The sequence below is a fragment of the Condylostylus longicornis genome, unplaced genomic scaffold, assembly GCF_029603195.1.
Source record: "Condylostylus longicornis isolate FDR11 unplaced genomic scaffold, ASM2960319v2 ptg000030l, whole genome shotgun sequence".
In the NCBI taxonomy this organism is placed as follows: domain Eukaryota; kingdom Metazoa; phylum Arthropoda; class Insecta; order Diptera; family Dolichopodidae; genus Condylostylus; species Condylostylus longicornis.
Genome location: NW_026577999.1, coordinates 8175682 through 8237852, shown reverse-complemented (window position 1 = coordinate 8237852; position 62171 = coordinate 8175682). Strand labels below are relative to the sequence as shown.

The 62171-nt window shown below is 24.4% G+C and overlaps 8 protein-coding genes across 11 annotated transcripts; 4 read left to right on the top strand and 4 right to left on the bottom strand.

Moving 5' to 3' along the window:
- Positions 1-3914: 3914 nt before the first annotated feature.
- On the bottom strand, positions 3915-18259 carry LOC129608183 (protein kinase C). 3 transcript variants are annotated; one of them, XM_055519539.1, is made up of 13 exons: positions 18210-18259; positions 17163-17388; positions 11775-11968; positions 11618-11672; positions 10819-10934; positions 10679-10752; positions 9985-10016; positions 6472-6542; positions 5744-6403; positions 5442-5669; positions 5120-5372; positions 4744-4883; positions 3915-4635 (listed from the first exon to the last, which is right to left on the bottom strand). In XM_055519539.1, exons 2-13 carry the CDS (start codon positions 17311-17313, stop codon positions 4474-4476), a joined length of 2136 nt encoding a protein of 711 aa, XP_055375514.1. In that variant the 5' UTR covers positions 17314-17388; positions 18210-18259; the 3' UTR covers positions 3915-4473. The 3 variants fall into 3 exon arrangements, with proteins under 3 accessions (XP_055375514.1, XP_055375515.1, XP_055375516.1); XM_055519540.1 differs by lacking the exon at positions 18210-18259 and adding an exon at positions 17533-17573; XM_055519541.1 differs by lacking the exons at positions 9985-10016; positions 17163-17388; positions 18210-18259 and having other exon boundaries at positions 11775-11850.
- Positions 18260-19855: 1596 nt separating this feature from the next.
- Positions 19856-20748, top strand: LOC129607950 (uncharacterized). Its single transcript, XM_055519222.1, has one exon. It carries the CDS (start codon positions 20009-20011, stop codon positions 20738-20740), a length of 732 nt encoding a protein of 243 aa, XP_055375197.1. The 5' UTR covers positions 19856-20008; the 3' UTR covers positions 20741-20748.
- Positions 20689-22256, bottom strand: LOC129607951 (programmed cell death protein 6). The gene is made up of 5 exons (XM_055519224.1): positions 22077-22256; positions 21518-21608; positions 21333-21414; positions 21073-21275; positions 20689-20995 (listed from the first exon to the last, which is right to left on the bottom strand). The coding sequence occupies exons 1-5, from the start codon at positions 22121-22123 to the stop codon at positions 20894-20896; spliced, it is 525 nt and encodes a 174-aa protein (XP_055375199.1). The 5' UTR covers positions 22124-22256; the 3' UTR covers positions 20689-20893.
- Positions 22257-23894: 1638 nt separating this feature from the next.
- On the top strand, positions 23895-45391 carry LOC129607844 (ataxin-2 homolog). Of its 2 annotated transcripts, none has more exons than XM_055519045.1 (7): positions 23895-24090; positions 41238-41412; positions 41510-42759; positions 42927-43083; positions 43591-44581; positions 44656-44804; positions 44867-45391. In XM_055519045.1, exons 1-7 carry the CDS (start codon positions 24053-24055, stop codon positions 45161-45163), a joined length of 3057 nt encoding a protein of 1018 aa, XP_055375020.1. In that variant the 5' UTR covers positions 23895-24052; the 3' UTR covers positions 45164-45391. The 2 variants fall into 2 exon arrangements, with proteins under 2 accessions (XP_055375020.1, XP_055375021.1); XM_055519046.1 differs by lacking the exon at positions 23895-24090 and adding an exon at positions 32539-33236.
- A 778-nt stretch (positions 45392-46169) lies between these two features.
- On the bottom strand, positions 46170-53390 carry LOC129607957 (proteasome activator complex subunit 4-like). The gene is made up of 14 exons (XM_055519232.1): positions 53087-53390; positions 52720-52860; positions 52541-52654; positions 52279-52323; positions 52012-52204; positions 51660-51831; positions 51007-51216; positions 50296-50945; positions 48046-50235; positions 47557-47983; positions 47310-47483; positions 46673-47222; positions 46448-46616; positions 46170-46389 (listed from the first exon to the last, which is right to left on the bottom strand). The coding sequence occupies exons 1-14, from the start codon at positions 53296-53298 to the stop codon at positions 46249-46251; spliced, it is 5388 nt and encodes a 1795-aa protein (XP_055375207.1). The 5' UTR covers positions 53299-53390; the 3' UTR covers positions 46170-46248.
- Positions 53391-54302: 912 nt separating this feature from the next.
- On the top strand, positions 54303-55479 carry LOC129607960 (programmed cell death protein 10). Its single transcript, XM_055519236.1, has 5 exons — positions 54303-54513; positions 54573-54774; positions 54841-54973; positions 55037-55201; positions 55270-55479. Exons 1-5 carry the CDS (start codon positions 54445-54447, stop codon positions 55352-55354), a joined length of 654 nt encoding a protein of 217 aa, XP_055375211.1. The 5' UTR covers positions 54303-54444; the 3' UTR covers positions 55355-55479.
- A 35-nt stretch (positions 55480-55514) lies between these two features.
- On the bottom strand, positions 55515-56843 carry LOC129607961 (COMM domain-containing protein 2). The gene is made up of 4 exons (XM_055519237.1): positions 56416-56843; positions 56270-56352; positions 56036-56209; positions 55515-55980 (listed from the first exon to the last, which is right to left on the bottom strand). The coding sequence occupies exons 1-4, from the start codon at positions 56555-56557 to the stop codon at positions 55756-55758; spliced, it is 624 nt and encodes a 207-aa protein (XP_055375212.1). The 5' UTR covers positions 56558-56843; the 3' UTR covers positions 55515-55755.
- Positions 56844-57323: 480 nt separating this feature from the next.
- Positions 57324-60796, top strand: LOC129607958 (cullin-5). The gene is made up of 8 exons (XM_055519233.1): positions 57324-57560; positions 58027-59169; positions 59220-59452; positions 59519-59639; positions 59695-60052; positions 60124-60299; positions 60360-60509; positions 60597-60796. Exons 1-8 carry the CDS (start codon positions 57552-57554, stop codon positions 60732-60734), a joined length of 2328 nt encoding a protein of 775 aa, XP_055375208.1. The 5' UTR covers positions 57324-57551; the 3' UTR covers positions 60735-60796.
- The last annotated feature ends 1375 nt before the right edge of the window (positions 60797-62171 follow it).

Here is a 62171-nt window from a genome sequence, read left to right as displayed (position 1 = left end):
ATTTGGTTCTTATAGTTTAGTGAAACATTTACAATTTCTCTACCAATAAGAATAAAGTTTGTTATTTAATTTTAATTTATATGGAAATGATTAACAGACTGATCGGAATTTATTACTGATTTATAAATACATATGTTAAGTGTAACTTTATATCATCGTTTACAATCGTTTCCCAGGGGTATTATTAAGAAATATGAACATACTTGCGTATAAATTCTCAATCCGAACTGAGTATCACAACACTTTGCATCCTACTAATATTAAAATAAGACAAAATTGTGATATTTTTCTTTATTTTTTTTTGTTTTTGTAATCATTTCTCGATATTTGGTCTGCACTTCTATACTACAAAATACATATGTATGTACTCATACAAAAATTTTTATTTACTTTGATATTCCAATCGTAATATTTTTCTTATTTTACAACTATGTGAGATTATAAATTATCAGAATTTTGTAAAACAATTGAAAAAAATATGACAATGAAACAGTAAAACTATATAAAAAAGGAATGTTGGACAAACATCGGCTAAAACTGAATAAAATAAAAAAGATATAAAAGGTCACAAAATTACATAAAAATATTAATTCATATTACGCAAAATGATGTTAATATAAATTGTTTTATTATCATATAATATGTATTTATGTACGATTAATCATATTATTTTATTTATTTATTCATTAAATTCCTTATTAGAGTTTTAGCTCGTATAGACTGAAAACATATTTATGTTAGCGATTATTAATCCAAAAGTACATTTTGTAAATTTTATGAAACAACTATTCTCTGAAATACACGTTACATTGTTGACATTTAAATTAGAAAAATAAAATTAAAGCAAGACTAGTTTATTATATGCATTGCATTTCAATGATTTTAACGAAAACATTATGGGAAGTCAAACATTTAGACCATTCATTCTTTATTAATCTAATGCGGAAGATACACATTTGAAAATATATTTCATTTAAAAAAGATTGCCAACTAAAATCATATCAATCAATATTAATTAAAAAATATTAACTTAAAAAAGAAGTTAATGAAAATTTTCCAAAAAAGAAAAAGAACCGATTATTTTCACTAACAATTTAAAAATTATTTTTAAGAATAGTTTAAGCGAACGTAAATATATTACTTTATTATTTAAATTGTTCAATAATATAAAAACATGATTTGAATTGAAATTTAAAATAAATAAAAAACAATATTTAATTAAGGAAACAATATATTTTGGAAAATGTTAGAATTTAATACATGTATTATTATATATTTATATAATTATATAAATACGTACACATATGTACATATATTTTTTATGAAATAATGAAACGTAAAATAATACACAAATTTAACAAAACAGAAAACAAAAAACGAATAATTTAAATAACATAATTTAAAATTAAAATAAATACATAACTACACAACGTTTAACTAGCAGAAAATTTAAAATTTCTTTTTAAATTTTTCAACAGAATTAACTCTTTGGCAAACTTATCTAAAATAAAATTAGAAATACTTAAAGTTTAATAAAAAAAAAAAAATTAAAATAAGTAATTTTTATATTGCGTTACCCTGCAAAAAAAAAAAAAAAACAATTGCTACAAACGTGCTGATAACAAACAATCACGTTGAGATTTTTTCCAAGAGGATTTGTAGATTTGATTTGCAAATTAAAATAAGCCGTTGTCGTTGATTGAATAACATAAAACGTTGGATTCTTAAAAAGATAAGATATAGTATTTCATGATATACTTTAGAAAACTTATATTTAAAACATTGAAACATAAAAGGTTTATAATCAAAACAAAAAAAAATTTTGATATTTTTCATAAATTATCTTATATAATGATTTTTTGAAAATATTTATAGTAGTAACATTCAACCGTTGAAAGCTTTACCACTTTTAAATTACCTTTAATAATCTGAAGACAATATTTAAAAAAAAAAAAAAAACTTTTATTATCTAAAACAACATTTTGTAATATTTGCATACTATGTAATTCCATTCAACTTTTGTATAAATATATATACATATTTTAGAAATGAATTATCACAATAATTAATATTTGTGCTAAAATTTTTTTTTATTGCAATTTGTATACATTTTTTGTTTTTTCAATTGTGTAAAACACATTTTATAATGTAATAATAAAATTATAATAATTTTAAATTAATATTAATTATATTATTATATCATAAAAAATTTGACATTTTTCAAAATTTATATTTCAGGGTACGCCCAAATTTTAATGTTAACTTAATAATAATTCATAAATTTATTGAATAAAATCAAAATATTGGTAGTTATTTTTTTTTTTAAATACATTATCTAAAAATATTTACACAAATTTCATTTATTATTTTTAATTTTTTTTTTGTTTTGTTTTAAATAATTTTTCTTTTTTATATTAAAATATCCTAATATTATTCTAATGCAATAATTTATATCTGAAGTATTTTTGTTTTAATTAAACAAAAAGTTCAATATTTAACTTTTTGTGAGACAGAACAAAAAAAAAAATAAGCAATATAATATGATATAGTACATGTACATATTAATTACATTCACAAAATGCTAGCAAAATTTAATTGCAATTTCCTATTCTAAAATAAACAAAAAGGAAGAATCATATTCTCCATAAATTGATTAAATTTTAAAATCGTTTAATTTTAATATTTTACTGTAAAATATGTGATGATGAGTAAAAGTTTGTTGTAGCAAAATAATAAAACTAAAAAAAATTTTATATACTTGTACATATTTTTCTAAAAATTTTTTTTAAATAATTTAATATGTTACAGTTAAAATTACTAAAATATCATAAACTTTATTAAAAAAAAATTGTAGCTTATCTAGACCCTAATTAAAACAATAAAAGCAAATCTTATTTTTAAATGATTTCAAATAATTTCTATTGTAGCATTTATTTTAACTAAGAGATTCAATTTGTTTTTTTTTTTTTTCAAAACTAAAATTTGTTTTTTATCAATACTGTTTTAGGTTTTTCTTTTTAAATTTCACTTAAAAAAAAAAAATATTTTATTTTAAATTTTAAATTATTTTTTTTTTTTTTAGTTTTTCATCGATTTTTATTTTTATAAAAAAGAGTTTTTCTACATTTTTTGTGCTTTTATTATTTTATTTTTTAATGATTAAGCAAGAAACATTTTTTTTTGTGATAGTATACTTTTTTAAAAATATTTTTTTTAATTAAATATTATTTAATACAGAAATTTATGTAGAATTGAAATTTGTTTAGACGCATGATAGCCAAGCTATCAAAATACAATTGACTAGAATGATATAAATAAAAATTAACTTTAAATTTATATATAACATAAAAATATAAAAAAAAAAAAATTTCAAATAGTTGTTCCAATTTTACAAATATGAACATTTTTATACTTTATTAGAAAAATACTTTAAAAATCTATCTTTAACAAAAATAAATATTAACATTGTAAAATAAAATGGAACATAATAAATAATTTTGGAAAATTATAACTAATATTTTGTGCATAAAATAAACTGCGTATTCAAAGAAATTATATTTTCTTGTCAGCCTTGTTAATTAAATTTTTACATTAAATTGTTTATTTTTTTTATTTTATTTTGCAAATATATTACAATTATATTTTTTATATTTTGCAAAAATAAATAAACAAAAACATGAAACTTAGCAGGAAAATAATTGATAGATACACTTGGATACAGTGTATGCAAATTTGTAAAATATGTTGGTATTATAATGATTTTACTAGCTAAATTCAAATTTTATTAAAATTTTCATGATTTCAAAAAAAAAAACCTACAAACTTCCATGAAAATTGAATTTATTTAAATTAGTTTTTTAATTCATATACAGATTAATAGAAAAAATAATTTATTCAAGTTATACTTCAATTCATAAATTTTTTTTTTCTTGATAATTATTGTATTTTATTCTGATTTACAAATTCAAACAACTAAAGAATTGTTAAAAAAAAAGCTGGTACCTTAAATACAATAAAATAAAAAAAAATCAGCTATATAATTATAATAAAATAATTATAAATAAAAATTTAACAATATAGCATTCTGCACTTTCAAACTTTTTGTCGCGCTTGGGTTTTTTATTTTAAATTTTTTTTTCATTATAAGTCATTGAAATCTTAAAACACTTGGTTTTTGTTTTTTTGTTGGATAATCATATTGTGACGATCATTTACAACATAACCTAATATAATAACATAAAAATTTTCATTTATTTTTTTTTTTCCTTTAACAAAATTTATTTACAAAGAGAAATTATTAAAAATAGTTTAAGTATTATTTGATAAAATAATACCCCGTTGATAAAACATAATACATGTTTCTATTTTTATACATATTTTATGTATTATTCTATTTTTGCTCTTATATATAATGGTAATAATGTTTTGGTTTTGTTTTTCTTTTTTGGTTTTATTGAAAATCAAAGTATATTCTTAATGAACTTTTCGCTCAGGACCAAAATCAACATTTATAAAAGAGAATCCGGCAAATTCTTCTTGATTAATACAACGTATGACATCATTCGGAACAGGGGTTAAAACCGGTTCCTCCTTTGTAAATTCTGTATCAAAATTAGATGCATCCCTCGCATTTTTCTGCAAAAAGATTGTTAAAAGTTTAAAAAATTTAATATACTTAAATTAATTTTGAAATTTCATAACACATTTTCGAAAAAAAAAGAACAAAAATTATATATATTTTACCATTTTAGGCCGAAAAGGAGGCTTCACATTGCGATTTTCAAGTTCTGCCCAATCTAATTTTGCAAAGAACGGATGCTTTCGAATTTCATTCTCATTGCCTGTACAACCTAGTCTTTGGGTAGGATTTTTCGTCAAAAATCCTAAATGAATTCAAAATAAATAAATTTTAAATAATTTATAATTCTCCTTTTCTGTTTAATAATTCCCAATTTTCCTTTATTGAAGAAAAAATCTCTCTTTATTCAATATAAAGCAGTAAATTTTTAATGTTATTTATAATTCGTTTAGTTTAAATAAAAACAATTAATTTTATTCAAAATTTTTCTTCAGCAAATAAAAATCAGGGTTTAATCAACAGACATCTATATATCATTACCCTTCAAAATTGATACAGCTTCTCTAGATAACCACACAGGATACAAAACGTCATCATGCAAAATTGAGTCAAATAACTCCTCTTCATCATTTGCCTCAAATGGAGGTTGGCCAGCCATCATTTCATACATTAATACACCTAAAGCCCACCAATCAACAGAGGCACCATATTCTTGCTCTCTTAAAATTTCTGGAGCAATATAATCGGGAGTGCCACAAAAAGTTGTTGTTAAAACATCTCCAGCAATTCCCTCCTAAAAATATCATATTATTTAGAACAACCGCTTTGTCAATTTCTTTTATCAGATTAAAGTTATTCATACCTTGCACATGCCAAAATCAGCTAACTTGCAATGTCCTTCTTGATCCAATAATATATTATCTAACTTTAAATCTCTGTAAATTACACCATGTGAATGAAGAAATTGTAATGCTAACGTAACTTCTGCAGCATAAAATGCAGCTCTAGCAGCTTCAAAACGCCTTGCCTTTTGAATTTGGAACATTAAATCACCGCCATTTACGTATTCCATTACAAAAAATAAACGATCCTATATAATTTCAAAAAGAAATTAAATATTTATTTTAATTTCTAAATATTTATTTTAATAAAACTGTTTCATACCGGCGTTTGAAAACAGGAATGTAAGGCTGTTAAAAATGGATGTTTTGCTGCTAAAGCAAGTATACGCTTTTCTGTCATAGTACAATCTACATCGTCATCTTGTATAATAGCATCCTTTTTTAAAACTTTTATGGCATAAATTTCATCAGTTCCCTTTTTTTCAGCTAACATTACTTTACCAAATGAACCCTTTCCTAATACCTTAATAAAAGTAAAATCTTGCAAGCCCAATTTTCCAGAACGACTTTCAACAATTTGCTCAAATTGAGACAATTTTGTTTGACCAGTTGACGATGACGGAGGTTCTCTACCACTATCATCTTTTTGTTGATCAGAACCAATTTGTTCTGGTTCTTGATTTAAATATTTAATTGGTGGTCGTCTCGGTGGTGCATTTTTATCCGGCGAAATACCAAGTTGATTCAATATTTCTGCTAAATGTTTTGTATTAATACCACATGTATTTGCTACGTTCTTTTGACATCGTTTATGTACATTCATATTACAAACTTCACATTGTAAACCTTGTTTTACAATTCCATATAATAAGGAACCACAATGATCACAAAATGTAAAACGCCTGTAGTTATGTACCACAAAGCGATGTGGAACATTAATTTGAAATCTTTGACCTACTGGACCGGTATCAGCTCGGGTTTGCTAAAATTATAATAATTATTATTCTATATGTATAATTAATTGAAAAATAAAATAAAATTATGAGAAACCTCTTCCCGCATCCCAGGACATTTGGTAACGACCGATCTATGGCATCTTTTATGAACAACGCAAGTGCATACTAAAAAAAAAGACACTTTGTACTATACGAGTAAATATTATATGTGTATTTGCATTTACATATATCATATTTATTATTTTTGAAAAGATTATTTTATTCATACATGCCAAAAACTAATACAAAATTAAATAAAAGTACCACCAACATAATGTTTAAAACAATATTTATATTAGAGAAAATATTTTGAACTTTTTTTTAAAAGCGAATATGATATTTTGATGTTTTTTTTTAAATTAATGTTTATAAGTTGTGTGTTATATAGTTTTTTTTTAAGTAAAAAAAATATTAAATATTTTTAAATACTTCGTTAACTTATTTTTTAATAATATTTTAAATATTCTTTTAATTTTAAAGAATCTCTCTTAAGTAGTACATGATATATATGTTTAACATTATTCGAAGCGGCGAAACAAATGGAAACATTTCGGTTTTCCTGCAATTTCCACTTTTCTCTCTTTGAGCTTATAGGAAAGCTGTTGTCACTTATAGTCTCTTTGAACTCACATGAATACACATGAAATCATATGTATACGTCGTTGTACTTTGTTTCACCCAGTGAGTAAAAAACCGAAAATTATAATGAGGTGAATAACTTAGATAAATTAAATTTGGTCTGGCATCTACTATATTTGAGAAGGCTCGCAAATTATTTAAATAATATCTAATATAAATATTTTATTAAATCATTAATATATTTGTATCAAATTATGACTGAAAAAACAAACATAATAGAGCAAAATTATCTGTTTGATTAGAGAAAAAACCCTTAAAAAATCAGTATGAACTTCGCTGTCGTACTGTATTGCATTTAAAATTTATAAAATCAATTATCCACAATGGTTTTTCAGAAAATTAACATTGTATCGCGTTAATTAATAAATTTCGTGTACTGATATTGGACTTATACGACACTTATTTACACGACAATTACGACCCCTAATCTATTTATAAAAAAAAAATGACTAACTTTGAAGCTTTAAAGACTACCGTTATAAAAAAAAATAGGTTTAATTTTAGAAAAAAATTTTAAATTTGGAAAAAAAAAAATTTCATCATCAAATTTCCGCATATTTTTTTATAAACACCAAAAAAAATTGTTAAAAAAAAATTAGCAAAACTATCTGAGCAAAATTTTAGGGGAAATTAAATTATTAGCGGATGGTTTATTTTGAAAATTTTAAAGCTTCTTTATTTCGAAAGCAATGTATATTGTCAATTTTAGTATTGTATTTAAATTTTTACAGTTGGATAGGGAAATAAATATACTACAAGTTAACCAAATTTTTGATTACTTTAAACCCAAACGAAGCAATATTTTATTTTTAATAGAAAGGGACTTGTGTAGATCATTTTCAAAATAAACTATCCAAGTAATAGATTTTCAAATAATAAATTGATAGCATTATTATTGTGTTGTACATAAAATTTAATAATTTATTTTCACATTTTGCAATTTGTAAACAATTCAGTTTTGTGTTACACGAGTCTTAAATTTTTAACACGTTAATAAATATTGAAAAATAACATTTAAATGAAAAAATTATTTGAAGGTTGAATTGTTTTTTTTTATCATGTATTGTGTTATTATGACAGAAACAAAAACAAATTCAAATTATTGTTAATATTCTTTTAATTAAAACACACACATATAATATGTACATTAAAATATTAATAATCTAATAAGGAATAAAATATTATTTAACAAATAAAACAACAAAAAAAATAGAAGAAAACTTAAAAACATATACATACATATATAATAAACATTCAATTATATAAAATCAGGATCACACTGTCATAGTGTCATCTCTTTAAAGCAAATCATAACATCAAAATTAAAAAAAAATTTAAATGGTATATTTTGAAAATAATTATTTAAAATTTCGAAATGGATATTTTTTTTTGCAAATTTTTTTTTTCTAATAGAATTAACGATAAATAATTGTCATGCACGTTTCCATATGGTTATAAAACCTTGGAATAGAATAAGGGTATGTATAGTCACATTTTTGAATTTACTAAAATATTTCAAAATTTGAACTACCTTAAAAAATTAAAGCAATAAAAAACTTTTTAAAATAGTGCATTATATTGAGTTTCTCATATACACATACATATGTATGTAATTTAAATAACTCTAGCTCTCAGAATTTTCGGAGGGGGATGTTTTTTTTTCTGAAATCAATGAAACTGAAGTTTTATCTCATTTTCCATCAATAATTTTATGTATTCAGTTGAATGTATATATTAAGTACATACATACATACATGCAATTTATTTTTTTATTATTTTTCACTTAATAATCATTATTTATAATTCATGTCTTGATTATGATTTTAGAAATTTTATTCTGTACATCACGTAGAAAATTTATTCTGTACTTCATCTAAAGATTAAATTAATTACACATATACTTTTACATTGCAATAACTCTGGAGCAATATGAGTACAAAATATAATTTTCGATTTTTGATTTCTTATGTACATTGTGTAATTATTTTACTACAATAAAATTGCAATTGAGAAAATTTAATACAAGCAAGTGATAAATAAAATTTTAATTAATAAATTAAATAATAAATATTTTAAACGGAGATTATTCTTTACTGAAAAAGTCTATTCTTTACTGAAATATTAAATCACAATCAAAGCATGAATAGATGCTGTAATTGTCAGGAAATATTGAAAATATAGAAATTACTTTAAAAGAATATTTGTGTCATAAAGTCAAATGTCGGTCGACAATAATTGCACCTAGCATTTACCAACCGGCAATCAACAATTAATGCTAAATAAAACATTTGCATATCGTATACAACTTTTACATGCAACCGGTTGACAACTGCTTCAAGAAAATTATTTTTGATTTGAGTATTTCTTATCCTTTGCAAAATTTTCCATTTTGCCCAAAAATGCCAAAAAATTTTCAATATGTATACGACAAGCAATTAATATTATTAATTACGTGATATTTGTTTTTTGTATTATCGCTTAAGATACAAATGTTGAAATCTATTGACAGCATTAAAAGTTAAAATGCTCTTGTTAACTGCAATATTGATTAAGATGCAAAAGAATTCAAAGCAGATCTTGCATTATCGATTGCACTTTATTAAATGTCTTACTTCACATAAGAGAAATGAACTGATTCTAGTAAAAATCATTTTCTTTTTTGTGCTTAAATAAAAAAAAATTCTAAGTTGCTCATAAACAAATAAAATTATAAAATTATAAAGAACAACAACAACTATTTTTCCTCATAATTTTAATTATTAAATTTTTTTTTTTTTAACGAATCAAAAATTAAATTTTTATTTTATAATAAAATTAGTTGCAAAAGTAGTCAGAAAATTGGATTAATATAAAAGAAAAAAAAAAATAACAAATAACTTCATAGTTACAACATCAACTTTTTTTTTTAACATGTTGTCTCAACACATACCTTGACACTGATAGCCTTGTTTACCAATTCCCCTGTAAATGCAAAAAATGTGCATTCTATGATTTTTCAAAATTAAGTATTTTTTAATTTTTATAATTGCCCAAAGAAGAAATCAAAAGCAAATCAAAGTTATTATTTAATAAAAAGAAAAAAATTGTTATGTTCCCCCGAAAAAAAAAAATAAAATAATGTATATAAAATATAATAAATATGCATATGCATTTATTTATATATTTATTTATATATAGATTGGCACATATGCACATTTTCCATTATTTATAAATATATATATGTATATATATATATATATGAATATATACATACATTATGATTTAATTTTTATAGTGGAAGATAACAAAGTTATGTTAAAAAAAAGTGAAATTTTAAATAAAATTAGATTAAAAAAAATTAAGATTCCCCATGCATCAAAAAAATAGTGTTTTTCTTTCTTTTCCTTAAATTAACCCATTTATTTTTTAATTCAAAAGAGTGTCAGATGTTAAAATAATAATAATGTAAAAAGAATACAGGTGTACATATATAAAATTATATATTTATATATAAATCTTATCAAATAATGATTTGCTAGTCAAAAATTAAATATACCAATTTGATAGAAATTTAGAAACCATAATTTTATAATTTAAAGTGATCAAATTCTTGAAATTAAATTAAAATCAACATAAATTATTACCATATAAATTCACGACAATGCGAACAAAAAGTGGGTTGACGTAAAAATGTTGCCATGAACTTGTGACCATTAACCTTAAATAAAAAAAGTAAATATATTTATTATTAATATTAAAATAAAAACAATTCAAATTTAATTACTTGATGAACACGTCTTCGCATAGCACCTCGTCTTTTTTCGAAACCAGCTCTTTCTTTAAATTCTTTTTTCTTAGTTCCCACATTTGATGTAGCATCCATAACTGGAGTACTTGGCTCTAAAAATCAAAATACATTTAATTATATTTAAAGTAAAAATTTTATACAAAGCCTATATATTTTATTGATCAATTAAATCTATTTTGTTTTTTTTTTTTCATAAATAATAGATTCATGATGGGATACCCAGTGAATTACAATAAAAATTTAGTGAAAAAAATAGAGTACTGAGCTTAATTATGGAAGTCGAATCAGCGTCAACTTTCTCCGTTAAATTAATTTACGAGTATGTAAGTTAATAATGTTTTTATCACATTAAAATTGTCGTATTCTAAAAAATTCGTAAAAAATCCGTATTATAAGGTTTTAGAATTCAGAAACTCATTTTTTTTAAATAAAATTTATACGTTCCCTTCAATTAAGATTTTTAAATACAAGAAATGCATACACAACTGTGTTTAACAACATCAATAAATAAAATTATCAAATTAATTCAAATGTTACTGCAAATATACATGAACCATGCAAAATGCAGAAGTTAATGAAAAATTAAGAAGCTATTCTTAAAATAAAACCTTTAATTGTCCATCCGTTAGGGAAGATAGACAAATATCAGACACTCGTTTCAAATAACCCTAATTTATTTTAATTATTAAACGATTTAATTGATTGTTTCAAATATTGTACATGTAACAGAAGCATTAACAGATTGAAGATTAAACAATTTTCTTTAAAATTTTACCTTGATATTTGATTTCAATGTTAACATGAATTTTGCCTTGTGGTTCAAGATCAACCTAAAACGGTAAGAAAATCATATTTTTAATTAATAAAAGTAATTTTTTTAACTTTTAGATAGGATAATATTATTGTATGCACGAACTTATATTATAATTTACCCATAAATCTTGTGTTGAACATTCTCTATGTAAAAGATCTTCAAATGGAATAGTACAATTGGCAACAAATTCATCTGGTGGCAACGCGGCATCATGAAAAACCGTCAAATTAATATTTTTAGCATTGATAACATCATGAACAAATTGTTCATTCCATACGGGATCAAAAGTTTTCGCTTTTGTTGTTGTTTGATCTAAAAGTGAAATAAATATTTTATTTGTTATTATTTTTTTATATTCAAATTTTTAAAAAATGTTATGTAAATGTTTATTTCCGGCTTAAACTACCGTGACAATTTGCTACTAATTTCTGCAACAAACTGAACTATTTCGATTGACCCGATCAAACTTTTTTTAAATGAAATAATATCTGTTCCTTAATAGATTCAATTGAAATTGCAAAAATTATAACAACGTTTTAATGTTAAGCTTCAAACCAGGCTCCAACCAACGAGAATCTCTGACAATATTTTGGTAAACCATCATTGGTTTTTTAAAGCATCGGTGTGTATTTATTGTAATCAAAATTAAATTGTTATATTATGAACCTTATTCATAAAAATTGTCATATGTACGAGTAAATCAGTTTATTACGCTTAGAGAATTTTTATTTAACCAATTTTAACTTTAAGGTACTCTAGATTGATTACTTTGCCTAACCTTTAAAAAAAATTCTTCAAAATTATTGTATATGGTTGGTTCGAAATAAGTTTCAAAGGAGTAGCGACAAGTCAACTTTAATTACAAATGAATTAATTCAAACAATTTCCGTAGTACTAGTGTCTATAGGAATATTATTTTTATTATTTAATTTTTCTTGTTTTATTTTCGATAACAAACATTTTTTAACATGAATTCATTCAATGACAAATTCCAGACAAAATCTGCGAAAAAATAACTTAAAATCAGACCACATAAAATCGAAACGCCTTCAACATTTACATGACCTTATATATTTAAAAATGCAGACATTAAATTCATGGTTTGTAGAGCGCCCTTTAACAATTTAAATCTAAAACACCAATTATACTAATTTAATTAAGGCATAAAGCAATACTTTACGGTAAGAGAACGATCTCTGTTACATTTTTGATTTCATAGATAATCGATAGACCTAACATCGTCAAAGAAATAGGAAGGCAAAGTTTGGAAATTAATTCGTTTTAGCAGAATAAGTTATCGATATCTTAAAATAAACTGTCAAAATTCGACATTAATCCGAATTGCCCTGCAGTAATTCCTTGAAGCTATAAAAATACAAACTTTAAACTTCAACTATGAAAACGAATTCAAAATAATCCAAAATACTTAAAGAACGTTATAATAAGATGAATGTAAAAATTTAACCCCCTTTAGAAAATTAAAAATAAAAATCATCACTGATTCATCGTAGGTAAATACTTGAAATTGTACATTTGAAAATTAAATGTAAGTATTCAATTTGAGTTAACTAAAACAGTTTTTATTTTTGTATAAACAAAAACTTACTTAATTTTGCTGCATTGAATGTGAATTAATGTTAGCAAAACGACAATAAAAAAAAAATTTACATTAAAAAAATTGCTTTATTAGCTCATGATTTACATATGTATATTGTCTTTATTAGAAAATAACAGTCTCGCGTACATTTAAGCTTGAATATAAATTTATTAATTCAAAATTATGGTGACCATAACTCAGTTATCCATTAATGAGCATTGAGATTAAATTTATAATAAAGATAAACCTATTCGGCATTATGCGGATTTTAAAATAAATTAAATACAGTTAGGTGTTTTGGGTCGATTTCAATAATAAACTAAATTCTCCATTGTAAGACATATTTTCAAGGTCAGAAATTTTAAGGCGTGAGAGATGGAAAATAGTGTTAAAATTCTCTTACTCAGATATAATCAAAATCTATTACTTATTATTATTAAAAATTTTCATGTGAGAATCGTACAATTAAGACCCATTAATTAGTTTTGAGTAAAATACAAGAAATTTTTATATGTATGTAATTCAGCATTCATATTTCAAATTATATTATTTATTCTCGTTAAAAAGAATGAGATTAAGCCTTTTTGTAAACAAGTACTAAAGATAAACAAGACAGGAACAAAAACCGTAATTCAAAAATGGAAATGGGTTTTAATTTTACGATCATCGTATTATGTATATATACAAATGTATAATACAATACTGAAACGAATATAAGACATATTTACATATACATGTTTTTAGTAGGAAGTGATCTTAGTATTAATACAGGAAATACTTCAAATTTTCCAATACTAGATTTAAATATCTAAAAACGTGGTGTATAACATTTTCAAATCTACCAAATCATTGGTTCGAATCTAAGAAATCGCATTCTTAAGATCGTTCGATGTTATTTCTCTGAATATGAATTTTTTTTTTTATTAATTTATTCATATGCAGTAAATTTTATATGAATTTTAATAGGAAAATATTTATTTTATTAAATATTTACATATACATATAACATAAATATGTGATGAATAAAGATTGTATACATCTTTATACAGGCGGCTACCCTATCTATCACCTCATATACATATGTATACTGCATTTCCCGACTTCAACTTTTTTTTCGATTAAAGTTTAGTTTTATGAGACGTCTGTATGATGGGACTTTTGTTTTTTATGAGACGTCTTTTAAACACCTCGGTTACAACCGTGTGTTTCGTGTATCTCGCTTTTTCACGTTTTTTTATTCACTTTCAATCAGAATTCTCCATTTTTTCAATACATATTTTATTTTTAATATTATTCATTTATTCAATAAATGCATTATTAGTGTAATGTTATTAACACATTTTTTCAATTGGATTTTTGCATTTTTTTTTTCAAATTTTCGACTGAATGTCTCATCTTCAAAAACGAAGTGAATAAATTTGGTATAAATTTTAGAGAAAAAACGAGATATACGTAGCACGAAATAATTCTTCTCACTCAAAAATTACTTTATACATATACATATACATATGTTTATGAAAGTTACTCACTTTCTTCTCATTTGGCGAGTTAAATACCGAGATACACGATCAGACTGTTAAAGTAGAAAATTTTCGTTCTCCAAATATAATGTTATGTGAAGGGATTGCTGCCTACATTTTTATAAATTTTTTTCACATAACTCGGAACTTTAATATCTATGTATATAAAATCTTACATTAAAACCGGTCTATTTATAACAGTGACCCCATCTATAAATTATATATTATCATATATATGTGCATATGTATATATTTTATTCAAAATATTATAAAAATTAACCATTATAACTTTGAATAACTATATTTTAATCATCTTTTGTTAAAATAAAAAATATATGATCACATACTTACGTACATACATGTACAATATATTATTGTTTAATTTTTTATTTGATTTTTTCTTTAAATATAGAAAGTTACGAAATAAAATATATAAAATATTTTTGCGGTAGTAATTATAATTTCAATAAAAAAAAAAACCGAAAAACCTGTTTGAATCACGAGATATCAAACACGTGAAAAAAATATACAGGAACAAGTTAAATTAATGGTATTTTGTCCTCTCTGTTTATAGTTTCTTCAACATTTACTTTAACAAAACAAGTTGTCAAAAATAAAAACAAGATAATAAAGTATGACAAATGATTCACTTTGTTGTTTTTTGCTTTAACAAAAATAAGTACGAACGTGAAATAAAGAACGGATGATTTTTTTAATAAAGCGTAAGATAAGTACGAAATTTTTTGAAAATTGTAATTTTTTTTCCATTATTTTTTTCAATCCAAAGAAGCAATATTCAATTCTTAAGAGTAAGTCATTCCATTTTGTATACTTATAATATTGGGTTGAAATTTTACTTGCAGTCAGCCCAAACAAGTTTTGAAATCTGGTGTATGTGAATATTTTAAAGTTTCGTCACTAGTATTAGTAATGCAGTAATTAATTTTTCTTCCATATTTTATAAAATTAAATATAATGATCTTATCAAATGAAAAACTCTTCACCGGTAAAGATTTGAAATGCGCATTTGATATCATGTTTTAACAGCTTTAACGGATGATTACCATTTCAATTCCAAAAAAATGTAATCTTTACTTGAATTTATATAAAATGTTAAAATTTGAAAATGTCCAGGAAATCTTATAATTGAATAAATCCAAATCAAGATGTTTGCTCCAAAGATAAAATGAATAATATGAAAAAATGAAAATATACAAAGCAAAAAGTAAGTATTTTATCTCATGGTTTTTTAGAAATCAAATTTATTTAAGTATGTGTTGCATGCCGCAATAAGCAAACTTCATATTATAATAAGAACATAATACTGTTGATGCTAAAATAATTGTAATTATAATAATTTTTAGAAGGACCTTTTCAATAAATCATATTAAAGCGGGACAATGATTTTAGTTTAGTTAAAACATATTTGGAATACTTAACATAACTAAAATTAAACAAAATGAATTAATGATCCAAGTCCAAAGACATTAGAGGTATGTACCGATCTCAAAAAATAAACTGAAGTTTTGTATTCAGATAAAGATATACAACTTATTTACTTATTACCACAAGTTATGTATATAAAAATATTATGTGAACTAACATTGATGTTACTAATTCAAATGTCCAAGTTTTGTATAAATTAAAAGATTTTTTTTTAAAATTCGAATTGATATTTGATTTGTATTATTATAACTCTGGATCATATAACTTTAATATAAAAATGTATAGCAGATATGCAGGTACATGACGTAGTTATGGTTAATTATATAAATGAAGTTATTATAAAATTGACATACGATTACTGACAAGTAAGTTTGTAGTGCATACCTACTTACTAGACACTAGTTTCAAAAATACATAAAAAATTTTTATTTGAAAATCATTGTTAACAAATACTTTTTCATGCAAATATTACAAAATCTAATATGAAAACGGATATATTTCAATTTTATGCACATAAGTACTTAGATTGGTACCTATCATAAAAACCGGCAGATAAATATACTAAAATAGTAACTATATACATAAGCAAATGCACGCAAGTGTTTACCATACTGAAATTAGTAGGTAATTAATTACTTACTCAATTCTGATTTTTTTGGGAAGAACAATTAATCAGGAAATAATAAATAATATTAGACTAAGTACTAATAATTAATATTTTATGTAAATACTTTTAAAGACTTATTAACTTTTTAAACTTTTCAACATTGTGACATGTTAAAATAAAAGAGTAGGTGGGTGGGTAGCTTACCCATTTATATACATACATATGCGTAATAAGGGTTAGTAAATAAGTACCTAACCTACTTATATTTATATATATGAGCCACAATTCACAAAAAAAAAACTTGGAAATTATTATAAAAAAAAAACAAAAGTTTACCTAAATGTACTTCATCCACATCAATTGAAACATACGGATCCATTGGTTGATCATCAGGTTTTCCAAAAGCCATATTATGCCTCTTTTGAAAATCAGTGGGACGTAGCCCGCATGCTTCACAAATTTTTAATTGCAATTTGCCCGTGAACATTTTATTTATATATATATATATATTATTATTATTATTATTTAATGTATTATGTGTATGTTTAATTTTAAATTGCTCCTATTTCAAATATATATTATGTTGGTAAAATATGTATGTACTATATTCTAATAATTTTATTTGTAGATACATATATATATATACATATAAATATATTATATGTATCTATATATGTATATATATATATATATTTTAAGTATATACCTAAGGATGTTAATTTGTAAGTTATCAAATAAAATACTTTATTATGAATTTTACTAAATTCTAATTTTATGCTTAAAAATTTAAATTGTTATTATATATATATATATATTATTTGCAAGTATAATATTTTAGTAATTATTTTCATTTGAAATTTTATAAAAAAACACCTAATTTTTTGTCGACTTTTTCAACAAAAAAATTTTTTTTTAACTAAAATTTTTTTCCAAAAAAAAAACAGCACTTCTTTTTTACACTTATTTTTCCTTAACAATCTTAAGTTAAATAAATTGTTTCAGTAAAAACAAATTTTAAATAATATCTACATATATATTATAAAATATAAATTTTATCCAGGATTATATTTTCACGGTAAGTTACAGAAAAGAACCTAAAAACAACTTATATCATAAAGTAGACACCTATCAATATATACTTTATGAAGTAGTATATACATTTGCTTCTCATATACAATTGAAAATTTTTTTCTTCATAATACATAACACATTAAAATTCTATTTTTTCTACTTTTTCTTTTCCAATTTGCAAATTTTTTTAAATAAGCAAATTTTAGTTTCAAAATAATAACTTAAATTATAAAACTTTTTTATTAAAATTGTTTTTCTATTCTATTTTAAACACTAATTTTTTTAAAAATAAATTGCATATTATTTATATACTTTTTTTTTCTAAATTTTCTAATATTTTCAACAATTGCCTTCTTTTCTTGATTTTTCAGCTCTTACTTAATTTTCTCCTATTTGTTTCCTCTACTGGATTGCTTTTTAATGGAATCTACAAATTTAGTATTACCATAGTAATTTTTTTTTTACTAAAAATTTCTTTGGCCTTCAAAATTTCATTTATATTTTTAGGCACATATTTCTATTACATATATACATATATATATATATATATATATATATATATATTATTATATTAAAATGTATAACATAGTAAAGGAATAATATGTATTTCACTCATTTCAAATTATGTATATATTACTTTTTATTCCTAAAATTAATTTAGTTTCATACAATTTAACTTATAAAAGAAATTTAACCTGACAACACTTAAATATATAATATGATCCACTAGTCACTACACTACACTACTCAGATTTTGATTTTCTTTTAGTTTTTATTTAATGTATATTTCTTATACTCATATTAAACACATTTTTATTTATGTACATATGTGCAAATTTATATTGAAGATACCCAAGAAAATTCGCGCATGCTTATTTAGAATAAGTAGAATTTTAATTTTTTAACTGAATTTGTGCTGAATACCACTTTTACCGAGAAATATTATTGAATTTAAATAATATTGGAAGGCTTACACTTTTAAGTAAATGCCACATGGAATATCATAGCTATAAGCTGAATATTGAAATTGAAATAAAATAAAATAATTGCTTTGTACATACAAAAATTATTAAGTTTATTTTGACAGCTTTTTGTCAAAAAATTACGCGATTTCTTAAGGTTCATCAATATTTTTATTTAAAAAAATGTTTGGTTTACAATTTCTAAAAAAATTAATATTAAAGATTGTGGGTGAGTATGGAAAATTTGTGTGACATTATCTTACGATGGAAATAAAGAATCCATTATTTATGCACTAACTAAAAATCCTAACTGAAGCATGACAATCGACCACTTTTTACAGTTATTGTATGCAAAAGATCATGGGCATTCTTGTGGTTTTCTGTGTAACTACCTTCATTGCACTGTACTAAACGTATTTTACAAAATCAAAGTCATACCACTGTTTATATTTTAGACTTCTAAACTTTCACAAAAATTGATTTTTGAGCAGTTATCGGATGATTTTTTTTCGATTTTAATGATAATGAAAAAAAGTCGTTAAATTTCGACATCAATCAGCTTTATCAGATACCACTTTATGTCTAGAGCAAGTGCAACAAGTTATTTTGGAAAACATAATGTACTTAGACAGAATTTACTAATACGGCGCGGCGCCTGCATAAAACAAAAATTGAAAAATTACTCATTTAAATTTTAATAAGTGATAATTTATTAATCGAGGCTAGTTTTAAAAAATGTGGTTAAAAAATGGACATTTTTTGACAACGTCAAGATATATGTTAAAAATAACACAGTTTGTCAAAAAATTTAATAATTTTTGGAGAAAAAAACACATCAAATAAAACTAAAATAACTGAGTTAAAATTTAATACGGTCTCGTGAAAGTACTACACCTACATATTTATATAAAATTTGTAGTTAACTACTTTTCGTAGCATTTTATTCATTTATATGTAGTCTGAATAGGGTACAATAAATAATAATGTAGCTTGGTATGGTAGCATGTGCACATTTGGTTATGTCAAGATTTGAGTAAACTAAAACAAAATTCTATTTACATTTTTACAAATATTTTAAAATTTATAAAGAGAGATACGTCAAGAATTTAACGAACTTCCATAAAAACTTATTTTAATTCAATTTTTAGAATGCACTCTAACAAAACAGCTGTTTTTAAACCAGAATCTTCAGAACCGTATATAAATTATGTACGCGATAATAAAGTAAAAAGAGAAAATGGCAAAAAAAAAGATAAAGAAAATGTATATCTTAATGTTGGAATACTTTCCGAAGTAAAAGGATCTGCATATATGGAGTATGAGCAAACAAAAGTTTTGGCTGTAATATTTCCACCACAGGAGCCTACAAAATCTAAAAACCCAGTTAACTCGAACAATTCTGTGGTACATGTCGATGTTTCTATACCAATGTTCGCTACAAAAGATTATAAATTTAGAAATCAAAATCAAAGATCGCTTGCAATAATTTTAAAGAAGGCTATTGAGCCAATAATATGTAGACAAGAATTTTCAACTTTTAAAGTGTGTATTCATGTTTTTGTCTTAGAGCATACAGAACATATAGAAAGTACAGCGTTCAATTGCTGTGTGGCTGCTTTAGCTGAAGGCGGTATTCCAATTTATGATTTATATGCATCATCCCCTTCTAATGTGGAAAACTTATTAAGGCAGAATAACAAGTTAAGTGTTTATTCCAAGGATTTAGCCGTAAATCAAGTAACAAATTGTTTTCAGAAGGGTTATATGACATTAGAAGAATTTAAGAGAGCACTGAATGAGAACTTAGAACAAAATGAAAAAATGTTAAATTTGATAAGATCTGTTTTAATTAACAAAATAAAAAATAAAAATACAGTATAATATTTTAATACATGTGGTTTACTTAACATTAAACAGTTGACACAATTTAATATCCAGTTGAATAGTTTAAAAAAATTTACATTAAGGTACAAAGAGAAAAATTTAGCACGTTAGATGATTTGAGAATACATTATTTCATATTTACATTAAAAGTTAGACTTTCAAAGCAAAGACCATACTGAGGAACTGCTCATAATGAATAGTGATTACTCCGTCCATATCTGTATCATATTGTCTAAATGCTGAGGTAAGAGTCTAAAAAGTCCAATTGTTTTAAAGAAGCGTCATTTAATTATAATGTATGATTAAAAAATACATATGTAGGTACTTACATATAAAATAACACAACATTGGATAAAATCATCAAAAAGTATTGTTCCTCTTCCAAATCTATCAAACTTTCTAATTAATATGTCAACAATATTGTCTGAAAGTCTATATCCAAACGCAGTTAAGGCATTCTTTAATTCATTTCTATCAATATTTCCTGAGTTATCTGTATCAAATGATCGAAAGCAATTTTGCCAATCCGTAACTATAATTAAAAAATTGATAGATAATTTAATTTTTAATGTTAATATTATATTGGTACCATATTTCCAAAGAGCACCAAAATCTTGAAAGCTAACTGTTCCTCTATTTTGTTTGTCAAACATTCCAATCATAAGTCGAACCTAAAAAACATGAAATGGTGAATTTAGATGATTTTTCCTAAACTATGTACATAATACATGTTATATAATTAAGGATAAAATGACTGCCATTAATAATTCTTACTGTTTCTGGATTAAAAGGAGACCATGTTCCATTAGATAATGCCATTTGTAGTTCATCTGCTGAAATAAATCCGCTTCCATCTTTATCAACACTGAAAATAATTGTATATGTGACTTTACGGTACTATATGGATATTAAAAATAATTTGCACAATTTATTAAAATATTGCAATATTTAAAAGGTAAATGTGAAATTCAATTCCAAAACCGATCCAAATAGATTTCATTAGAGCTCTGACTCATTCTTTTTTTTTTAAGAAAACCATAGATACTAATTCCTTCGTATGTAACTTTTTTCTTTTATCATATTCTTGGTACCTACGTAATTATGCTTTGACTCATCCTAATGTAATTTAATAAAACCCTTATTGATTTTTTAAAAACATAAAATTCCTATACAAATTAAATAGTTTTCTTACGATTTTAGGTTAAATATAAAAAAAAATTAATGCCCACCAATTTGAAAGGATTCTTGCTTTGGATAAAAATTAAAAATGTCGAAAAATTTGTTGATTTACTATACATATTGCAAATTTTGTAATGTTTACTGATAAACTTACCGTCTAAATATGTCCCACAAAAACCTTTGATCAGGCATACCAGCCATGATTAAATTTTTTACTATAGTTATTTATGATATTCTAATATTTATTAAATTTGTTGAAAAAAATTATATGTTTATTAATAAAATATTTACTAGAAAAATAAATTCCTGCAACTTTAATTTCCTCACTGTCTTATGTATGTATGTATCAATGATGTGGTTTTCGTTTCGTCTGTATTATTTGTAGGGCAGTGCGCTACACTGCTACAATACAAGACATGTTGTATTGTAGTGCTTCATTATCAATATAGTGTCGGAGTCAAAATCGCATAAGTAGCACATAAAACATAAAGGAAGAGGAGATAAAAGAGCTTTTTTTTTTCCTATCTGGCAATATAAAGTGATGTTTTCTCAAAAATTCAACTCATTTATATAAAATATATAAAATAATAGCCTCGAGATTCAAATCTAGTTTTATAATAGCTTCATTAAAAAATGACAGAATTATTTTTTGACAACGTCAAAATACATATATTGTAAAATTAATATAACTTGCCAAACAATTTTTGAACAAAAAATGTTTTGTGAAAAAAACACGTCAGACTTGTTAATGCAGTTATAAAAATCATTTGGCACACAACTTTCGCATAAAACGATTGTTGTTCAAAACTTTCGCATAAAATTAATTATCGCATTTTATTTTTGAAAAATCTTACATAAAATCTAAAGAGAACAGAGTAATTTCTATTATGTATTTGAAATCAGACAAAGTCTTAAAACCAGGTTCACACATACGACTTTCATCAGACTCATATTAGATCGCAAATTTAGTCGTATATATAAACAGTAATTTAGATCAAATCTTAAATGTTTTCGTATATATATTATATTAACAGTACCTAGAACGTTAAAAAGAATAAAAATTACTTATTAGTTTAAAGACCGCACGTTTCAAATTTAATATTTAAAACTTTTGATTTGATCAATATATTTAAATCACAACTAAATTTTCAGATTACGCATTACAATACACAATTTTGACACTTCGAATTTTTAAAATTATAAGAGTCCATTGCGTTCCTTTTAAAAATGGTGATATCAGAGTACAAAATTTTTTTATTTTACGAGAGCGTGCTCTGACAACCTTTAAGCTATAAAATAAAAAGATATACAGTGTGCAAATATTCTGAACAATACTTTTAAATAGATTCTGCTATTGCGTTACAAAAAAGATTGCGTTGAATTGCGTAAGTCGTTGAATCTGGCACGTATTATTTGCTATTGCGTAGGGTATAACTGAGTTGAAAAGGAATGCCATTTTATGCATGCATATGGCATTTCATTTGTGAAAACATTTCGTTTATTGTTCTTTCTTTTAAAAAAAAAATTAAAAAAGAAGTAATATATTAAATTGTGAGAATTCGTGTTTTAGAAATTCAAGCAATAATTTAAAATTAAGAGGTCAATTTTGGACAATTTATAAATTGCAAGAAATAAAAAATTTTAAATTTACGTCTACGTATCAAATTTTGACAAATATTGCTTGTTTCTTATCAATCTGCTTTGTCGTAATTTGAAAAGAAATTTTTAGTTTTTTTTATAAAAAAAAATTGGTTTAAAAGTGTATAAGCAAAAGTAAGGAATTCACAATTATAACTAAAATCGTATTGGTAAATATAGAAATCATATCAAAGACGATTTTTAAATTTTTGTAAATTGTCAAAATTTGATGAAGTATATATATATAGTTCTATGATATTACTATTGTATATTTTATTTTCAAAATGGACAATTATTGATAGAGTTTAATTGTTTTGTAGAAAACAACTAGTTAATTTATCTTAAAGCGGTATAAATATACAAAATTGTTTACTAGATAAACTAAGAAATAAATTGTATTGAAAATAAAATAAAAATTTTGTTAGCTGTTAATTAAAGCTCTTTAGGTTGAACTTTAATTTAAAACAAAGTAATTGCACATTTAGAAAAAAAATGAATAATAAAAAGAAGAGCCGTCCAACAGCAACTAGGTAAGTAGATTTTTAAGAAAAATTTTAATGTTGATGTTTTTACATAACTATATCTTATTTTTAAGGTAACTTTGAGGAACTTCTAGTTCTATTAAGGAATTATTGAGCTAAATATATAATTAAATTAAAATATTAAAATAATATAAATTTTATACATATAAAACGACTAACTCGGAATCTGTTATTTTGCACCGCTATATAATTTAAGAATGATAACACTTGTATTTAATTGAAAGTCATGAAGGTAATACTTATGTATCTTATATTAAATAAAAACTTCATGGCTTTTTTAGAATGATAATATTTAGCTAATAAGTAGGTAATTGGGTATTCGATTTTCTTTAAGAAAGTTTTTCTTCAGATTGGTAAAAATTGCACAACGATTGTTGATTGCAAGTTCGCCTTAAATCCTTTGATACATATGTTGTTTTTTCTCAAAAGATTCAATTTGAGATTCGAAATTAGAAAATAAAAAAATTAACTCACGTTAATATTAGATAACAATTTTAAATTAAGTTTATTGATTTTTTAGATATGCTAACAGAAATTTTAAACTTATTTTTGTAAAAATATTTATTTGTATTTTAAAAAATAATGAAATTTACTTATTAGCAATTGCTAAACGGTATGTGACAACAATTTGTTTACTATTAGTAATCAAAATTAAGTTCATTTCATTTACACTTTTATACGATAGAACTGATTGTATACAAAATATAACATTCCTAGCCAGGTATAGATATATATCTATGGTACATTGAATTATCTTACAATGATAAGGAATACAAAGAAAAACGTAGAACTAATTTAACAACTAAATAGAACAATTATAACGAAAACATATAAACGTAGAAATAATTAGTTATTCATTTAAAGACTTTATTTAGGAAACAATTGTTTAAATCTACAGTACTTGTGCCTCAATTAAAGATAAATTTTTATTCGTAGGAGCAAAATTAGTAGAAATAAAATTAGTTAAATATAAAATGATTTAATAAAATTTAACGACAAATTCTTTTATAAAACATTATTAACAATTTTAGAATATTTCTTAACATTTTCAAATAAATTTTGTAAAAAATTTTGGAAGTATAAAAAAATCTATGTAGATATTTGAATGAATTCTGGAATTTAACAATACCAATTTTAATTATATATGTATGTTTAAATTTTTTATTGAAAGAATTGATGCCTTTGTCCTTTCATAAATGCATCGTTAATTTATCCTATTTATGCGTCAGTAATATTCACTTATATATTCAGTTACCTGGGTATCTAATAAGTTATTGAAGTAATTAATTTTTAATAATGTCTAAAGTTCTTTTATACTATTCAGATTTTTTTTTCTCAATGTTCATATGAATCTCGTTTAAAAGCAAAAGCATTGCAACAAGTAAAAACTTGTTGGCCAAACAAAAAATATAAAAATAAGTTCCTTCAATGTTTAAAATGATTCACTGGAACTGTCGTTTTAAGAATTAAAATCATGATCCATATTACAAGTGATAATTTTAAATTTTGTTTTTGTGTTAAAAAAAAATATGTTTTAAAAAAAGATTTGGAAAAAAGATTTATTTTTGAAATTGATATCAAAAACGAAGGTTTTAAGAAATTTTGATTTTGAAATTGTTTAGTGATAAAATTATTAAAAGATTTACATAAAATAACAGCACGATAAACAAGAATACATAGTGTCCTTAACCAGTTTTTCGTTCGAACTTAGTTTAGTCATTTTCGGTATGTTATTTAATTATACAATTCAATGTTAACAAACTAAAGTGCGTATATGGCATACAAAACATACAAAAACACTATTAAAATTTCTTTTTCCAATGGTAGAAAGTTTTCTTTATCAATAATCCTTTATTATTAGAAGTTAATATTAACCATTTCATAAATATAAATATGAATAACGAATAGAAATTTCCAAAAATTTTTGCAATAAGAGCATTTTGTTAGCACATATTAAATATAGTTATTAAATTTCAAATGTTATTGTTGTTAAATTTCAAATGTACGAACCTTATACTTACATTGACCCATACAATCTTCTTATTAAAATGATAAAAAAATGTGACAATTATGGTTAAATGTTTTTGATTAAAAGCCGAATTAGTCAGATGTTTTTATTTTCAATTAAAAATTTTTTTTTGTACATTATAATAAATGATGTAGGCACATAATAGTTTGTTATAAATGTACAATATACATAATTATATGCATGTATTACAATTTACAAATTAGAAAATTATAATGAAAAAGATAAAAGAAAGATAGTAGACAATAAAAAACCTAAAATTCAATGCATCTTCTTCTTCTATCTCTTGGTATTTTTAATAAAAAAGTAATAAAATGTACTCAAGAATGAATATAACTACAAAATATAATGAAAGAAATACAATGTAAAGTATTGTATGTACAATATAAAAACAACAAAAAAAAAAAAGATTTTGTTCTCAAAAACTTTTACATTTAAATTAAACGAGACTACGGAAAACCGATAGATGGTACAAAAACATAAATATTTTATGATATACATATGTATTCATATTTATATGTGTAATGTACGTAATATATACATATATATATGTATGTACATATATAATTTTGGGAACTATATATTAATAAAGTAAACGAATGAGAATTTTATATTAATTCAAGTACAAGCCGATTCTCGTTCTTTTGACTTCTATTAAAACTACACGTAAAATATTTCATTGTTCATTTTTTTTTTAAATAACATATTTAGGTATTTGTAATTGTATATATGTAGTTGTATAAATTGTAATTCATACTTACATATGTACATAATAAATGTAGAAGAAAGTAAGATATAAATTATTAAATTTTCTTCAGCATCGGCGCATTAAAACATAAAAATTTATAAAAGTTAGTAAAGTTATTTTCTATATGACATTTTAATGTTTGGTTAGTAAAACTTATTGCCAGCTGATATTGTTCTTTCTCTTCTTACTTACCAGTTGTGTTATGATTTAAATTGTCTGATATTTGGAGCATTTTAAATTTTTTTGTGAATTTTTTTATAATTATGTACCTAGTTCATTTTTGTATATCTTAAATGTATTCTAATAGATTAAAATTATTTTACTGTTTAATTCTTACTAAATATTTTTCTAGTTTAATTTTCTATTTGAAAAGTGTTGATCCATTCTGAAATCTTGGGGAATAGTGCTGACACATTTATTATAACAACCGGTTAATTAAATTTCTTAAAGAATGGAAACAAAATAAACACGTTCTGGAATCCTTTAAAATTTATGTTTTATTTTTCAAATATAATTTTAAAATTTAAATATTACTTAATAGATATTAGATACTTTAATAGCTATATTTGAGAAGTCGAAATGTATTTTAAACAAGTGTTATTATATACTTATGTTAGAGTCTTAAATTTGAAATATTATTAATAATTTAGAAATATTACTTAATAGATATTAGATACTTTAATAGCTATATTTGAGAAGTCGAAATGTATTTTAAACAAGTGTTATTATATACTTATGTTAGAGTCTTAAATTTGAAATATTGCAAGAAATATATTTGAAATAAAATTCCCTTATTTAGTGTGAAAATACTACTAGAACTTTGCATGATTGCATATTAAATAAACGCATTATTGACATATTAAATAAATATTTCATACTAACTAATTAGCAATAATAATACCCAATTCCCGTGTATGTTATTAAATATAACTAATTTCGAAATGGTGTATTTATATCTACATATGTACATATGTATTTATTTTAAAATATTTTAAAATTAAATAAGTACTAATTCATTTAACATTGAAATATTTTCAAAGTTTATAAAGCTGCAAATTTGCCGAATTTTTTTACATAACTTCCAAATTCCGTCTTTTTAATTATAAAATCATAATTTGACTATTAAAATTTACCTTGCATAATATTGTATACATACTATATAAATTTTATTAAAATTTACCAGTTAATATAATTGAAACAAGAAAAATATAAATAAAAAATTTCCCCAATACTCATATGTACATATGTAGGTACTTATAGTATAAGAACATTATAGAAACATACATTTCATTTTCAATAAATAATATATGTATGTATGTAAAATAACTATTAAAATGTTCATTTATGTTTGAATTTGGTTGAAAATATTTTTATCCATTTTTCATTCTGCCATCTATCGTCTTCAGTCACTATGCTAACTAAATATAGGTTTTATAATATAAATATACATATAAATAAAATATATGTATAAATAATAAAATGTGGTATATTTCAGTGTTTCTCAATATTAGGTCATTTCCATCTAAAAGAGAAAAAAATTTGAAAAATTTTATATGATATATTATATTTGTTTATATGTATATATGGCAATATTTTACGCATATCAAAAGTTCAATTACTTTAAAATATAAATTTGGTTATTTGTGTCTTGCTATATGAATATGAGAATTATATATGAATACAAGAATAAACAAATAATTTATATGTAAACGAATATGTATGTATGTTGAAACATCGTTTTTTTTATTAGTCAACTTATTGATAAAGCTTTCTTTCTAAGAAATACCATGAACAAATTTGGTCGGCTTTCAGAATTGTGCTTATTTCTTTGCAAGATTTACTTACAAATTTTATGTTTTTATTGCACATACTATTACTAAACGAAGCAGCTTTAGCAGTTGAACCTCAATTTTACTTAACAAAAAAAAAAATTTTGCAAAATTGAAATTATGCTTTTTTCACAATTTTGTACATACTTCCATTATGCAAGGGTCTAACCCATACATTTAAGCCTCTCGAATCGATACTACATAGAACTAGCAAGAGTGATTTAATATAGTAAGAGTGATTTTCTGCGGTGAAGTGTCGAAAATTATATACAATATACATATATAAATATGACTTCCTTGAATTAAGCGAAGTTACTAATCCGAATTTTACTGCCGGCCTGGCCGGCCGTAAAATGCCCTAAAATCGTATTTTACTGCAAGTGGCCTTTCACACTGTTTTCATATGTGTGTGTAACATTATATGCAAAATACTGAACAGTTATTGCCATTGGGCTATTTTTCTGGGCTAACAATGAAAATCCTTCGACATTATATTGCTTTGATTTTGTTTTCACAATTAACAACCGGAATCGACCGTCGTTTCTGTTAACCGCTTTAATTCTGTTTTCATAATTAAAATCAGTGATAAAAAATTTTAAAAATTTTGAGAATCATAATATGCGCCATCAAAATGTTCTTAAATGTGTACACTTTTTTTTTTTTGTGTATGACTTGACTTCTATGTGCAGTATAGTGCGCATACTCACTATTTAATTTTTTCTTTTATTTGCTGCTTTTTTTTTTCTTCATTTCTATGCAATGTAATTTTGACGTTTTTATGCAATTTTTTCAGTGAATTAATATAAATGATGGCGAATACAGACAACTTTCGGTGAATTGACTTCGTTGTTTACATTCTGTTTTTTTTTTATTTGTATGTGAACACAACGAACCAACAAACAAAAAAAGCAAAAAAACAAAAAAAAAAAAATTAAATTTCTAATAAAAAATTAAAATTTATATAAAAAATTAAACAAAAAAAAAAAAACGAAAAGCAAAGAAAATAAAATTAAATAAATTAGAAATAGAAATATAGAAATAAAATTAAAAGGGAAAAAAAAGTAGAGACGAAAGTAGAAAATTTTACAAAAAAAAAAAAAGTAGAAAAAGGAATAAAATTTTTTTTTTTTAATTTAGAAATTGAAATTCTCCTTCTATATCTAAAGTTATACATACATATACATACATATATTAATATATATGTATACTTATATTGGTATATAAGTTAATTTGTACATAAATAAAATTTAAAAAAAAAAAAAACACGTATGTTTAAAAAAAATTAAAAAACCCAATTAATTACTCAAAAAAGAAAAATGAAATAAAAAAATAATTCGGAGTAAAACGCAAAGGGGCAAAAAAAAAAAAAAACAAAATTTGTTGAATTATTTTTATTTTAAAAAAATTGCAATCGTTCCTTTTTTTTTAACAAAATAGTAAAAATTTAATAGAAAAACCAACTATACAAATAAAAGGAAACAACAAATTAAGTTATATAATTTAATAATTAAGAAATAATATAAAAAAAAAAATTTGTATATAATATATTCAGAGTATATACATACGTACATACATATATGTAATTGTAACATATTATGTATATATATATATATATATATATATATGTGTACATGTATAATAAATGTAAAATGTACATACCCTTTTATACGTGTACATAATAATAAAAACATAATTGCGATGAAAACGCAGAACTGTGTATACATGTACATACATACATACATACATTTGTAACTATACTATATTATAAAAGAAATTTCAATTGTCAAATTTTTCTACATTCTATATACATACTTATGTACAATAGTTTAATTGAAAAAGAACAAAAAAAAAAAAAAAAAGGAAAAAAATAATGTAAGAATTGAAATTGCAAAAAAAAAAAATAAAGTAAAAATTTAAAATTAAATTGATAAATTAGAAAAATTCCAACAATATTTTCATATCATATATACAATATACATATTTATGTATATATAAAGCATAAAATTTTTATATTTTATGCTTAACAGACAAAATTTTTACAATCAATAAGTATATTACATACATATGTTTACATTATATGCCCAAATGATTAAATAGGAACAGGAACACAAATTTCAAATTCTACTTTAAATTATATTACATATATATATATATATATGTATGTACATATGTACAATACATAATAATGTATTAATTTTATAAATTTTATATTTTGAAATATAATTATAAAAAATCTGGTGCTTGTGATTATCTTCTATTTTTTTTAATGTATGTACATACCTATATACATACAAAAAAATATATTTTTAATTGTTATTTCCTCAATTTTTTTTTTTGTTCTTTAATTAAAAAAATACTTTTTTTTTTTTCGTACCTAAAATTATATGGAAAATATATACATATTTACATATATCAATATATAAATGAATGCATTATGTACATACATATAACAGTATATATTATATACAGTATTAATAGAAAATATTATAATATACACATAATTCTTATACTTATACATATATATGTATATACATAAAAATTACATATATATTTTAATATATTCTACGTTATGTATACGTTTATTAATAATTTCTTTTATTAAAATTAAAATTTTTAAAATTTAAATTGAAATAATTAAATAGAAATTTACATAAGTAGATAAATCTAAATAATAGCCATTTTAAATTAAATCATATATGTATATATAGATAACGTGTAAAAAATTAAATTAACAAAAAAAAACGGAAATTAAAGGTAAAGCACATAAGCACATTTTTCTTTACCAAAATTATAATTAAATATATTTGATAGTTTCTAGTATAAATAATTAAAAATTTTATTGAAATTAAAAAATTATTAATTAAAAAATACCATAATTTAAATTTGAAATTAAAAAAAAAAAGGCAAAATTTTTCTTTATAAAAATTTTTTTGCACTTATAATAAAAATAAAAAGAACGGTAAAAATTTTGACACTTCATTTGTCAAAAAGAAAAACGAAAAAATTTCATACAAGTAGTGTTGAAGAAGCAAAATATAAAAAGTGTAAAAAAAAATAGCAACAAAACTTCATTTTCGGTTTTTTTTTTTTCGTATTTTTTCTCTCTCGAAAATATTATTACATTTACAGAATGTTGTTTTTATTTTAATACGGCAACAGAGATGACGACGTCGGCGGTGAATATATGAAACACTAAAAAGAAAAACAATCATTATCATTATCATCATCGTCGTCGCTATAATTTCAACATGGGTGTGATGAGTATCGATTATAAAATAATTTTTTGGGTCAAATGATAAAAAAAGCAAGAAAAAAAAATAATAAAAATAATAAAATAAAATTATATACACAACATTCGTTGTTTCTTTTTTTTTTTGTGTACCGTTCAAAATTCATATGTAACCTTTTTTTTTTTCCTGTAAATTTTATAAAATTTTAAATATTTAGAAAAAAAATTTAATAATGTGTAACTTTTGTTTTTTTTTCTTTTTATTAAAACAGATAAATAGTATACCAAAAAAAGATTATTAAAGAAAACTAAAAATAAGAAAATTAAATATTTTTTTTCGGTTTTTTATAACATAATTAAATATTTATAACTAAAAAAATCTCTGAGGAAAAGAAAAATGTGAAAAATGAAAAAAATATGAAAAAAACTAAACTAAACTAGAAAAAAAATATATGAAAATATTGTACATACATACATACCTATTACATTAGCTTAATTTATTATAAATAATAAATTTAATTTTTACTAATTATAAGAAATTTAGAAATTTTTAAAACAATTTATTAAAAAAAAAAAAAGAACAAGAAATTTATATAAAATATAAAATCAAAGAAGAAAAAAATACACAAAGAAGAAACAATAAATTAAAAATTCAAGGGAAAATTAAAGGAAAAGAATAAAATATTGTAAAAAGACAAAAAAATAAAAAATAAATTAGTTCTCAAAAAAATAATTAAAAATTAATTAAAAAAAAACTTTTTAGGAAAATTATAAATAACAAAACAAAAGAAAATAATTTAAATTAAACTATTTATAAAATATTTTAATATTTAAAATAAATTATTTAAAAAAAATCAATATAAAAACAAATTAAAAAAAAAAAAGAAAATATAAAAAAGAACAAAAAATTCATTCATAATATTCTTTCATATATAATTCTGACACAAACGTCAAAAAAATTATTTTGACACAACACAAAGAAAGATTGAAAAAATAGAAGAAAAAAATCCTTTCGTTTTTTAGTTAATAAATAGGAAAAAAAATAAAATAAAAATAAGTGAATAAAATAACATTAAAATTAAAAAATAAATTAGACAAAACAAATTATAAAAAATAATATTAAATAATTAAAGAGCAAAAAAAAAAAAGACAGAAAAAAAAAACCAAACCAAACTTAATTTATACCAAAAGAACGAAAAAAAAAACAAGAACAGAGAAAGGAAAGAAAATAGTTAATTAAATAAAAATAATTAAAAAAAAAAAAACAATTAGAAAATTAAATTCATATGTAGAAAAAAAAAGGTAAATTTAAAAAATACATAATTATTTTGTGATTTAATTAAGTTTTGTGAATAAAATTTAAAATGTCAAAATGAATAAGGTATATAATGGAATGCTTTAGGCTGTCACCTACAGGGGCCACAGTAAAAACATTTATTCGTCTTTTTATACATGCACATTAATATATGCATGTTTTCATTGTACATGTATAATTTTTAAAAAGTATAGATACACATAAGTATACATACATATGTATAAACGAATGCATTTATATATATATATATATATATATATATATATATATGGTTATAATGCAGTAGATTTAGTATAATGCATAATATATTCAATTTGCAATGCAATACTATATTAACTTTTTTTTTTGTTACCCCCACCTTTCCTATTAGCAATGCAACATTTTTTAATATATTGTCGTATACGTTATACACATTTATATAAATACTACCAAATATATATAAGTATATGTATATACAATCTGTATAAATTATGAATATTAAATATGCGTGGTAATAAATTTAATGACGATGTACTTACTTACAATTATAAAAAAATATTACCTATAAAATTTATTTAATTATTGTAATAAATTTCCCCTTAACAAATGGATTATTTCCCTTAACAAATGTTTATTTGAAATTTATTTGCTTAATTCAATTCTTGACTATTAATTTAAATTTTTTAAATCAAAAAAAAAAAATATGTATTGGAATACAATAATAAGATTATGAAACTTTAAATAGTTTTTCCTAATTTACTTATTAATTATTTTTTTTAAGGCAATTTGCTTTTTTCTTTTCTTGCACATTAAAGAATGTGCTAATTTGAACAATAATAGTGGAAAAAAAAAAAATAATAAAATTGCCAAAATTGCCAAAACTTGTAATTGTTGTCCTATATACATATATACATATTATATATATTTGTATATATGTATATTTTATATGTGCACAAAAATAGGGAAAAAGATGCAGTTTTCTTAAACAAATTTGACCTAAATTTAATTTCATGTTTAGGAATACAAAAAAAAATACCGAAGAATGATAAAAGGCCAATTTTTTTTTTGTTATATTGCTATATTGTTATAATCATTTCCTATCTCTTTTCAACATCTAAATAATTTTGTCTCATTTTTCCCATTATGATTTCTTAGATTTTTTCTTTTGATTCTGCAGTGCCTTATCAATTTATTAATTAAATTTTAGTTATATGAAAATTAAAAAATCTTAGGCATTACAAACTGAAATTTTTAATATTTGTTATACCTACATATATAGGTATAAGTATTTGTTTTGTAAACTTAGAAATATATTCTAAAAATATGTATACAAATTCCGTGTAATTTATAATTTTCTTATTTTAGATATTCCAATTACGAGTATAGGTACCTTATAGGTGCAATTGGATTAAAAATTAAGAAATAATTAAAGAGCTATTTTTTTAATTTTTGTTTAAACATAAAATTTATCATGTATAATTTAAAAGGGAGAGTTATTTATAAACATAAAATAAATGTTAATAATAATAGTTCGCAATTTTTTATAAATCTCTACAAATTTTGAATTTCTTTTGAAGAAAAGGAGCCATAGACTCTTCATAACTAGAGAGTCATTTTATAAAAATGACATCCAAAAGATACAATTATTCGCAGAGAATTCGAAAGTGTTATAAATATAATTTTTAATTAGTTTTTGTAATATTTAGAGAATTTTTTTTTCCAAAATAATAAAAAATTTTGTCTGCAGGAACTTTTTTGATTGAAAAACAGATCTTTATCGTGGTTCCACCAATATTGATAATTTTCACAGTCTTATCATTTTTTTTATTTTGTTTAATTTTTTAAGGTTTTTGTATTTGCTCGCATTCTTTACGAAAATCATTTTTGCACAACCCTATAAATAACCTTAAATATATTTTTTTTAATTTCTTTAACACTAAAACAAGTACTTCAATATTTTATTTTATTTTCGTATTAAGTAATAAAAAAAATTTTCACCTTTATCGAAAAAAATCTATTCTGTTGTTAACATAAAAAATAAGCATAAATAATTTAAGTATATTTATATTTTATAGTTTTTTAAATAAATTTTATGGTACCGTGATCATTATTGCTTTTTAACAATATAACAATTCAGAAAAGCATAAAACATTTGATAGAAAATGTTGCCGGTTTCACAATATATTAATTGTGTTTATACAAAAAATCTACAAATGTAAAAATTTTAAAAATAATTAATTAAATCCAAAGCATAGTTATAAGTTGATCAATTTACTGGGCTTCTTGAATAAGATTTGTTTATTGCAGATAAAATGCCTAAAATATAAAATTATGATATTATCATTGCTGTGAAGTAATTTGGTTTTCGCCCAAAAGTACAATATTAGTTACCAAGTTTCAAGACTGATGAAAATAATAAAAAATAGTCTGGAACATATAGGGAATTAAGTTGGTATGGTTTTAATCGATGCTGAAGCTACTTTTGACTATATTTGAGCTCGTTCATAAAGTTAGAGCTTTAAACTTTCCATTTTATATTGCAAAGTTTTTACGTTAATATACGAATTTACGAATTCAAAATTGGAAATGCTGAATATAATTGCTGATGCGCGATAGTGCTCTTTACTGTACAACATCTACATTTCTGATTGATTTTGCAATGTTGATTGACTGTGAAATACAATTACATGCTGATGATACCGTTGTCTAGTTTAAGAGAACCTATATTATCATTAGCAGTCATTTCGAATATACATTTGACGTTTATTATATAGCTTATATTATAAGTGAAAAATTAACCACATAAAAGCACAGGCGATCTCTTTTACCAGAAATAGAAAAATTTATATAATAAAATTACAAATATAGAGTGTTGTGATTCAAAAAGGTATTTGGGCTTTCATTTGGACCGGAAATTGGTTTTTAAGGCGCACATTGATAAGACTGTTGAAAAATGCAACGCCTGGCATAACGCTATTATACCGGTCGACTAAATCTGCATATTAAACTTCTAATTTATCAAGGGTTTTAAAGCAATATGTTGTTAGACTGCGAGAGGTAGTTGAAGCTAATTACAAATTTCAAATATTTTCTATTCAGAATATTTCAAGAATGCTAGTTTAAAAGCACATAAAAAGAAATTATTTCGCATACATACTTAAGTACATACCACATTTTCATTATATTTTTTTGGCAAATTTCCAAAAAAAAAAACAAAAAATTGGGAAAATGTGCCTATTAGTATCACTATACTAGTTCTGTCAATTTGTTTACAAAATTTCTACATCGTACAAGATAAAAAATTGAATTGTACTCAAATAGATTTTAATGTAACTGTTAATTCTTTGCAACAAAATATTATTCCAGATCTTGTCTCCCCCTTAAATTATAAGGCTTTTTAAAAGTTATGAAAATACAACTATTTTGATATGCTATTCTGTCTTAACCTAAGAGTATTCTCTGAATTCTGCTTAAGGAGAAAGTTGACCATTTATTTCTTCTACCATAAAAAACTATAATATCTTCGGCGATAAATTGACATTTAGGCCTAATTATAGTACAATAATATTAAAAATAAAACCAATTCAATGTTTCGATTTTTAAAAAAGATAGAGTAAAGAATTCAATGAATCAAATACAATTTGCAGACCAGAACATAGTTGAAATCTTTGCATATGTCTTTGATTAGACTTAGACCCAATTTTGAAAACGATTTCCAAGTTTGATTATCCTCCACTATTAAATACAAGTATAAGAACGAACTTATATATTTTATTTGATAAATAGCGGAAAACTTATTATTTATTATACAGATTTTCATTTCATGTTTTTAAAATGGTATAAGCTCCCCCCCATCTTTATTTAATTTTATATCTTTCAATAATAAGCTTAAACTTGAACTCCTCTAAGTTCAGTTGCTTGGAATCTACGTAAAATAAACGAATATTATCCAATCAGTCTAAGATCAGAAAGCACATTTAACACTATTTTTTATCGAACGAAAGATTATTGATTTTTCTTTAAGTAATTATGAAATAGCTTTTGTTTTCCATAACTTGCCATACTTTCGTGTTACGTACATATACAGTAGCTTAGTCTTTAAATTCAGTATTTTTTTTTTTATTTAAGTATAAGTTTTAGTTTTAAGTTCCTATTTATTTTATTTGAATCAAACATAAATAAATATGGAAATCATAGTAGCCATAATAGGATTTATTTTTTTTTTTCATATAAATTTAACCGTGAAAATATGTAATTAAATTTATTTGTACATGGACATTTAATAACATACATACGTATAATATTAAATACACGTATAACATTATGCACATAATATGCAGAAATTCGTGACATATGAGCGTTATTATTTATTTTTTTATTTTTTTTTATTTTTAATACACGCGTATTTATTTATTTTGTGGTTTTTTTAAATTTTGTATGGGAAGATTTAATATACAAAATATATTTTATAATTATTTAAGTGTTTCACTTTTAAATTAGTTTCAAGACTAATTGTAAATTGTTGAAAGAAACTGGGATTATTTTTTATTAAAGAACATTTTGAATACGCATTTTCTCAACATTTGTTCGAATTGATAAATTAATCGTTTCCATTCACTCACTTAATTTTAAAATAAATTTAAAGATAATACGATAAGCGGCTATAGATTTTAAGTGATCCAGTCGATGGAATTTATTTCAATACATATTTCGACCAGGACATTTAAATATATAGACATTTAAATATTCAAAATTGTTTTCAAATCTTAATCTATTAGAGCAATTAATCTAGAATCATTAAATGCTTTAATTCCGACCACCAATTGACAAGTTCAAAAATATGAAATTAACTGTTTATCGATTATTCAATAATTTTAGTAAATTGAAAATTTTGTTCCGGTTTGAACTGACAAAAATCACTTTTACTAAATATTTGTAATTTGTTAATATTAAGTTTTATTTTTAAATAAAATTTATTGATAAATTATAAAATATTTACAAATTGTTCAATTTCACTAGTTCAATTACGACTAGAATTTCATCATTTAATATAGACAATATAAAAATAAAAGATACTAACAGGTACAACTGAATAGGTGAAAATTTTAGATTTTTTTTAAAAGTCTGGTAATGCCTGTAAGGATAATATTATATATACACCTTTCACATACATACGTATACATACATTTTTGTACATGCATATACATTTATAATAAATTTTATGCTGCCCGCACAGAATCTAGTACTATAAGTACTAATAATTATTACTGAAATATTGTACATATACCTACATACATATAAATATAATATATAGAAATAAGAAATAAATTTTTGTATAGGTACTAAATTAAATTTTCAAAATATAGTTATTATTATTAGAGTTATTTACAATATTATCAATGCATTTTCCGATTCATTTCATAATAAAAAAACAAAAAAAAAAACGAAAATAAAATCCTTAAAAAAAATTTTTTTTTTATTATTTTACGATTTTATTCGATTTTATTCTTTTAAAAATTTTGAACTGTACACATTTTTTATACTAAGTACCTACATACGTACATACCTTAATTTTTATTTTTTTTTTTTAAATGAAACGAAAAGAAAAATCAACAGAAATAAAACCTATATAGAAAAATATATATGTATGCATGTATGTAAGTAAAACGCGAGTACATAAGGAAAGGAATTGAAAAATTGTTCAAAAAAAAAAAAAATTTTTTTTTTTTTTTTTTTCATTTTCTTTACTATATATTTTTTCTTCTACATATGCCTATATATATATATATAACTGCTTGTACATACATATAAATGTATGTATGTACATTAAAATGTATTGAAATATAGGGAAAATGATGTATAATTGTATTGATTTTTTCTTTTTAACACGTGACAAATTTTCCAAGTAAAAAGATAGTATAAATTTTTCCCTTCATGCCTTCTTTGTGTATGAAAAATAAAATTATATTTTAATATATACATACATACTTGTACATATGTATGTATAACAAAAATGATAATGGAATAAATTTCAAATATTACTATTTTTATTTTTATGACTTGTTAATTTAATTATAAAAATACATACTTACATACATACATGCATAACTATTTATCGTATGTTTATAATAAGTACATACAAAAATTTATTTTAAAAACGTCAGAAAATACAAAATAAAAAAAATGAATTTTTTATTTTTTAAATTATAAAATTTGTATTAGTATGTACATATATGTACATACATATGTATATGAATCTATATATATAACTATAATAATATCGAACCAAATTAATATTAGTTAAAATACGTTGGCTTTTATATAACCAATATTTTTATATTATTTTTTGAATAAAACGTGGAATATTCAGTGATTAAATTAATTTAAATTATTTTGTTATTAATTTATATTCAGAAGTATATGCAATTTTTAATAATATTGCAAACTTATAATGAAAAATTAAATATGCTTTAAAATTACAAATTCATACCATTATAGGGTATTATGTTGCATATTCAAACATATTATATTTACAAAATATACATACTTATGCGTGTATGAGCACATTTATGTTTATAATTCAGTAATGAAAAAAAAAATGAAAATTTATTTAGATCAATGGAGAATCATTGATAAAATCAATAATTATTGTAAATGTAAATTATTAAGGTGTTTCTGTATATTTAATATTAAATATTTTCTTCTAAGTAGTTCTTTATTTTTTTATGCGATAGTAACATAACATAAATAATTACTTACATACATAACGTATATGAACATTAACGCATGTTAAAAGCATGTAATGTAAACACCTAAATATATTTTGAAAAATTAAAATTTTATTTATATATTTAGAAAATTTTTAAAATTAATATATGATTGTTATTCTAATATGATTCAATATATTGATATACATAATATGTATGTCTTACTAATATGATTATATCTATGTAGACTGTAGAGAATATAATTGATATTTTAATTATTACATTAATCTGTGATCTTAATTTCGCAGATTTTTAATAACTCAGTCCAATCGAAAATTCAATCTGATTATACGAGTTTAAAATACGTAACGAAAGAAATTTTTGTAAAAGCAATACTGCAAAACAATATTTCTAAAATGTAATACTGCAAAAATATATTATAAAATCATAATATTCTATAAAATTAAAACAGTTTGTATGATGCAACTGTACTACTCATATTGATTTCGTTATACTAAGAAATACAGCATTGTTTATTAACAAATTATGTATACAAAAATTTTTTTTTTTGGGATTTCAAATGTTGGTGATAGTAAGGGCGGATTTACCTTTATGCTTTCTCGAAATTCAAATTATGTCCACTTTTTATAAAAAAATAAACTCATTTTTTCACCATTAAAGGACGACGATTTTGTTTGGCAATCCGATAGCCAGATTTTGTCCGTCTAAATAATAATTGGTTTGTTCTTTCGTGCAATCCTAGTTTCTAAGGTCTAATTATGCTTTGTCTAAGGAAATCCTCTGATAATATCAATTTAAATGAAATTTTCGTGTTCATGTAAAAATATATTTTTGTAATTTTAAACCAATCACATATTTTTTTCATAATCACATACTGAAATTAAATATAAAAGTGTGTAATTGTTTTTACTTGTGTACAATATGCATTCCCATTAAAGAAGACAAAATTAAATTTTTTTAATAAACAGTAAATAAATACAAAAGAGGGCTAACAATGATTAATTGTATATGTAGATTGTTTTGTCAATGACAGATAATACAAAACATACATACATTAAAATTTCCAATTAAGCTGGTTTTATGGTTCTATGCAGTAGAGTTATATTTGCTCTAATAAAATTATGAAAAAAATTTGTTCGATAATATAAAAATCGTGAAGAAATATTTAGTAAATATAGCTCTTAAATATTTTCTATATGATAGAAGAAAATATATAACTCAATAATTCCTTTAATTTTAATAACTTTGATAAATTATAATAAAATATTTATTTTATTTAAGGTTTATGCATGATAATAGACATCAAAGAGGAAGAAACGTGCAAGCTCAAGGAATTTACAATAACTCGTTTTTTATGCACGCTGCTACATCATTTGTCGGAAATTTGGTTCAAATTCAAACTTTATCTGGTAGTATTTATGAGGGCATTTTTAAAACATTTTCTCCTAAATTTGAGGTAAGTTTTGGAAAATTTATGTTTATATATAAAAAATTAGGTGTTAGAGCTTATTTAAGTATTTAAAATTTTGTAAAAAAAAATGTTTTGTTTTTAGGTTGCATTAGAATTGGCTCATTGTATTAAAAATAGTAAAAATTTATCAGATGATACAAAAAATTTGCCTAATTATATGATATTCCCGCCGGATCATATCGTAAATATTTCAGCAAAAGAAGTTGATATTGATTATGCAACAGGGGATACATTTCAAACTGATAGCGCAATATCAGCAAGGTGTAACGGATCAAGACAAGAAGAGAAAGAATTAGAACCCTGGGAACCATACGGTGGTCCATTTAATGGTGATATAGATTTGGAATTAGATGGAAACGCAAATGGCTGGGATGCAAATGAAATGTTTAATAAAAATGCTGAAATGTTCAATGTTAAAACAACATTTGATGATTCATTGTCAGATTATACAGTTCAAATAGAAGTAAAAGATTCACAAGAATATAAAGAAGCTGAAGCAAAAGCAGAAAAATTAGCTCAAGAAATTGAAAATGATCCAGGATGTAGAGAAAGATTAGATTTAGAAAACGGTGACGAAGAATCATTATTTGCTTCAGTTGAGAGAACCTCTAATAATTTAAATAATACTGAACAAGCTACACAAGCAATTGAAAAAAATATTCAACAAATAGCTACACCTCCTCCAATAATATCAAATACGCCAACCACTAATATTCAACAAAACAATATACAACAACAGCAACAACAACAACAACAACAACAGCAACAACAACAACAACAACAACAACAGCAGCAGCAACAACAACAACAGCAACAACAACAACAACAGCAACAACAACAGCAACAGCAGCAGCAACAACAACAACACCATCAACAACAGCAATCGACTCATCAAGTCCAACAACCTCAACACAGTTATCAAATACAGCAGCAACAGCAGCAACACCAACAACAGTTACAACAGCAACAGCAGCAACAACAACAAATACAGTCTCAGCATCAAATTCATAGCCAACAACAAACACAACAGCATCAACAGCAGTTATCTCAGCAAATACAATCCCAACAACCGGTATCGAATCAACAACAACAAAATATTAATATGTCGAAAAATTCAAACACAATGGATAAGTACGTATCACCCCCAAAACGTAAAAATTTACAAGCTCCTACAAAATTAACACGTAGTGGTAATTCATCAAATAATAATAATGGACCGATGTCGCAACATATTTCGCATAGTAATACAAAAAATAATAATTTCCAATCCATGCCTATGCAAAATCCAAATTCCTATGCTTTAAATCAGGGATATGCTCATGTGCATGGAGGGTATGTTTTGCTTTTTTAAATTATTTACTTATATCTTAAAGAAACAACATTTTGATTTGTAGCTTGAGAAATAAATCACATTTTCAAAATGCATTTACACGTTATTATAATATTAACTGAATTTCAAAATTTTTAATAATTTTAATTATTTTTAAAAATATTTGTAGATCGCAGTTTAGGCATTCTTCAAATGTAACTCAGTCAAAAATAAATGGTGACGGTAGCTCAAGCAACAGTAATAATAAACCACTTCCACAAAGAACTATTAGGCAATATCCATCTCATACTAGCAATCATAGCTATATTGATCAACAAAGTGGGCCGGTAAGAAAACCTTAAAATATTTGGCCTTGTTATTGAAAGCGTAAGCTGGGATAAAATACAGAGTATCTAGATTCGATTTTATTAAGGCATTTAAATCGATACAAATTCGATTTTGTATCTTATTTTTTTATACATCATTTTTAATGAAGTTAAAATCACAAGGTGACGATATGGTATTATGAAATTAGTGATAAAAATATTCTTTTGCAAAAAATCCTTTGAATTTGACGTTCTTTTAATAAAAATCTTCAATTCATCTCTTTATATTATACCTCTGTAATAAAGTACATTCCAATTTTGAAGTATGTTTGAAAATGGCAAAAATGTTAAAACTATTTCTTTAATGTAAATAAAATGTTATAAAATTAAAATGTAATATACCCAAATATTACATTCGCGATCTTCTGGTTTTCTTCAATAAGGTCAATAATTAAATGTAATTTTGATTGATTACCATTGATATTTTTCATTTTTATATTATAAAACCATGTTTTCAATATTTTTCAGAATTCGGTTAGTAAACATTCTGTTCACAATCAACATCACGTATCACATCAGCAAGTATCGAATAATATTCAAGAACAAAATGTTCAAAATTCGCATTTACCTCATACAACTCATCATAATTCTATTCAAAGTGGTAATATAAATTCTCAAATTCAGCAAAATCAACCGCCACCTAGACAACAAAGAGGTAGAGAAGATCAAATACAAGAATTGAGGAAGTTTCAACAAGAATTCCAATTGGTTAATTCTAATCAGCAGCAATCTCATTCACATCAACCTCAGATAAATCATGTCAAAACACCAAGTGTGTCTCCACATCAGCCACAACCACAACCATCAACATCTCCCCCGCAACAGCAACAGCAACAGCAATTAAGTGGAATTCCACAACAACATAGTTTACCGAATGTTCATCATCATCAAAATACACCCCCACAGCATCATTCGCAACAGATTCAACAACAACAACAAGATAATATGCAATCTATTCAACAACAAAAAGTTCAGAATCATTTAAATCAGCAATCTCAGCAACAGTCGGATCAGCATTCATATCCAAGTACACAAGTGCCCCAACATCAACAACAACCACAACCGCAATCGGTTCCAAGTAATATTATGATGACTAGTAATAATACGCCTGTAGTATCAAATGTTTCTCAACAAATTTCACAAAATATGGGTGGAATCAATTCAAATCATAATTCGACTAATGATACATCTTCGATGGGTGAAAAAATGCCACCCCCAACAGGAGTGGTTAAGAAAACACACGTTTTGAATCCGGCAGCGAAACCGTTTACGCCACGAGGTCCAAGTACACCAAATCCTTCGAGGCCTCATACGCCTCAGACTCCCGGTCCGGCTATGACACCAGGAGTATACGCGACAGGGCATGTTGCTACTGGACCAGTATATGTTATGCAACCGCAAACATCTTTTCAGCCAGGACCACATCCACATGCCGGCACTCAAAATCGTTTGAGAAGGGGTATGGCATTTCTTCAAATTATTGTTTATATGATTGTACTAATTTATTTTATAATAAACTGTTTTGCTTTACAGCTCCAATCACAACTGCTCAAATGCAAGTATCTGCAGCCGCAGCTACTGGCCAACCTTTACTGACAACAGGGCCGACGTTACAACCATTTGTTCATTACCAACAATCGCCACATCCGCCACCTTTTCAATCTCCTAATTATCCACCCATGGTAAATTTTATTTTTTTTTTTTTTTTGTAATGGGAAGTGTAACTCAATATTTTATACTTTAGATGAGAATGCATTATGAACAGCCACAACAACTGCAGTTTTTAACTCAGACACCACCATCAACAACACCTTCGCCAGGTCAACCACATCAACCTTTCCATTCAGCTTCTCAACCATCCCCTGCTGGCGGGGGACCACCAGCGTTTGGACCGCCGACACAACCTCAATTTCAAGTTGTATGTCCTATGCTCCCTCATCCGTCGCTTGTTCCGAATTATTATCAAGGTGTGCAAAGTCAAAACCCACACCATACTCAACCATTTCAAGTTATAATGCAACAACAGCATGCGCCCCAATAAAATTGAAAGGAATTCAATATAAAAAGTACGAAGATTTGCTTAAAAAATTATTATTCTTAATTAAAAAAAGGTTATTTCTGATATGTTAGAACGGGAAAAATATTTGAAACATGCTTGAGTGTCTAGTAAAACAAAAAAAAAGTTCTAAAAATTATTAAAAACAAAAAAAAAAATAAACAAAATAAAAAAACAAGAAATCTTTAAAAAAGACACATCAAAAATAAAAAAAGCCAATCTAAAAAAAATTCAATTTTTCATTTAACAGCTTTATCAGTTGGCAAAACTTTTTATAGTGCAGCAATAATCAGGGTGCAGTAACAATTCTACATACTGTAACTTCCAAAATGCAGAATAAAAGTATATCTACAATGTAGTTGTACTGCAGTGAAGCTTGTTTTACTAATTTTGGAAGTCACGGATAATTTTATCTTTTAACAGACAATGCAAAAAGCGACTATACAAAAAATGAATGTTTTAGATGGAAATTAGGCAATGGTTACGATACCCAAACGTTCCGAAATTACGAATCGCTCACTTTTTACTGTCTTGATTTTCCATTTCTTCTTAAATTATTTTTCATATGCATTGATTTTAAATATTCTTTTTATTTTAAAATATTTATCATTATCAAAGCAGATGATAAACTTGGTTTTTAACCTGTACCCTAAAATTTTTGGCGTTTGCATGGTATATTAAAGCAAACGCAAAATTTTTGTTGTATAAACTATGCAAAGATATGTGAACAAATTGCAAATATTACAGATAAATTACAGACTTTCAGGTCTTTAATATTATAAAGTTTATTTTAATGAAAACGTATAACTACTTTGAGAGTACTTAAAATCCCTCTTACAATTCTATATTTTTTCTTTTTACTTAAACTTAATTTTTTGAAGAAAAAATCGGTTATTTAAAATTTGATTGCCCATTTTCAATTTCCAATTCGAATGTTTTTATTTTTTAGAGCTTATTCTAACAAAAAATTAATGAAAACGTATACTCAAAATATATTTTACCCAAAATAGTTTATTAAATTTTCACCTAATTCCAATTAAAAATACAATATTAAACAATAATGATGCTAATTATACATAATATGATGGTGGAACTGTTAAGTCACTTAAGAAACATAATTGGTCTTCCGAAAATTTTTCCTTATTACTAGCCCAATCAGAATCATTGCAGTGTGTTCTTTTAAAATCGCTTATAACTTTACGAATTGTTGACTTGAAAACAAAAAAAATTAATTAAGCATTTTTTTTTTTAAACTCAAAATAAAATTACTGGGATTGGCTGTGCATCGTTTATATTCTTTGACAACAAATCAAAAATATTTGGTATAAAGTCTGGGATCGTGTATGGAAAAGCTGATATAAAAGCACATAAACCTAAAACACCAGAATGTCGTACTTTGAGAGATGAATTTTCTTGTAATCCATTTACTCTTGAAGAACTAAAAAATTTTAACAATAAAAATATTTACGTTAAATATTTAATTACTTTACTAACTTATTTTCCGGTTTTGTTGCTTTAAACCGACATTTTTTGCTAAAACGTTTTATTAATTCGTCTACGTTAGTCAAAAATGAACAATGTAATAAACCGCCAAGCACTTCAGCAGCTTTTTCTCGTACTGATATATGATTATCCTCTAGCAATGTAAGGACAATATGTTCTATTTTTTGAATAACTTTGTCATTATTTAAAGCTATCATTAAATTATGAAAAACTAGGACTTGTAAAGCATCAATTACGGCTAATCTAGCATTCCAAGAATTCGATAATGAAACCTCATTCATTTTATTTAAAGCTGATTCTATAATTTCAGGTTGAGTTATTGCCTGACTGATCATTCCTAGAAAAACTGTAGAAACTTCAGCTAATTCTATATCATTTTCGTAACTCTCGTAACGACATGCAACTGGTAAAAGGTCGAAGTATGATAATTTATTACTATTTATATTTCGTGATATATTCCCTGTTATCCAGGTGCACACAGTTTTGTATAAGCAAATTTCGGCCTTAAATTCATCAGATTCATTTGGTTGAAAAGTTGAATCTAAATTTTATAAAGAAAACATAAATATCTTGAATTTTTTGTTCTTGTAAATATTATGAGCTGAATTTGAAAATGTAATGAGCAAACCATTTAATAATTTTAGATCCTTCAAAATGCTATCTATCATATCTTTTACTAAAGGGCATATTGGTGGATTTCCATTTGGAAATTGAATATCCGATTCAAAAATATTAATTAACAGAGATCCCAGCCGATTTCTAACATTTTGGAAGGGATGTTTCAAATATGGTTTTAAACACTCTAAAAAATAAAAATAAGATGAAAATCAAAATTTCACAATAACATTTAGTTTCTTTTTTTCGTTCACATATACCCAATAATCGATGACTATATGATGACATACGCCATACATGTTGGTTAAATGGTCCTTGTAAAATAAATATTCGAGAGCAATCTAAGAAACTAGCTTTTTCTCTTAAAGGCTCTTTTATTAAAGCTTCGTAAAGCCAATATTGTTGTCTTGGATCCATATTTTCACAACTAGTAGCAAAACACGTTCCCCAGAAATTATCTGTTTCAACTGTAATATGCTCAAAAATTAAGTCGATCAAAGGTACTATGTATGTTTTATAAATATGTTCCGTTTTGCCAAAAGGCCAATGTTTCATCCCCCTTATTACACCACATATGATTTCCGCCGCACAACGATGATTACTTGGCTGCTTATTCTCTTTTATTAATTTAACAATGTTTTGATGGAAACTTTCGTAAAATGTGTCACCAAACATTCTAAAAATACTCTGCGAAAAAAAAAATAAAATTAACTTTGCAAGATTATTTGTTTCTGTTTCGGTTATTTTACCTTAATCAATAAGAATCGTGACCTTTTGAATTTCTCCTTTTCTTTATTTTCTTCTAACGCCATAAATGTAACAAATTTTTCTATATTTTCATCTTTTTTTAAAAAATTATACAAAGCTTGCTCTATTTCATTCATTTCTTCAAAATTACGATCTAAAGAAGGTTGCTCTTTATACTGCGCATAAACCTTAAAATCGCTAGACCAACCAAAATAGCCATTATTTTTATAAACAAATTTTGTGTTATTCCACTTTTCTTCAGAATCTGGCAAATTATTTACATCATATTGCAACCACATATTATCATCTCGTAAACCGAATGAAAATTTTTTATCAACTAAATTAATTTTTGTATTTAATTGCTGCGAAACAGGATCAAAGTCAATTTTAATATGCTTTCGTTTTTGCTGACTCAATATAGCATTTAAAAGTCTGATACTTAGCTTACGTTCTTTTATTGATTCATTTATTAAATTTTGTATAAAGTACATCGCTACTTTAGGGGGATAATTCACACGCGGATGTGCCAAAGAAAAAATCATTGAGGAACCTAAATAATGATATCTCCAGTGCAGTGAGTTATTTTCTAATATATTAGTTATTTCATTCAAAATGTTATAGTATCTATCTGTGTTTATTTTATTCCTTTTGTTTAGTAGCTGTAAACCTTGTTCAACATCAACGCCAGGTACGTCAGGATATAATTTTAGTATAAAATTTATAAAACTATCTGGAATATCTTGAGAAACAGTGATGGTTACGAATTCTTCATTGATATTTCTTTTTGTGTATTCAATTAAGCGTATAATTGAAGGTTTTTCAGAAGGTATTGATTTCAAAATATTTAACCAAAATTTTTCTACAACCAACCAATCACGTTGTACTAAAACTTTCAATCGAATATGACTATTAGCAGTTAATGTATGCAATATTCCTTTAAAGGCTTCATGGTGTTCATTTGGATCTAATTTTAAATATTCAATTATTTCATCCGATATATGACAAAATGAAAGTGGATATATCGAAAACATAAAAGCTAATTTAGATTGGGCTAATTGCCTTACAGCGCTGTAGTGTGATGTTGAAAGTTTCAAAAGTAATAACATAATTTTCTTGTGCGTTTGAGAAAAATCAGGAGAATCCATTTCTATTCTACCCGTTTGCTGGGTTAAAACTCTATTAGCTACGACAAATTTAATATCTCGTTTGAATTTTGACAACTTTTCTTCCTGAAAATCTCTCAAATCTCTAAATGTCTTTAACTCCGCCTCAAAAGACCCACGATATCCTTTTCGATGAATACGATGTAAAATCATAATAATTGCTTTTAACGATTGTATATCATCGCTACTGTCTTTTAAAATTTTTTCCAACAACTTTTCTATGCTATTTAAAACATGTAAACGAATGTTTGAACCGTCTGGCATGTATATTGAATATTCTTTGGGTATAGTTTTGATATGAATATTTGTTTCATCGACAACTGTGTCATACAAACTTAATAGTGGTTCATCCCACATCGGAATAAAGTTACATATGTTAAAGAACGAAAGAACATACGAACAATTATTAACAATATCTTCACGACAAAGTGCACTATTTTCTTCATAAAAATTCTTAAATTTAGATAAAATGCCTGGTAGGTAACGATGAATGATTTTTTCGCATGCGTCTCTTTGCTCTTTTCCAGGAACGAAAAATTCTATAGTGTCATTAGGATTCATTTTTGCTCCCCAGTATCTGATTGGAATGCTGTTACATTTTTCATCATAACTTTTTACGTTAAATGTTTGAATTCTTGACAAATTTGTTAAGGTACACGCGATCATATTGCTGGTAATTTTTGCTGTTTGCAAACATTTAAATTCTATAACTTTGTCTAATACTGACAAAAATGTATCCAAATGAATTAAAACTTGGCGAGTGTCGCTTTTGAACAAATAATAAAAAATTGTATAATAGTACAAAAATTCGTTTGGATGTTTCTCATAAGTGTCGGCATTAGGATGTTCTTCAAAATATGAATTTAAACATTCTCCAAGAAAAGAAACTAGCATTTTGAACACATGATGGCCAGCGCTAAGTCCAACACAATAAACTAAATTACCCAAAAGGGGAGCTGCACTTGATGATTCCAGAATATTAAATTGTACGAAATCGGTTACTTTTCTAGCAGCGGATAATAAGATTTCCTAAATAATAATAAATTGTTTATGTATGGTTAAATTAAAAAATCTATTATAAAAAATTACATCGGAGCATTGCCCTAAAATGGCTTGCAAACCACTAGCTATTGAGTTTTCAATAATTAAATCATTTCTTGATTTTTCAATGTTATTTCCATGCTCCATCCTAATATTCTCTCTTGTTGTAAACTTAATCATTACAAATAAACGATCTATGTATTGCAAAACAAAATTTTCAAATTCTGAAGTTTGTTCGCATATAATTGCTTCAGACTCAGTTAATTCCTCATTATAATTAGCAGTTTTTGAGCAGTCTACAATAGGTATTTGAAATAAGAAGGCACCATAAAAATTCATTGTAGCGAAAGCTTTTCGTAAGTCATTTGTGTCAATTCCTGGCAGTGCGGCGAATAAAATAGGTATCACATCAGTTCTTGCATCAGTATATCCATTTTGTCCGCTTATTAGAGACTTACATACTCCTAATAAACATTGATATGAAGCCGTTAAACGATGTGGCTCCGTGAGTAAATCTAAATTACTATAAACTCTTTTTATTACTTCTGGAATAATCAAGTTCGGCCTTAAATTTGCTAAATGCTTGAATATTTTATATACACTATTTGGGTCAATTTTTGAATACATAGCTTGAAATGCTGCAGATTTTAAGCTTTCAACGAATGACGTTATACAATTTTCGGTTAATTTATGGCTCTCTAAAATTAATAAAATCAGAAACATATATTTTTAAATTAAGCAGCTATTTATTTTCCTTACCAGGAATATCGTCTTTCCAATATATTTTTCTATATCTTTCAATTTCCAACCTTCGAATAAATTTTTCAGGTATTGTAACTAGAAGATTTCCTAGAGTTTTAATCCATTTTCCAGAATTAGCCGGATGTAAATAAGACTCAATGGCTTTTATAAAGAGTGTTAAGTGCTTTTGACCATCCTGTTCAAGCCCTAAGGTCGATACGATCCATTCTAAAAAACACAAAAATTGTGTAATGTTTAATTATTGAAGATTAAAAAAATTTATAAAATGATGTTAACCACAATTTAAAAACAATAACTATGTTCCTACATATATATACTGCTTATACCTTAGGTATTAGGCATATGTATTCGTATTTCTACTTAGAAAGTGGAAATGTCCAACTATTTCATTGGAGTGTCCTTAAGTAATGTGCATAACAAAACACATAAACGAATTTGTTTTTTGCGCGTTATTGCTTCATTCTTTCCTTCATTTACGGAATTTATAACTCGAGCGTTTGCGGAAAGAAATTAATTCCTTTATTTTATAAAAAGAATTTAAATTTTTTGAAAAAGCTGATGAATGTATTCAAATATTTTTTTTGGTACTTTCAATAGATACTTCTAATTAATTAGGTTCATTTCAATTCAATTTGTATATAAATTCTTACTTGCTACACTGGCCGGACTCAAATTTTGATTCCTATTTACTTTGACTTTTTTGTATGCTACAGGTAAATTCAATGATCGTAAAATTCTTGTAAACATGACCGGTAAATGTTCATTCCAGTCAATTTTTCCTATATTTTCAAAAGCTAAATTTCCCATTATCATCATCATGTCCTTTAATAGAAATATTTTTGTTATTAAATTTGTAATTCAATTAAATATAAATATAATATAATAAAATTTATAATGCATGTAATTGTCGTTTTTGATTTTCATCGTTATAGCCAGATTATTAAAGGGAAATGCAAACGATAAAGCTATTTAAAATAGTTTTGTTTTTCATTTTGAAATTACTTCATTCCATGGAGGATTATGATACACATTCCAAAGATTCATGAAATCATCAAACCAAAGCTCATATCCTCTGTGAAAATTTAGAAATAAATTGAAGATTTCAAATGTTTGACATTGTCCTCCAACATCCAAAGGTTGAAGTTTTGGTAAAACCAAATCCAAAATTTCTTTGGTTGATTGCGGTGAAAAGTATCTAAATTTTTGCCATTTAAAATTTATTTTTTTTCACATAAACATTGTAATGCAAAACCAAAAAAATATACTCACGCCGAACATAACTGGATTACACTCGATAGATTAATTTGCATTGATCTAAAATTTGAAGTAAAATTTTAATTGTACAAGAATTCTACAAATTTCAATAAATTTTTATGAGAAACGTTTTGCTTTCCCTATCGCTCTTTTTATTAGTTAAATGATTTATAAGAGAAAAAATTAAGACGTTCCTCATAGAAATTGGTTTAAGAAGCATAAAATATATTGGCCAGAAAGGCCCAAAATTCTTCCAGAATGTAGGATATATACTTACGGAAAAATTGAGTAAAAACTTCCTTTATTTGATGTTTTATGAAGATAAATAAAAAATAAATCATAAAATGGTTTCCAATCAATTTCCAAATCGTCTGGGCTTACATGTTTTTTACTAAATTTTTTAATTAAATGGTTGATAAATATTTATATTGATTAAATAAGCTGGTCTAAAATTACCGTAATAGTTGACCTAAAGCTATGCAAAAGCAGTTGACACGAACAGGTTCTAAGTCTGGAAGACATATTACTTTAACAACAATTTTAATTAGTCTAATATGATCATCCTTCGAGAATTTCAAGCCATATAATTTGATAAAACTAAAAAAAATAAACAAATATTAAATAAAAATTTGATTTTGTAATTACTAATTAATCTTCAAAAATATTTTAATTTATGACAATGATTGGATGACTCACAAATTTGGATACAAATTAAAGACTGGTTTAAGTTGTAACATAGTGATTTTGCAAAACAAACTATGACAATGCAGTTTAGTGAAAAATATTAAACACAGTACGATTTTAAATTTTTAAGTTTTTTTACCTGGTTAATCTTCTGCAATAAATTTCAGCACCAATCATATCTCTCATGGCAATAGCTTTAATTAAATTATTTTTAATTTTGACAAAATTGAGGTCTGCTTCATCACTAATATTATATGGTAAAAATTTATTCCAGAATAATTCTTTTACACAATCTGAATTTGAATTTTCGCATTCTGTACTGCTAAAACCCTCATCTTCAGTGTCAATCATTTTTTTTTAAATGCAATTTAATAAAATAAAGTATTAAATTTTTAAAAATTAAATTAACTTCAAACAAAATAATATTGTTCTGTTGACGTCGATCAAAATCATTAAAATCAAATTTTATGATGTGTCACAATGACAACATAAGGGTAGAGCTAGCAACCTTTTATATTCCATTAAATATTTTTAATGAGCCGTTTGTTTGTATACGAGTTTACGTCAATTTTACGTTATGTTTTCTTTTCGCAAACGTTTTTATGCTATGTTAACTTTTTAGGGCCCTAATCTGGACGCCTAATTTTTTTTCCGTAAGAAGCTTGAAAATTCGTGTACATAAAATTTTATTTATAAGTAAAATTTGATTGTTCTATTCGAAATTTCATAGTGATTACTATTATATATCTCATTACTATTATATATCTCATGAGCTTTTGCCTTTTCACTAAAATAATTTAGATAAGTAAATTTTATGATTAACTTAAATTAATTTATAAAAATTTATTCAAATTAAATAAACAACCATAAAAGAAAAGTGCTATAAAAGAAAAATATACTCTGCGGGTTTGGAAATGTTTAACATTTGCAACAATTTTGCAATCATTTAACGATTTTAATTAATACACTTAAACTTGCAATTTTTCCTATATTTCTATACGGCATAAGTAACATTAATGACTGATGACAAAAACATGCACGATATATTACTAATAAGAAAAACGTACCTACCAGAATAAAAGTCTATTGTTTCTGAGCTTCTTTGCGGTAACGATTCAGGGGAACTTTTTCAAAAATGGGTTTACCAGGGAGGTTCCAAAAATGTTTCACGAAGGGACTGTCAGATTCGTTGTATAGAAATCCGTTTTTATGAAAACGTAATTTAGCTTGAATTTGTAGAAGTTCAATTTCATTTCTTTTTCTTTTGTTCCACATAGTTGTAAATTAATTAATAAATTAAGTTAAAAAAGGTGCCATCTATACCCTTGTTTCGTTTTATTTTATACACAAAATACAAAATTTTTGTTGTAATTAGTAAAATAAAAAAAAATCCAAAACATTCTTTTGAGGAATTCTGCGTGGAAAAAAATTATAATAATTTATAATAAAATTTAAATACGGCCAAAAATACATTATAGACTGTATATTTTAAAAAAGATGACTATGGGTGAAAATACTATTGCTTCCTTAGTTTTTCCTATAATTTTAAGACCAATATTAACACAGGCAAGTTTATGATTTAAGTTTTGTTTTTGAGGTATGTTTTTTATATTTCTACTTGTTAGTTGGAACATAGAGATTTGGGTGCATCCCAAACTCTAAAATCAGCAATTTCGAAAGCTGAACAAGCGCATAGTGGCTTTTCTTACGATTTTTTAATGGCAATTATTAATAAAATAGAGCTTTCCCATCATTTACCACCAGGACAAAATTTGTATTTGAATGAAATTATTTTACGTTTACAAGGATCAATTTCAGAAAACGAGTGTAAGCTTCTGCATTCTTGCGTATGCACGTATGTTAAATTTTTTTATATTATATTACTAATTACAGTGGTTGAGTATCGCTTAAACCGAGCTGAAGACGCATTCCAAGAACTTAATAAGAAATCTGCTGCTTTAAAAAGAATATTAAGCAGAATCCCAGACGAAATAAGTGACAGAAAGACTTTTTTGGAGACTATTAAGTGCTTTTGATTTTTTCAGTTCTCTGTTACTTAAAATAAAGTTTTGTTTTTATAACCTTTTAGAGAGATTGCTAGCGCCATTAAAAAGTTATTGGATGCTGTCAACGAAATTGTTGGTTTCATTCCGGGCTCATCTGGAAAGCAACAAGTGGAGCAAAGGAAAAAGGAATTTGTCAAATATTCGAAAAAATTCAGTACAACTTTAAAAGAATACTTTAAAGAGGGGCAGTAAGTACCCTTTATTAAAAATTGTAGACATTTTAAACTTTAATATTAAGCGGAACAATAAATTTCAGGCCAAATGCTGTGTTTTTAAGTGCTCTATATCTTATTCACCAAACAAATCAGATAATGATAACAGTTAAAAATCGTTGTGAATAATTTCAAGTATATAGACATGCATCTATATTTATTTACATTAGTTATATAAATATAATGTTTTATCATTTTATAAATAATATATTAAAAAAAGAGAAATAAATAAAGGCAAATTATTCTATTAGATATTTTTTTTTTGTTTTATTTTGCATTTACTAGCGTATACAACAAAATTTATGTCGATCGTTCTTATTCGAATCAAAATGTTGATAACTCCAAAGTAAAATCTGGAGAATATTATTCTATTGTATATTTTGAAAATGAAAATCATAAAAATAAAGCATAACTTGAATGCGAATCGTAATTTTATACCAGATAAAATTGCAAATATTTTAAATTTAAAATTTGAAAAAGTTTAACTATTACAGTAGTATAATATAGATAAAAATAATTATATGTACTTTTTAAGCTTTTATAGTTCGAGAAACTAAAAGAGCTTGTTCCAGAACGTCTATTAATTGACGAAGATTGTTGGGATCTGTTTGAAAAATAACTTGTTTCTTTGTATGACTAGCTTCAGCAACGTTCTTTTTTAGCACAGTTCTATTTTCTCCTCTTGGCTCATTATCCATATGTATCCTTATAACAATTATGGGAGTAACTTGCTTTAAAAGACTTCTCGAAGAGACCTGAAAATATGAATTATCAATAAAATGTAAACTAATGCATATATATCAAACGAACTTTCATATCCAATCGCCACTCTAGATCTGTAAATCTATAGTTAAGGTTATTTAATCTTGTTAGTATAGTTGTTATGATTTGACTTTTGCTTGATACTAATTGGCATAGAATAGGTATTTGTTCTGATGTAAAACCAAAATTTCGGAGATTTTCAATAAAATCAGATTCCGAACCCTGTTAATTGCATATAAAATAAATAAATGGTTTGTGAAAATTAAGTTTTTCAAAACATACGTAAGATTTGCAATAATCGACCAGTAAACAAAGCAAAGCTTCAACACTATTTTGTACAGTGAGATGAGTAGTATTGAGTTTTCCTATTGCAATTAAATAAAAATGTATAAATTAATATGAGGAACTTTATATGTGTTTTTAATTACCTCCTAGTGCAGAATACTTCTTTTTGTTTGGCCCACTATTAAAGTATTCTACAGCCAATTTACAAAAGTCCAACAATATTTCAGCAGATTTATCCCGCAAGAAATTTAAATGTTCTCTTTGATCGTTGGACAAGACAGTCATTTTATAGATAATGCTAAACTATAATATTGATTAATTTGTTTCTTGGATTGTTTCTTGCAAATTGCAATTTCAATAATACAGTATATAAACTTATAAATGTTTATTATTTTGTTTTATTTTACTTTACTTCATAAATTTAAGCTGTCACTTAGTGGTTGATTTTAATGAAAGCGTCGTTCGGTATGTGACATACTGTTGTCAAAATTGTTTTCATTTGCTTTTCAATTTACGCCAAGAGTGACTCAATTTTTGTTATGTTAGGATTTTCTCCATGTACAAATTTTGTAATTCTTGCATAAGAAAAGCTATAGGAAATATGGTGTATCTTAAAATGTTACATAATGTATTTAAAAGAATATTTTCGTTTTTTTTTTATATTTTATTGGTAATTTTTTTTAAGAAAAATTTTTAAAATTGTTTGTTATTATAGAGTTTTTCATGGTCAATTTTACTTTTAAAATTTTTTCTTATGTTATATTAAATATAAAAAATTTAAAATTTTTACAATAGCCGTTATATGAAACGAGGTTTATAGCTTGTGGGACCAATTTTCTTTTTTAAAACCTAAAATTGAAAGTATTTTGGATTGACTAATTTGCGATGCCCTTTTTTGCTCATTTACAAATAAGTATGTTTATACTGCGATGTCGATATGTGTGGTCACTTCTTTAAATCTTTTTTCAATTTTTCATTTAATATATTTCAACATTTGAATGTTTCTTATGCGATTGAAAAAAATTTTTTAAGTGATGACATATTAAATTTAGATAATTTTTAAATTTGAAGGCAGCCCTGAAAGTTGAAACATTTTCAGTTATTTTGACAGTTTAGATGCCAGCGTACATGAAAGTTTGACAATAGCAATGTAATTAGATTTCCAATTAACAAACTTTCAAAATCGTCTGTTTTTCAAATTGTAATTATTAATAATACTATTTTTCACCATAATTAATGAGAAATAATCTCGTGTTACTTGAAAAGTACTTAAGTAAATATGCTGAAGGTATGTATAAGGCTATAGTAATGGTCCACAAAATTGAAATATACAAAACTTAAAATTTATTTGCAGTTAATTAAAAAGAAATATTAAATTGCAAATGTTCGCAAACATCCAAATAACATTTTTGTTTTTTATTTTCCAAGATTCTGAAAAATAAGAAAAAAAATGAAATTTTTACGGTGAAAATGTAAAATAATTTGTTTTATATTACAATTTTTTGGAAATGCTTCTTTATTCGAAATGTACAAAATTAAAAAAATAAGTATTACAAATTTAAAAACAAATTATTTTGGCTTCTTTGGTTTATATTCATGCATTTAAATTTAAAAGTTTCTAAAAAACGAATCTAAAATTGTATTAAAATACAGAAACATTTTATTGCAATTTTTCATCTTCAAGTTTTCATAACTTTATTTATATTTATCAAACATTTTGATAACATACACCTACATATGTTTTTTTTTTTTAGGGTAAAGGACAAAGATCTTTTGAGGATATTTGGCCTCAGATGAGACCAATAGTTTTGAAATTATTGCAACAAGAAACAGTTTCTCAGGCAGAATGGCAAGATTTGTTTTATGGTGTGCATTTGGTTTGTTTATGGGATGATAAAGGTGCTACAAAAATATATGATTGCCTTCGAGACGATATAGTTAAGTTTATAATTCAAGCTCAAAAAAGAGTACAAGTTGAAAGAGAAGAACAAGCTCTTTTGAAATCTTACATTATCGAATGGAGAAAATTTTTTACTCAAAGTAGCTATTTGCCATTACCTTTTCGACAACTAGAAAGTACATTACAAGGTAAAAGTTCGTCCTCAAGTAATAATTCCAGTAGTAATTCTCAGAAAAAGGGCTGTAGTGAAGAAAGTATTGTTCGAAAGTTAATGTTGGATTCTTGGAATGAAAATATATTTAGGGATATTAAAGATAGATTACAAGATTCTGCAATGAAAATGGTACATGCCGAACGGAATGGCGATAGCTTCGATTCTCAACTAGTAATTGGAGTGCGTGAGAGCTATGTGAATTTGTGTTCAAACCCAGAAGACAAATTAGAAATATATAGAGAAAATTTTGAAGCGGCTTATTTAACTGCAACTGCAGAATTTTATCGTTTAAAAGCAAATGAGCAACAGCAGTTAAATGGGGTCCAAATTTTTATGCGATATGCTGATATGAAACTGCGCGAAGAGGAAGCCAGAGCTAAGCGATATTTAGAACCTAGTAGTTTTCCACCATTAGCGCAATGCTGTGTCAATGTATTAATAGGAGATCATTTGAATACTTTACTAGCGGAATGTGCGCCTCTTATAAAATCGGGTGAAACTGAAAGATTAAATTTAATGTTTAGGTTATTAGATCGCGTACAAGGCGGAGTAGATCCAATGCTTAGAGATTTGGAAAATCATATAGTTAGTGCGGGATTGGCAGATATGATAGCCGCTGCGGATATCATAACACAGGACTCGGAAAAATATGTTGAAAGGCTGCTCGAATTATTCAAAAGATTTAGCATACTAGTAAAAGAAGCATTTAATGATGATCCACGATTTTTAACAGCTAGAGATAAAGCATTTAAAAATGTTGTGAATGATACAACAGTGTTTAAGGTGACTTTTTTATTGATAAAAATAATGAAATTTATACAAAATCATTTTAGTTGGAATTGCCAGTCGCAATTACTGCGAGGGGTATTAAAACAACCACTCCAGAAAGTAAATGTCCAGAACTTTTAGCAAACTATTGCGATATGTTGTTAAGAAAAACTCCTTTAAGTAAACGGCTTACAAGTGAACAAATAGAAAGTCGTCTGCGTGATGTTTTGTTAGTCCTAAAATATGTCAGCAATAAAGACGTTTTTATGAGATATCATAAGGTTCACCTGACTCGAAGGTAAGTTTAATCACATTTCTTTCAATTGATCAATGTAATGTAAAAAACCATTTTTATCTTTACCAGACTAATATTAGATTCAAGTGCGGATAGTGAAAAAGAGGAAGACATGGTGGAATGGCTTAGAGAAGTTGGAATGCCAGCTGATTATGTTAATAAGTTGGCGAGAATGTTTCAAGATATTAAAGTAAATTTTTATAGAAAACATAATATGTTACACTATTCACACAATTTTGATTCAGGTTAGCGAGGATCTGAATACACAATTTAAATCTTCCACAACACGTCATGATACAATAAATATAAAAATTTTGAATGCCGGAGCTTGGGCGAGATATTCTGAAAGAGTGTCTGTTAGTTTACCTTTAGAACTAGAAGATTATATTCCTGATGTTGAAGATTTTTATAAAAAAAAACATTCGGGGAGAAAATTGCAATGGTACCATCATATGAGTAATGGAACAATAACCTTTGTAAATAATATTGGTAGATTCGATTTAGATGTTACTACTTTTCAAATGGCTGTTTTATTTGCATGGAATCAACGTCCTTATGAAAAAGTTTCATATGAAAATTTAAGACTCGCTACAGAGCTTCCAGGTATTATTATTATAGTTAAACAATCAACTTTTCTTTCATTATCGCGTGCTATGTTTAATATTTTTAACCAGATCCTGAGCTTAGACGAACGCTTTGGTCTTTAGTAGCATTCCCTAAATTAAAAAGACAATTACTTTTAATGGATCCAGTATGTGTCGCTTCAAAAGATTTTTCTGAAAACACAGTGTTTTGGGTTAATCAGGAATTTGCCATAATCAAAAATGGAAAAATGCAAAGGAGAGGAAAAGTACAAGACATTTTTATAAAAAAAAAAAATATTTTTTAATAAATTGACTTCTTTTTCTAGTTGAATCTTATTGGTAGACTACAGCTTAGTACTGAAAGGTCACAACAAGAAGACAATCAATCAATTGTTCAACTGCGAATACTTAGAACTCAAGAAGCTATTATTAAAATAATGAAAATGCGAAAAAGAATAAATAATGCTGCATTGCAAGTAAGAATATAAAAGATATAAAAACAAATTTCAATTTACATACCTGAAATTTATGCTGATATTGTTTTTAATGTATGAATATTTCAGGCTGAATTGGTTGATATTTTAAAAAATATGTTCCTTCCTTCTAAAAAAATGATTAAAGAACAATTAGAATGGCTGATTGAACATAAATATATGAGAAGAGATGATGATGATATTAATACATTTATATACGTGGCTTAGTGTTCAGTATTTAAAATTCTAATTTATAATTTCTTAAAAAATTGAATAAAAAAAATACATTATTTAAATCAATAAATTTTGTTTTTCATATAATCAATAAATTTTAATTTCTTGAAAATTTTTTTCTGTTGGTTTAAAATTAGAGTTAAGAATCGGCAAATAAAAAAAAAAAATAGGGAATCCCCGGGTTAAAAAATACATAATATTTTACTTTTAATACGGGGGAATCCAGAAATATATTCCACCAATATAAAAGATTTATAAAACCATTTTATTGAAATGTCGAAATTCGACATTTAAATAAAAAGAAAACGTTTGAATATGACGCAAATTAAAATTTATATTACTTCAAATTGAATTTGATTAAAAATTTATACATAATAATGTAGATATTCTTTAGTATGTGATTAAAATTAAATAAAAATTATTTAATTAATTTAAAACTTACAATTTAACTTTGTTCATTAGAATAGTTTTGCAAATGTAAGAGCATTTTGTGAAAATAAATTTCTAGAAAAATTTTTTTTTTAAATGCGAAAAAAGAAAAAGTTTATTTTTAAAATCTATTTCATATTGTTCAACTATAATTATATTAAAATTATTCATGTTTACCACTTGTGTACGTTTATAATGCACATATGTATATTAATGTGCAGGACCGTAATACAAAATTCACGTTGAAAAGGTAATGCATTTCACATAGTACAAATATAGACACGTATTTTTGTTTAAGGCGAGTTAAGAATATTTTTTACAATATTTACCTTTTCAAAATTTAAAATATGTGATATTCGTATGTATGTATGTATAATGTACATACATAATATATACAATGGATAATTTATATTGCGTCAATTCAGTATGTATTATATGTATAGCATATTATATGTGTAGCATATTTACAATTTTATGATCAATACTGAAAATTCTTAAATTTTTATATTTTTTTTATGTAATGTTGTAATAATATAATAAAATACAAAACGTCTATGAGTGAATTCCTTTTTATTTACTATGGGAAGGAAGTGAAAATAATATGTACCTATTAAGTATACATATATGTATGTATGTAAGTAGAAATGTAAATTTTTAAATTAGTTTAATGAAGCACAGATGACTTATAATCCAATTTTTTTTTTATTTTCACCAAAGTACATACATATTCAATAAAATAGAATAATAATGATAAAAATAATAATAATAATACAAAAGTAAAATAAGCTTAAAAATTTAAATTTAGACTTGAACTTCAATTATTTATCAATATATATTTGTTTTTTTATTATATACTTACCTACATACTCGTTCTTTTGTAATAATATAAATTTACATTGACTTTCTACTCTTACCTTCGACACTAAGTTCTTATGTATGTTAATACATATTATAAATAAATAATATTTAAATGTGAATAAGTATGAAAATATATACATACCC

What these genes read in the sequence shown, in the direction of transcription:
- LOC129607957 (XM_055519232.1), bottom strand. Translation starts at nt 53,298, where the DNA reads ATGATTGACACTGAAGATGAGGGTTTTAGCAGTACAGAATGCGAAAAT. An exon ending in GAGTCCGGCCAGTGTAGCAA is followed by an intron (nt 51,217 to 51,659) that starts GTAAGAATTTAT and finishes TGTGTTTTTTAG; the next exon opens with AATGGATCGTATCGACCTTA. An exon ending in ACGATGCACAGCCAATCCCA is followed by an intron (nt 46,390 to 46,447) that starts GTAATTTTATTT and finishes TTTGTTTTCAAG; the next exon opens with TCAACAATTCGTAAAGTTAT.
- LOC129607950 (XM_055519222.1), top strand. Translation starts at nt 20,009, where the DNA reads ATGCACTCTAACAAAACAGCTGTTTTTAAACCAGAATCTTCAGAACCG.
- LOC129607961 (XM_055519237.1), bottom strand. Translation starts at nt 56,557, where the DNA reads ATGACTGTCTTGTCCAACGATCAAAGAGAACATTTAAATTTCTTGCGG. An exon ending in TCGATTATTGCAAATCTTAC is followed by an intron (nt 56,210 to 56,269) that starts GTATGTTTTGAA and finishes TGCAATTAACAG; the next exon opens with GGTTCGGAATCTGATTTTAT. An exon ending in AGTGGCGATTGGATATGAAA is followed by an intron (nt 55,981 to 56,035) that starts GTTCGTTTGATA and finishes TCATATTTTCAG; the next exon opens with GTCTCTTCGAGAAGTCTTTT.
- LOC129608183 (XM_055519539.1), bottom strand. Translation starts at nt 17,313, where the DNA reads ATGTTCACGGGCAAATTGCAATTAAAAATTTGTGAAGCATGCGGGCTA. An exon ending in CATTGTCGTGAATTTATATG is followed by an intron (nt 10,017 to 10,678) that starts GTAATAATTTAT and finishes TTGCATTTACAG; the next exon opens with GGGAATTGGTAAACAAGGCT. An exon ending in CTGATTTTGGCATGTGCAAG is followed by an intron (nt 5,373 to 5,441) that starts GTATGAATAACT and finishes TGATATTTTTAG; the next exon opens with GAGGGAATTGCTGGAGATGT.
- LOC129607951 (XM_055519224.1), bottom strand. Translation starts at nt 22,123, where the DNA reads ATGGCTGGTATGCCTGATCAAAGGTTTTTGTGGGACATATTTAGACG. An exon ending in CTCCTTTTAATCCAGAAACA is followed by an intron (nt 21,415 to 21,517) that starts GTAAGAATTATT and finishes CATGTTTTTTAG; the next exon opens with GTTCGACTTATGATTGGAAT. An exon ending in AATGTTGTGTTATTTTATAT is followed by an intron (nt 20,996 to 21,072) that starts GTAAGTACCTAC and finishes TGGACTTTTTAG; the next exon opens with ACTCTTACCTCAGCATTTAG.
- LOC129607960 (XM_055519236.1), top strand. Translation starts at nt 54,445, where the DNA reads ATGACTATGGGTGAAAATACTATTGCTTCCTTAGTTTTTCCTATAATT. An exon ending in TAAGACCAATATTAACACAG is followed by an intron (nt 54,514 to 54,572) that starts GCAAGTTTATGA and finishes TCTACTTGTTAG; the next exon opens with TTGGAACATAGAGATTTGGG. An exon ending in ACTTTTTTGGAGACTATTAA is followed by an intron (nt 54,974 to 55,036) that starts GTGCTTTTGATT and finishes ATAACCTTTTAG; the next exon opens with AGAGATTGCTAGCGCCATTA.
- LOC129607844 (XM_055519045.1), top strand. Translation starts at nt 24,053, where the DNA reads ATGAATAATAAAAAGAAGAGCCGTCCAACAGCAACTAG. An exon ending in CATTTTCTCCTAAATTTGAG is followed by an intron (nt 41,413 to 41,509) that starts GTAAGTTTTGGA and finishes TTTTGTTTTTAG; the next exon opens with GTTGCATTAGAATTGGCTCA. An exon ending in TCAAAATCGTTTGAGAAGGG is followed by an intron (nt 44,582 to 44,655) that starts GTATGGCATTTC and finishes TTTGCTTTACAG; the next exon opens with CTCCAATCACAACTGCTCAA.
- LOC129607958 (XM_055519233.1), top strand. An exon ending in AAGGTTCACCTGACTCGAAG is followed by an intron (nt 59,453 to 59,518) that starts GTAAGTTTAATC and finishes TATCTTTACCAG; the next exon opens with ACTAATATTAGATTCAAGTG. An exon ending in AAATGCAAAGGAGAGGAAAA is followed by an intron (nt 60,300 to 60,359) that starts GTACAAGACATT and finishes TTCTTTTTCTAG; the next exon opens with TTGAATCTTATTGGTAGACT.